This window comes from Vigna radiata, chromosome 2 (genome assembly GCF_000741045.1).
Source record: "Vigna radiata var. radiata cultivar VC1973A chromosome 2, Vradiata_ver6, whole genome shotgun sequence".
Taxonomy (NCBI): domain Eukaryota; kingdom Viridiplantae; phylum Streptophyta; class Magnoliopsida; order Fabales; family Fabaceae; genus Vigna; species Vigna radiata.
Window position 1 is genome coordinate 11565586 of NC_028352.1, and position 63149 is coordinate 11628734.

At 34.3% G+C, this 63149-nt stretch overlaps 6 protein-coding genes across 16 annotated transcripts; 2 read left to right on the forward strand and 4 right to left on the reverse strand.

Annotated features, from left to right (window-relative positions):
• Nucleotides 1-3252: 3252 nt before the first annotated feature.
• LOC106780389 (uncharacterized mitochondrial protein AtMg00810-like) lies at nucleotides 3253-3762 on the reverse strand. The gene has a single exon (XM_014668677.1). The coding sequence runs from the start codon at nucleotides 3760-3762 to the stop codon at nucleotides 3253-3255; it is 510 nt and encodes a 169-aa protein (XP_014524163.1).
• Nucleotides 3763-13009: 9247 nt separating this feature from the next.
• LOC106780400 (putative pentatricopeptide repeat-containing protein At1g10330) lies at nucleotides 13010-15697 on the reverse strand. The gene is made up of 2 exons (XM_014668686.2): nucleotides 15623-15697; nucleotides 13010-14550 (listed from the first exon to the last, which is right to left on the reverse strand). Exons 1-2 carry the CDS (start codon nucleotides 15649-15651, stop codon nucleotides 13185-13187), a joined length of 1395 nt encoding a protein of 464 aa, XP_014524172.2. The 5' UTR covers nucleotides 15652-15697; the 3' UTR covers nucleotides 13010-13184.
• Nucleotides 15130-26323, forward strand: LOC106756397 (protein Mpv17). Of its 4 annotated transcripts, XM_022778631.1 has the most exons (7): nucleotides 15130-15469; nucleotides 18000-18155; nucleotides 18264-18396; nucleotides 18488-18527; nucleotides 19818-19910; nucleotides 25832-25970; nucleotides 26053-26323. In XM_022778631.1, the coding sequence occupies exons 1-6, from the start codon at nucleotides 15233-15235 to the stop codon at nucleotides 25917-25919; spliced, it is 747 nt and encodes a 248-aa protein (XP_022634352.1). In that variant the 5' UTR covers nucleotides 15130-15232; the 3' UTR covers nucleotides 25920-25970; nucleotides 26053-26323. The 4 variants fall into 4 exon arrangements, with proteins under 4 accessions (XP_022634352.1, XP_022634353.1, XP_014494293.1 ...); XM_022778632.1 differs by lacking the exons at nucleotides 25832-25970; nucleotides 26053-26323 and adding an exon at nucleotides 23103-23261; XM_014638806.2 differs by lacking the exon at nucleotides 19818-19910 and having other exon boundaries at nucleotides 15140-15469; nucleotides 26053-26321.
• Nucleotides 26324-27130: 807 nt separating this feature from the next.
• Nucleotides 27131-30433, forward strand: LOC106754983 (mitochondrial metalloendopeptidase OMA1). Of its 3 annotated transcripts, XM_014637069.2 has the most exons (4): nucleotides 27138-27274; nucleotides 28080-28972; nucleotides 29077-29225; nucleotides 30010-30433. In XM_014637069.2, exons 2-4 carry the CDS (start codon nucleotides 28100-28102, stop codon nucleotides 30257-30259), a joined length of 1272 nt encoding a protein of 423 aa, XP_014492555.1. In that variant the 5' UTR covers nucleotides 27138-27274; nucleotides 28080-28099; the 3' UTR covers nucleotides 30260-30433. The 3 variants fall into 3 exon arrangements, with proteins under 3 accessions (XP_014492561.1, XP_014492546.1, XP_014492555.1); XM_014637075.2 differs by having other exon boundaries at nucleotides 27131-28972; nucleotides 30060-30178; XM_014637060.2 differs by having other exon boundaries at nucleotides 27133-28972.
• Nucleotides 30434-31401: 968 nt separating this feature from the next.
• On the reverse strand, nucleotides 31402-34295 carry LOC106754779 (protein NUCLEAR FUSION DEFECTIVE 6, chloroplastic/mitochondrial). Of its 6 annotated transcripts, none has more exons than XM_014636868.2 (4): nucleotides 34041-34294; nucleotides 33825-33946; nucleotides 32955-33006; nucleotides 31402-31630 (listed from the first exon to the last, which is right to left on the reverse strand). In XM_014636868.2, the coding sequence occupies exons 1-3, from the start codon at nucleotides 34178-34180 to the stop codon at nucleotides 32999-33001; spliced, it is 270 nt and encodes an 89-aa protein (XP_014492354.1). In that variant the 5' UTR covers nucleotides 34181-34294; the 3' UTR covers nucleotides 31402-31630; nucleotides 32955-32998. The 6 variants fall into 6 exon arrangements, with proteins under 6 accessions (XP_014492354.1, XP_014492347.1, XP_014492358.1 ...); XM_014636872.2 differs by lacking the exon at nucleotides 31402-31630 and adding an exon at nucleotides 31656-32155; XM_014636856.2 differs by lacking the exon at nucleotides 31402-31630 and adding an exon at nucleotides 32361-32697 and having other exon boundaries at nucleotides 34041-34293.
• Nucleotides 34296-49819: 15524 nt separating this feature from the next.
• Nucleotides 49820-57858, reverse strand: LOC106756281 (26S proteasome non-ATPase regulatory subunit 2 homolog A). The gene is made up of 25 exons (XM_014638648.2): nucleotides 57637-57858; nucleotides 57428-57528; nucleotides 57182-57302; nucleotides 57029-57088; nucleotides 56808-56875; nucleotides 56645-56687; nucleotides 56335-56400; nucleotides 56166-56204; nucleotides 55993-56075; nucleotides 54458-54572; nucleotides 54233-54307; nucleotides 53850-54005; nucleotides 52989-53096; nucleotides 52771-52875; nucleotides 52551-52691; nucleotides 52356-52460; nucleotides 52029-52250; nucleotides 51732-51845; nucleotides 51413-51628; nucleotides 51190-51249; nucleotides 50995-51108; nucleotides 50825-50910; nucleotides 50617-50725; nucleotides 50353-50531; nucleotides 49820-50276 (listed from the first exon to the last, which is right to left on the reverse strand). The coding sequence occupies exons 1-25, from the start codon at nucleotides 57730-57732 to the stop codon at nucleotides 50204-50206; spliced, it is 2655 nt and encodes an 884-aa protein (XP_014494134.1). The 5' UTR covers nucleotides 57733-57858; the 3' UTR covers nucleotides 49820-50203.
• Nucleotides 57859-63149: the final 5291 nt, after the last annotated feature.

Below are 63149 nucleotides of genomic sequence, written 5' to 3' on the forward strand. Positions count from 1 at the left end.
CAGTTTTTTAATTACATGAAATTAGGTCTTCAAAGTTAACCAACAAAGTTTTGTCCTTCAATACCCAACCAAGAGTAAACCAGTCATTAGAACATTTCTCTCACACCAATAAATCATATCAAATAAGTTCTAAGTGCGTTGTACCTTAGACAGTAGACACGTGGTCCTCTGTGACCAAAAACTTGGCTCCATGTGGTCAACTTTGTGTCCAAAACACTGAATCAGTTCGCGTAATCGTTTACCAGTGTCTTGTAAACGATTACAACAGTTTTTTTGGCTGCATCAGTTTTTTAATTACATGAAATTAGGTCTTCAAAGTTAGCCAACAAATTTTTGTCCTTCAATACCCAACCAAGAGTAAACCACTCATTAGAACATATCTCTCACACCAATAAATCATACACATTTCTTACCTATGTCAAAAATCATTGTTTCATTCATCATTCAAATCCATTAAAGTTTGTTCATTAAAAATTCAAACAAAACATCATATACCATTTACAATAAAGATATCTTAATAAAGGCAACTTCCATTTTTCTTCAACAAAAAACTAACCAAATTACAAAACATTTGTTCATGCTACATAATCTGCATATTACAATATCTAAAATAAAATTTACAAATATCAGTCATTCTTTATCCTAAGCAATCCAACATAAGGAATCCGAAGTGCTCTACTCTTGTAACGCCTTCGCGACCCTATCCTGACATATGTCTTCGTTGGAGGAGTAATACCACCTGGGGAGAACACTCTCGGGGAGATAGACGGTTCTTCACGAGGCACACTCTGTCCACCATCCTCTGGTTGTCTTCGTCTAGCTTTCTCAAATGCCACCTCTTCCTCCAACAAAAGAACCCTCATTTTAAGTTCTGCAACTAGACTTTGTTGCTGGTGTAAAGTTTGCATAAAACTCTCTCTGCGTTTTCTCTTAAGTAGCTTCTTTGTTGATGCCTTGTCATCTTTCATTTTTTGTCTTGGTTCATCCTTAAAATCACTTTCTTCCTTCAACGTACAAAAATCAATATCACCATCATCATGAACCTGAAATTCATCAATTCAAATCATACTACAAACAAATTTGTAATAACAAATATCACTCTAACAACATACCACATACCACACCATGTTCCAAACCTCCTTTCACTACCTTGTCTCCCAAATCTATATACATCCAATGCAATATTCTTGGATTTTTTTCTATAGCACCTTTGGGAGGAATCAAATTCTCACAAAACCATACCTAAAAAAAAATTATCATGTTAAGTGTTACTCAAATTAAGAATGTATGCCACAAGACCGAATTCAATTTCAACATTGTAAATGAATAAAGATAACTTACTTGCAACATGTATACACAACTATCCACATAAACGTTCGTTTTGGCATTTCCTTTCTTCAAAGCATCCGAAGCTTTGTTCAAACCACATACCAAAAATCGATACACTAAACTTCCCCAACTATATTTAGCCAAATCATTTAAATTATCAACAATTTCAAATAATATGGGAAACACTGTCCCATTACGTTTTGGAATTAATATCTCACAAATCCCAACCAATATGTACAAGCTACAAAAAGGAGAACAAGGAATGGTTTTTACTTTCTTCATCAAACATTTGTAAACCAATTTGAAATCTGTTGTTCTATTGCCAATGTATTTCACACAACTACTTCTTCCCATCTTGGCCTTTAAATCAATATCTTTCCCATCTAAACTCAACCCCAAACCTAAACAAAAATCTTTTTCTTTCATAAGCACAACTTTCTCTGCAATTATAAAACCACCACTTGAATCCACCCATTTAGGCACTAACTCAGTCAAGATTTTCCTACCAACTTTAATATTATCAGTCAAATCAAGAAACCACCGAAAAGGAGTGCCCACAATAAGTGATTGGTGCTCCTTTCTCAATCGTTTGTTCAAACTACATATGAACTTTGTGGAAACCGAGTGACGAACCGTCAACTGCATACAAATTCCAAAAACCAAAACTTCAAAACCCTAAATAAAAAAAAACACACAAAACCTAAACTCCAAATACCAAGCACTAAACACCACAAACCAACCAAAGATTAACGCGCTTACCCAGGTCGAAGAACTCGCCATTTCGCAACACGAACACACCAACAACCAAAAGATGCAATCACCGCAACACCCACCCCGATAACGAAGGCCAAGAGGGCAACCACAAGGACCAACGACAGTGAGATGACAAAAACGAAGCCGAAAACGATTTTGGATGACTGTAAGGGAAGAGAACGAACCTCTTGGAGAAACTCAACAACTGATGAAACAGGGAAGAAAGAGAACTTTTATGTCACATGAATCTGGCCAAGGGCAAACTCGGAAACAAATATTTGAAAGCATTTCATATTAAATTACGTCACTTTTTTGGAATTTTTTTTAAAAAAACGCCCAATGACAAGCCGACACGTGGCGTTGTCAAAATAGTGTCAAATTTGGAGTGTTAAAATATCGGGATCCTTAAACATTCCATATCTGATTGGTGAGAGTAATCTTATTCCTAATCCTATACCTGTTTTGAATCTTATTGAGATATTATAATTAAATCTTAGATAATTTCGCATTAATTATTTTTTATCTTTATGTTATTATATTTTTTAGATAAATATTATTCTAATAGAAATATAAATTCATAATTCATATTAATAGTATAAATATAGAGATAACTCTCAATAGATGCTTACTTCATACTTGATATTTGATATTACATAAGAAATATTTTTGGGATAAACTCATCACTTGCTTTATTCATTGTACTTATAATACATGATTCTTCCTTAACTTTAGGAGTTGTTACAATCCAGAGCATATAATTAGGAAAGAACAATAACAGCAAAAAATCTAATCTAATCACAACAAATTAACAATCAAATTAAATGCAAGATTTTCACATATTTCCTAGAGTATGCAGTGAACCTTCATGTATGATCTTCATTTTCCAATACTCCCCCTCAAGCTTGATCATAGATGTTAACTAGATTAAGCTTGCTTGTCATATCAGTGAAGTTTACGCGTGGAAGTGGCTTGGTAAGCACATCAGCAACTTGGTGTTTTGAAAGCACGAAATTCAGCGAAATCTGCTTGCTCTCTATCTGATCACTGATGAAGTGTTTGTCTATCTCGATATGTTTGGTACGATCATGTTGTACTGGATCTTTGGCGATGCTTAGTGTAGATTGGTTGTCACAATTCAGCTTAATCGGTTCACTAACTGATATCTTCATGTCACCTAAAATCTACGAATCCATAATCCCTCACATACACCATTCGCAAGAGATCAGAGTTCTGCTTCTGCACTACTTCAAGCAACGATGGTTTGCTTCTTGCTCCTCCAAGTACAAGGTTTCCCCAAACAAAGGTGCACATACTCGAGGTTGATTTCCTATCAACTTGAGAGCCATCCCAATTGGCATCTTTGAACACTTCAAGCCCTCGTCTGTGAGACTTTCTAAACAGCAAACCCAAGCCCGAGGCAGATTTCAAATAACTCAGAATTCGCATAACAGCCTCCATGTGAGTCTTAGATGGGTTGTTCATGAAACAACTCACCATAATTACAGTGAACCCAATGTCAAGTCTAGTGTGAGCCAAATATATGAGCTTTCCAACAAGCTTTTGATACCGTGTTTGATCAACTTCGGCTTCAGTTGTTCGGCTATACAATTTATGATTGGGGTCCATAGGGGTATCAATAGGTTTGCAATTGATCATGCATGTCTCCTTGAGTAGATCCATCGTATATTTCCTCTAAGATAAAGAAATACCTTGCTTAGAGCGAACAACTTCCATTCCTAAGAAGTATCATAGTTGACCGAGATCTTTAATCTCAAATTTTGTAGCAAGAAGAGTCTTAAATTGAGCTATGTCATCTCTTGTGATTACGATGTCGTCTACATAAACACTTAGGATGGTGCACTTCCCGAATGATGAGTGTTTAGTAAACAATGTGTGGTCGGCTAGAATTTGACTGTAGCGATTTTGTTTCAAGACTTTAGTGAACTTGTCGAACCATGCTTTAGGAGATTGCTTCAGCCCGTACAATAAATTTCTATGTCTACACACTTTTCCTTGATTTTGTTGAGTAGTAAAACCGGGAGAAATACATATGAATACTTCTTCTTCCAAATCACCGTTGAGGAAAACATTTTTCACGTCAAATTGATGTAATGGTCAGTCTAAATTCGCTGCAAGAGAGAGTATGACACGGATCATATTAAGTTTTGCTATGGGGGCAAATGTCTCACTGTAGTCTAGGCCATAAGATTGAGTGTACCCCTTTGCTACCAGTCTTGATTTTAATATATCCACAGTTTTGTCTGCATTATGCTTTATCGTAAACAACCATCGACAACCCACTGTTTTTTTACCTGGAGGAAGAGTTGTTAATTCCCATGTGTTGTTCTTTTCCAGAGCCTTCATCTCAACTTGTACGACTTGCTTTCATTCAGTGACGCTAAGAGCGTCTTCAATGGATTTCATAATTTTGATTACATCAAGAGAGGATATAAATGCATGGTGGCTATGTGACAAATTTCTATAATATATGTAGTCATCCATCTGATAAGGGTCGCATGATCGAGATTGTTTCCTCAATGCAATTGGGAGATCTACATTAGTATCATTAAAATTAAGAACTTGAGATGAATTAATAGTGCCTAGTTGCTCTTCACGTTGCTTAGTGTCAGAAGTCAAGAACTCATATTGAATATGTGATCGAGCTCTATCCGCTTTTGTCGAACATGGACTCGTGTTTGGGACACTCAACTAACTCGTGTTTGGGATAATTGGAATTGACGGACTCGTGTTTGAGGTGGCTGGACTGGCAGCGTCAAACTGACGAGAAATTTGAGATGATTCGCTTGTTGGCAAGGATATGGGTGTTGGGAAAACTGAGGAGAAGATTGAGGGTTCAACATGATTTTGTTTCTCCCCCTAAAGCCGAGAGCTTGGATAAAAAGATTCTTGTTCATTGAATGTAACATCCATGGTGATGAAATATTTTTTTTGTGAGGGAGAGTAACATTTTTAACCCTTTTGAGTTGGTGAATATCCCACAAATATGCATTTAATTGACTTTGGATCAAGTTTTCCCTGATTATATAAGTGGACAAAAGAGGAAAACCCAAAGATTTTTGGAGATATTCTGGAAACTAACCGATAGGCTGAAAATAACTCTTGGAGTGACTGACATGGTGTTTTGAACTTGAGGACTCTTGAAGGCATTCGGTTAATTAAATATGTCGAGGTGAGAATAGCATCACCCTAATAGAACTTAGGAACATGAGATGGTGAACATGATTGATCGGGCTACTTGTAACAAATGGTTCAATTTACGTTCTGCAATGTCTTTTTGTTGAGGTGTGTAAACACATGAACTCGTATGAATAATTGCATTACATGAGAAGAAATTTCTAAGGTCTTTGTTGAAAAATTCTTTTGCATTATCCGAGTAAAAATTGGTTATTTGAGTTTGAAATTGAGTAATAACCATTGAGTGAAACTGCTTGATTATTGATATGGTTTCAGATTTTGTTTTCATAAGATAAACCCAACATAAACCTGTATGATCGTCAACAAGAATAAGGAACCACCGGGCTCCATTGATTGAAGAGACTTTGGAGGATCCCCAAATGTCACAATGAATTTTTGAAAAAGGTTTTGATGCAACATATGGTAATGGAATATAAGATGCACGAGTATGTTTTGACAAGTGACATACTTCACAAAAAAAATCATCCACCTTTTTATTAATGAACAAATTTGGAAACAAGTGTTTGAGATACCCAAAATTCGGGTGACCTAATCGATAATGAGCATAACATCACCAGTTTTATTGGAAGAAAAACAACAAGGATAAGACGATGATACTCACTCTAGTGGATGAGAATGATGACTTGGTTTATTAGCAGAAAAATGGTAGAGCCCATTTATGAGTTTAGCACATCCAATCATCGTTCCTGACTCCCGCTCCTGAAACAAACACAAATTGCTTTCAAATACTGTTAAACATTTCAAATCCTTATTTAATTTTGACATTGACAAGATGTTGCACTTAAGATCGGGAATGTAAAAAACTTGAGTCAATGTGAGTTTTTCAGAGAGTTTAACAGTTCCAACTCCCTTTATCGGTGACTTGCTTCCATCGGCAATTGTCATAGTGGCAATCGAATTACATGACTTCAATGTGGAGAATGGAGACAAGTTACCAGTCATATGATCTGACGTGCCAGAATCAACGATGCATGAAAGGTTGTCGGTAGAGGTGAAGAGGGATATATGCTCATTGTTTTCGTGCATGACAGTGTTGGCTTGGATCGAAGGTGTCGTGGAATGATTTCCACTGATAAGTCGTTGAAGAATTTCCATTTGTTCCTTGTTGAAGGCATATGTTGTAACGAAAGCATTGGCAGTGCGATTTGATGAATCTCCTGTGGGTTTGAAAGGTTTCCAGTCTAGCGGCTTGCCATGGATTTTCCAACATGTTTCTCGTGAGTAACCCGGACGACGACTATGATCACAATACGGCCTACCTTTGCGTGGTCTGTTGTCGATTTGGCCAATCAACCGAATTCAACACCGAGATTTCATTTGGCACTGCTACAATCTGCTCTTTCATCATAACTTTCCTCTGACTCTCCTCGTGACGGACAATAGAGAAGGCATCACGTAAAGAGGGTAACAGTTTGATGTTAATGATGTGTCCTCACACTTCATCGAGTTCTTTATTGAGACCTGATAAAAGCTTGAAAACTCGCTTCGTTTCAACAACCCGTTTGTATGTGAGGGCATCTTCGGAGCACTTCCATCAATGAGTGTCGTACAATTCGATTTTCTGTCATAATCGAGTCAATGAATTGAAATAATCAGTGACAAAGTTATCACCTTGTCGGAGATCGTGTAGAGTGCTCTCGATCTCGAAGAGTTTAGAGGTATTATCTGCAATCGAATAGGTCAACTTGGCGGCTTCCCAAATTTTTGCTACGGTGGAGAAAAGCAAGAAATTTTCTCCGATATCGGGTATCATTGAACTGATGAGCCATGATTGTACCATATTATTCGTTGCAATCCAATTTTTGTATGAAGGATCACTTTCAGCAGGCTGAACGGATTCACCGGTAAGAAACTCATCTTTTCCTTTTCCGCGAATGAACATACGAACGGATTGTGACCACGAAAGATAATTGTGACTAGAGAGTTTATGGTTTGTAATTTGAGGAGTGAAGGAATCCATAGCGATTTGGCTAAGGATAAGTTCTCGCCAGTGGTGGTGAAGGATGATTGATCGGATGAGGTCATGGTTCAGGATATGATCATCGCTCTGATACCATGAAGAAATATTTTTGGGATAAAATCATCACTTGCTTTATTCATCGTACTGCACTATCTTATAATACATGGTTCTCCCTTAACTTTAGGAGTTGTTATAATCCAGAGCATATAATTAGGAAAGAACAATAATAGTAAAAAATCTAATCTAATCACAACAAATTAACAATCAAATTAAATGCAAGATTTCCACATATTTCCTAGAGTATACAGTGAATCTTCATATATGATCATCATTTTCCAACAATTACTATCATATAATAAATCTTAACTCTCTTAGTGACTTGAGTATCTGATAATCTTTATAGGTGGATTTCCCTCCTCATTAAAAACAGAAAGAGCAATTAAAACATTATTAGAATCTAATCACTTATCCATAAAGTCCACATTCAAGATAAAAATATAGTATAATGTGAGATATGCACTAATAAATTATGTATATTGTAGTAGTGAACTCATTTCTCTCTTCAGAACAAACTAATGTTGTTTTTGTCTTTCATATAACTCTTATTCCATTTTTCCTTTATGAGAATTGAATTTTTTCGATATGTTTTATGGAAAAGCGAAACCTGGTACACTGAATTGAAATATTCTCCCAAAACTGCTAGGCTAGATATGTTTTCTGATATGATATTAACTACGTTATGTATTTGAATACGTATATTATTATTGTTTATTTTTTGTTGCAGAATGTTAATACAAATATTTAGTTATTAATGTTGAGTGGTGATATAATTTTATTATATTTATATATTATATGTGATGTGATAAAACATACCCATTTTTATTATATTTATATTATTAATTAGGATAAAATATTATATTATATTTCCTAAATTTCCTACAAGTATCAAACATATTATAATAGTTTTGTTTAAAAGTGTAATTGAATATGAATTTAGTCCAAAAACAAGTTTTATGTCACTAAATTTATTAAGTCATGTGGTATTCTTAAACTAAAAGGTGATAAGTATAAGATATGGAAGAAAATATTTTTTTTCGCATTTTGATTCGATGAACATTAATTATACTATTATAAAATTATAATTATTAATTATTACTAAGACTGTCACTCCCGATGTTGATTTTTATGAAAAATGGCATTGGTCAAATGATATTTCTATAACATTCATAAAGACCAACATATATAGTCACTTTTATAATACAATTTTCACCTTTAAAGTAAGAATAAGTGGTTTATTAATGAATTATTAACTATGTGTGTTTAAGAAAATGAAAGATTGTTAATGGAAGAAAGTAAAATGGTAAATTTGATCACTTTTCTTAAGAATAAGAATAAGAATCAGATTATAATAAAGAAAGAGTATGTGTTTCTTTTACCAAAAAAAAAGAGAATACATGAAGAAGGATTGTCCAAAGTTTAAGAATTGGTTAGAGAATAAAGGAATTAGCTTTTGTTTATTATGAATCTAATGACTCATATTAATCATACATGATATATTGATTCTAAATCTACAATCCATGTTTATAATACTATACAAGATATGTAAATCTTAAGGGCACAATGAAAAGTGAGTAATGCATCTATTTAGGAAGATGAGCTCACATGTGAAGATTATCAGAGACAAAAGTTAGTTTCAATAATTCATTTTATTTTATGTTTTGAAAAAATCTTTTATGTTCCTTGTTTTAGTAAGAACTTAATTTTCATTTTACAACTTGTAGTTTTGGGTTTGTGTTTTAATTTCATGGATTTTGGTTTTACTCTATTGAACAAATAAAAGTTTATTGTTTTAGTGAGGTGAGTGATGGTCTTTACTATGTTAATTTACAAAACAATGATACTTATAATTCTATGCATTTTTTCATTAGGTTAAAACTGTGTTTTGAAAGAGAATTCTTCTATGTTGTGGCACCAAAGATTGGAAAATATTTCTATTGAGAGAATTAAACAATTAGTAAATGATGGAGTACTTAATACTTTAGATTTTATTGATTTTGAAACTTTTGTAAATTGAACTAAGGGTAAGCAAACTAAGAAGTTCAAAAAAGATGTTAAAAGGAGTTCAAACATATTAGAAAATATTCATACAAATAATTTGAGATACTTCATCACCTTTATAGATATAGATGATTGTTAGTGATATATGTATCTTTACTTTGTTCTAAGAAGGAAACTTTAGATGACTTTAAAGTTTTTAAGGCTTCAATAGAGTTATATTATAGAAATCAAATTAAGATTGTGAAATTAGATAGTGGTAAAGAATATTATGATAGACACTCAGAATGGACAGACATTTAATCTATTTGCAAAATTTCTTTAAGCAAAGTTGTGCAAGGTATTAGGTGTGGGTGAGTGTTAAGGAGATCTTGAGATATTGTGGTTGAGTGTGGACATTTTAGAGGCATGTGAGTGTGGAGAAGCCAACATGAGAAGAAAAAAAAGCTAACAATTGGTATTAATTAGCTAAGGGAGATGGTGACCAACCAATAATTAAAGATTTGTTTGGAACCTTTATAAAAAATCGTGGTAGATTCTTAAGAAAATATCTAGAAAATGTTGGAAGGTACACTTATTCACCATAGAGCTCGGTTGTTATTGTTGTTTATGGAAGGTAAAACTTTTTGTGTGGAAATGTTACTATATCAAGACATGTTACTTCCAACGCAAATCGTAGATACATATCTTACAAGATGTGGGCCAAGTTTGATAATGGAGCCTCTGAAGATCATGTGGCTAAATTGACATGTTTAAAATAGAAAAGTTCTTTAGTTGAATACTAAGAAAAGTTTGATACATGGACCTACTTCAATACAAGAGATTGTTTTGTTGGCAACATTGCAGGAGGAGGTGTTAGAAGAATTGACAAAGAAAACCAAAGGAACATCTAATAGTAATTTTAAGGACAACTTTCAAACTTTTTACTTCTTGGTCAATCAACTCGGTTCAACAAAACTCCACCCCCCAACCAAATTCAATACCTAATACTCAAAAATCTATGTTGGGGTCTAATTACAAGTCTTTTGAGTCTGGTTTAGTTTCTAAGATGTGTGATTCCACTTGTAAAAGTGTTGAGGCTTGTGACAGTATTATACAATTCATAGGCCTTGGATTCTTCACTTAGTCCAAGGAAAAGACGCTTTACACCTTGCCTTCTAGTTTGGTTCGATTTTGGTATGCTATGTGCCAAACAACCAAAAATTTTGAAATAGTAAATAATTAGTTTGGTGCCACTCCAGACTTTTTCAGGAGTCCTTTTAAAGTCACTAGATGGGCTCCTGCTAAGCAAACGATTGCTCCTTGCAACCTCTTCTAGCCGAAATGTTTTTGGTAGACCAGATTTCTTCAATAGGCTCTCACAATGTTGAGTAGCGTGTTTTGTTCTTCCTATTGCTAACTCCATTCTATTGAGAAGTATAAAGGGCATTAAGTTGTCTTGATTCCACTTTATTCACAAAATTTTATGAATTTAGCCCTCCTCAGTCAGATTGAAGCATCTTAATGGAGTTGTTTTTCTGTCAATATCTTAAACAGTTGAGTGCTTCAAATGCTTCTGATTTATTTTGCAGATAATAACACCAATTATTTACGCTAAAATCATCAATAAATGTTATAAATATTATTTACCTCCACTAGATGTAGGAGTAATTGGTCCATAAAGGTTTGGAAATGGATCTCTAAATTGTTTACTACGAAGGCATTCTTCACAAACTCCTGAAGGCAATTTAAATGGAGGAAGTCCTCTAACCTTCCTTCCTTTTTGTTGAAGTTGTTGTAAGCCAAAAAGTCTAGATGTCCATATCAGTTGTGCCAAAGACATGCCATGTTTCTTGCTTTGGAACTAAGCAATTCAACTTTAAATTTTGCAAGTAAACAGGAAACGTCTTGTTACCGGTCAGTTTTTATTGTAGAATTAGCTCCAACTTAACATCTTTGACTTGACACACTATTTTTCCATCACAATTTCATAGCCCTTCTCTTCTAATTAACCAACACTCAACTAGTTTTCAAATCAAGCACATACAGAACATTAAGAGTGGTTTTACCTGACATAATTTTTGTTTGAACACTGACTTTACCTCTTCCTCCAACTTTGTATGATCAACAAACTTCAGTGTCACTAAAAGATTAATCAAGCTCAATGATAGCTTTCTTGTCCCCAAACGTGTGATTACTGCAACCCATGTCTAAATACCATAAGTTATGGGTATTTTTTTCTCCAAATTGACACACCATTAACAAAGATTTCAACTTCATTTTCTTCTTGATCAAGATAATTAGATCACTCTACCTTCCTATACTCTAACTTGTAGAGACTAAATTTATGACATAATAAAACACTCAATATGTACTTTTCTTTTCCTTATGTTGGTTGTTCCTTTTTGCTTTTCACGTGGTCATTTACTCTAGCTCTCATTAGCTTCTCTGCTTCCTTTTTCTTTCAATGTACCCTTGCTTTTATACAATGTATATGGATTTGACGAAACTTGTAAAGCCTACATTTGAGCCTATAACACTTGCTCCTCATTCTCGTATCTTTTAATATTGTGCTCATGATTCATCATCTCATCAAATCATGAGACTCCTTTATGGTTGCAACAACAAAATTGATTTTTGTTATTAAGGATCACAACACCTTCTCAATGATAGTGACATCTTCAATTTTATCACCATCAAGTTTGAACTTGTTTGCAATCACCATCTGCTTGTTTCATCTACAATGTATCAAGTTCAGCCTTGAAACTTTGTATTTGTTGCCTCTTGGCTTTAGCTTTCCCTTGGCACTACTTCAATGATCCCAAATTTTCTTTGATATCTACTTGTGCAAGAAAGTCTCAAACACAACTCTATCACCTGTTGGAGATCTCGTATCAACTAGAGATAAGACAAGTTTATAATATATAAGTGGGTACAAATCTCACATCAACTAGAGATAAGGTTAATTTAGACTATAGAAATGGGGGCAAACCTCACCGTACAAGCCAATTTTGCGGGATTGACTTAGGCTTAAAGTTCATTTCTTAACATGATATCAAAGTCATGGTTTAGAGCCTATCTTAAAAAATTTGTTGTTTGTCCGGCCTATTGTGTCACCCACTATCGGAAAATTTGTTGTTTGTTGGGCATATCATTTCATCCGCTATCGAGCCACTATTGGTTAACCCATTAATGTTTAGTCCCACACACGAGATGTATATGTCTCGACATGAAGGAGATGTATTAAAAGTCTCACATTGATTAGTGATAAAGTCAGTTTAAAGTATATAAGTGGGTAAACTTTACTTTATAAGCCAATTTTATGAAGTTGAGTTAAACTTAAAAGTCTATTTCTTAACGTGGTATCACAATCATAAGTTTGGAAGAGGTAATTTTTAGCTTTTAAATCCTTTAAATTCAAGTTCTTTGCTTCAATCTCTTGTGCACCAGTTGCACCCGCAGCTAGCTCAGGAATCCCTAACTTAACAAGTGACATGAGGAAATTCTCCATCAACATATCCAAATGATCAAAATGATGCCCACCAAAGCAAGGAATTGAAGGCTACACATAATTGTCATCTGTGACCATTTGAATGTGTTTGAAAAGGACCTTTCGGAACCTGGCTCTTGATCCACATGTAAACTAAAGGGAAATGAATATGGAAAATAGAAGATAATGAATGTATTTCTTATTAGATAAATAAAATATCTATTGACTTTAAATAGTCCCCAATTTAACTAAAACTCATAAAAACATGATGCCAGGATATGCACAGTTACAGATCCAAAACTACTAAACTGGTTCCTAAAGATTGGGTAGATACAATAACCTATTCGTAAAGAAGGGAAACAAAAAAGAATAACTGAAAGTGGACAGAGAACAGAAATATAATTATGTCAAATAAACCATACTGTATGCTGGAATTTTCTGAATTCCAGCCTCCATTATTTCCCTCCTTAGATCACCAGCACGATCCCATCTTTCCTTCTCTGCATTCATGCTTGACAAAAGCACATATATACCACCGAGTGGTCTCTGCAAGTTAAGCATTTTTTTTCCTATTTCTTCTCCTAGTTCTATAGCTCCATGAATCCTGCATGCACCCAAAAAGGCTCCCAAAACAGATACATCAGGCTTAAAAGGCATATTTCTTATGATCTCAGCTGCTTCTTCGACATGCCCTGCTCTACCCAAGAGATCAACCACACATCCATAGTGCTTCATTATTGGTTCTATTCCGAAGTCCTGCCACATTGATCGAAATAACTCCAATCCTTCCCTGACAAAATTTCCACGAGCACATGCTGTAAGAACAGCAACAAGAGTAATGCTACTTGGTTTCAACCCATGAAGCTTCATCTTCTCAAACATGTCCAGAGCCTCCTTCTCTCTACCATGGCAAGCCAACGAAGAAATCATTGCATTCCAAGTGCATACCTTTTTGACAACCATTACTCTGAAAACCTTCTCAGCATTACTCAAGCATCCCATCTTCCCATAAAGATGTATCAACGAAGTTTCCACATTTACTCCTAACTTGGCCTCATTCACTACTACATATCCATGAACTTGCTTTCCACAATCAAGAGCCACTTTATGGTCTAAATTGGCACAAGAAGAGAGCACACTAGCACAGGTAGCCTCATTAGGCTTCACCAAACCAAGCACCACATCCTCATGACTCATCATCTTCCCGAAAAACCGAATTGAGGCACCAAAATTCCCATTCAAAGCAAAACCATTCACAACAGTTGTCCATGAGAAAACATCCCTTTGGGGCATGCGTTCCAAGAATTCCACAGCAGCCTCCATGTGCCCATTTATGGAAAAAGCACTGAGCATTGCATTGCACGCAACAATGCAAAGCCTAGGAAATTCCTCAAACACCCTGTGTGCATGAGGAAGGAGGTGCTTTCTTGCATAGAGGGAAAGGAGAGCGGTGAGAATGAAGGGATCAGACAAAAGGCCACGCTTGAGAGTTTGTGAGTGAAGGGTAGTGCCCAAAGGAAGAGGGGAAGATTTGAGAAGAGGAGGGAAAGTGTGACTGTTGGGTGGAGCTTGGTTTGCAAGCATATGAGTGAAAAGAAAAACCTTGCGTTTTTGTATAAGATCGGCATTGATGAGGGCGTTGTAGAGGAGAGTAGGCATCCATTGATCACTTAGTGATGATGATGGAGCATTTGAATGATGAAGAAGGTGGCCATTGGTGATTATAAGGGAATGAATTTGCTTCATTTGATTCGGAAGTTTCTTGCACCTTTGTGTTAATTGCAACAAAAAACCACCTGAGTAACTCATAACACTAACTCTGACAAAAGTTGGAGACTAATAAGAGAATTGGAGAAACAGCGTTGCCATCGGTCTTCAATGGCGTTTTGAAATCAAACAAATTCTAGAATTTTACTTTGGAAAGCTTACAACGTGAAATTCTTAGAGAATAAAACAATTGGCTCTCATGCTCATGACCCAACTGAGAAATAGGAGAAAAGATTGTTGCTTTAGGCCTTCGATGGCGTTTTGCAATCAGAATAATTGGAGAACAGATACTTTAAAATGGAGTGTATATATAGTCACAAGATGAATTTCTAAGAACAAAAAAGTGTCACTTGTGTTAATATTAATGATTCAAACGATTTAATAAGTTTGAAACTATAACCCAATTCAACACCGTCATCTAAATAATTATATAACCCAATCCAATTTGACTGAAACCACTTTCTAATATCATTTCAGTTTCATGCATTTTGCCCAGAAGTGAAGAAAGTGTATTTATTGCTTTAGGTCTTTTTAAACAGGAAAACGTGATTTTTGTATAATTTGTAAAGGGAAAAAATGTTGAACTTGAAACGGTGCGTTTTGTCTGTTTGGTCCCAATCCGAAGTTGGAGTTTCGCTATAAAAGCGAAAAAAAATCTCGAGTTTGGAGGGTAAAATTGTAGAATGGACGCTATTGGAAATGGGTGTTGGGGGCTGTGGAAGTGGAATCCGCTACCGCAGTCTCGACGGCGTCGTGTACGTCGCAATTCCGGTTCGGCGGGTGCAACCGGCGGAGGTGGTTACCGGTTTCCGGTTAAGCAAGCGCTGACCGCGGCCTCCCTCGCCCTCACCGGCGACACAATCGCTCAGCTTAGCAACCGTTGGAAGAAAGCTAAGGAGGGTGGTGACAATATATCTCAGGTGAGCACAAAGATTGGAACTTAGAATATTGTTAATTCAATGAAGAGAAAACAGAATGGTGGTAAAAGGTGTGAATATGTATGACATTTTCTTGTAAATGATGAGTAGTTTTACGTGAAATTATGCTTCTTTGAATTTTAGAAGAATTCGTACCTTTTCGGAGTGTTGTAGTGCTGTGTCATTTGGAAGAACTTATTAACAAGTGGAGAACTGTATATATGTTTTTCTAGTAACAATTGGTTACTGTTTTATCTGCTATATCTACAGATTCTATACGTGTATTAAATAGATACATATCCAATACATATCAAACATAGAGATGTGGGTTTTTCTTTTAAACGTTTATAATATGTCAGATACATATCTAAATGCATATGAATTTATAAAACATGATAGTTGTATAATTGCAAATATGAAAATTGAAATTAAGATCATGCTTCTAGAGCATCACTACGAACAATAAATTTAGGTTTAATAGATTCAGTGGTCCCTATTTTTACTGAGTTGCGTCAATTAGGTCCCTGTATTTTCAAATGATTCAATTGAGTCCCTATTAATGAAAAATTGAATTAATCAAGTCTTTACCATTAACTCAAATAGACGAAGTTAAATCCCTTGCCTGGTGGCTAAGTGATGTGTCATTTTTCCGAGACATGGCACATAGGTAAAAACTTAATTTCTACTGCTCCCCCTCACTAGTATTTTCTCTGGCGCTGGCAATAACATTTTCCAACAAAAAAATACAATCTGGGAAACAGGAAAGATAGAGTAAACAGAGGAAAGAGGAGACTACAACCATAGAATAGAGGGACTCATCACCATCACCTGCCTAAGCACGGATCTTCCCTCAACCCCAATATCTCATCTTCATCTCCTAAAAAACCAAAAGGATCCATCAGACACATCACCACCAGAAAACACATTTTTCTCCCACCCAACTTCAACTGGATCTTCTTGCCTCCACCATCGATTCAGCCCCACCATCTCAAAAGCGATAATCACTATCACTGCCACGTCTTCATACACCACGAAATCAATAACCCAATCCCCTCGTCGGTGCCATCATCCTCAACCTCACCGTGCTACCCCTTTTCATCTAACCCATCTCTTCTCTCACCACCATATCCAACCCTTTCCATCGCATCATCAACACGCACAATACCAAACACACACGCACAATACTCACCCGTTTTCCAAAAGCCCAATCATCATAACAGAAACCCAAGCATTCAAAGAATACAATCGTGCCCTTACGTAGCAGCATCGTCTTCTCCTTCATCACACCATTGTTGCTTTTCACTCAAACCTGCAAAGGGAAACAACAGAAAACAAGGAACCTATCACATAGAATCCCAAACGTGGTCTTGGCAAGCCTCTCTGTGGTTGTGTTATCTGATAATTAAACAATGAAAGCAGCGTTTTCACAGGTGGCTGTGACAATGGGGTTTTAGGGGTAGAGTTGGATTTGGTCAGGGCGGTGAAGGAGGTTGACGCGATGACCGGCAATGACAATGGTCGTGGCTCGTGGCGTCGGTGATTCCCTTGTTGAAACGGCGAAGGCGGGACGTGAAGGAAAGAAGGGCCTGGAGCTATGGCCGGTGATAATCCTGGCGGAGAGCGGCAGTGCTCGCGACGCCTTGGGACTGTGACACGGCAGCTGGCTAAGACCGCAGTGGCGACCTGCGTCGCCTGCAACGCCTCAGGTCGAGGGCGAAGGCCGACACAGCAACGGGGATGCGTGGTGTCACATCTCTGAAAAATGATTTAAATTAAAAAATCATTTTAATTAAGTTTTTACCTATGTGCCACGTCTCTGAAAAATGACACGTCACCTAGCTACTAGGCAAGGGATTTAACATCGTCTTTTGGAGTTAACGGTAAGGACTTGATTAATTCAATTTTATATGAATAGGGACTCAATTGAATCATTTGAAAATACAGGGATCCAATTGACGCAAATCAGCAAATATAGGGACCACTGAACCTATTAAACCATAAATTTATTAATCACTATCATCATATATTCTTCCTATTATTGCCTACAAATAAAAATATTACCAATTTCGTTTCTTTCCTTAGATTGTCCACAACAAGGACAATTTTCATTAGGGACAATGATTCCACGTTTTTATTATATGCATGCTTCTATTTTCCATATTTAAACAAAGGCTTGGATAATTTATAGATACATATTTATCATGTATTCAAAAATACATATTGAATATGGATATGTGAAGTAAATTAATGCATTGGCGTTTCATACGTCAGAAACCATGTGCAATGTCTTTTGATCATGTTGAGATGGTGGATGAGAGCTGCTATTTGTTTTCTTCTTAGAAATTGTTAGATATATTGTGTTTTATGTTAATTAGGAAAATATAGACTTTTACTATTGTTTGATATTGGTTGATATTGTTTTTAAGAGAGATTAATCCTATACTTGGTTTTACTATATTCAATAGCAATAATAGTGCTTAGTAAAGATACTTAGAGAGGGTTTGTTATTATTAACCTAAAAGGACTGTTACAGGATGAACTATGGAGCCACCTTTCAGACCATGATTGGCTACGAGCCCTTCGAATGACTTCCTATGGACTCCTTTTGTATGGTCCTGGTTCTTATGCCTGGTACCAGTGTCTTGACCACTTTCTCCCCAAACCAACGGTACAGAACCTAATGTTAAAGGTACTATGCTTCATTTATATTTATATTTGATCTAATTTACGGGAGCTAGCTGGAATTAAGGATAGATGATACCTTCTATCTTCTCTGTTTCTTCCTCACTTCTGGCAGGTTTTACTAAACCAGATTGTGTTAGGTCCATGTGTCATTGCTGTTGTTTTTGCATGGAACAATTTATGGCAACGGAGGCTCTCTGAGCTTCCAGAAAAATACAGAAGAGATGCTCTTCCAACGTTACTTTATGGTAAATATTGTTGTCTAATTATTATGTATCACAACTTGATCGTGCATACTTCACATAGGTTGATGCTAGCATTTGTATCTTGTCTTTGCAGGTTTTAGATTCTGGATCCCTGTCAGTGTATTAAATTTCTGGTGCGCATCTTCATATCCTTCAGTTTAATCTTCTATTTATGTTTACTGTTTTCCCTTTTCTATTGAATTAGTTTGAATTTGGAAATTCCAACAACAAATTCAAAGAGGCAAAAAGGTTCTGTTAACAACTTCCCATAATAAATGCTCTATTACAAATGAGAAAGGCATTTTCATCTGAACGGAACCATAAAATCTTAAGCTGAGCAATTTGAAATAATTCATTCTTATGACATATTTACAGAATTAGTATTTTTTTTTTCCTATTAAATATTCCTACCAGTGCTGGGAGGAGATTGATACTTCTTTTACACCATTTTATTGCTACCTAATCACAATTTATACAGTTATGTACTGTTATTCTAAACCCCTTAGTAGAAATAGGAATTGCTACTAAGGGAACTTGTAAGTTGTAACAATTATTAACTCCTTGACAAGTGTACTAAATTGTAGAAATAGTAAAATTTGAAAGTTTAAGTTTCGTTCCCCATGAGATTTACATTGTTTAGCAGCTAATGTAATTTTTGTACTAATTTGGACTAAAGACTTAAAGGCAAAGATAATTCTAAATTCAAAGTAGTCAAAGCTACCAAACCTAAAATTATACCTCTTGATTAGGATAAAGATTCACTGGGCTTATATTCATGAACTCAACTCAATTCATGTTTTCTAACCAATATATCTCTAACATAACTCCAACATTCACATAACAAGCTCACTTGTCCTAATTCCTTAGAGACAAATTCTAAACCTTAAAGCAAAAATACTTATTCCCGAGTTCTTTTTTTCTCAAGATTTACATAAAGGGTAGGTGTTTAGAATGACCAAGAGATATAAAATTATGCCTAGAATCATATACCAAAGTTGTTGAATCTTGGGAGTCAAGTTCTAAAAGCATTTTCCAATGTTTAGAACTAGCCTAAGGCATAGATAACCAATCCACACAACACAGCACATCAAGAAAAAATACAAGAGCCATGTAAGAGATTTACATTGCAAAAGAAAAACTGCACATAGAAGAAATTTGTTAACATGCAATTCCAATGAAAGCACGAATTAACTACTCGTAGACATTTGGATTACAAAACTTAGCCAAGAGAATGATAAGCTTGAAGTGGGAATTCCTTCCAGTGTTTTTCCTCACATAGAAGCTCTCCAAGGGCCTCTAGTTTGTTCTCCTACCAAAAGTCCCTTCAACATGTTCAGTTTTGGAATTTTAATCCACTTTCAAAAAGTGGACTTTCATTGTGCGAGCATGGCCTCTCACTAAATGAGAAGTAGTTTTTTAAACAGGCAAACTTTTGAATCTCACTCAGTGACTACTGCTGGCCCAAGAAGTTCAACATTCTTCTCGTTGGGCGAGGCTTCTGGTTGTTGGGCGAAAAGGTCTCAAATTGACTTCCTCTTCTTTGACTTCAAGCTTTCATTTCCCTACAAAAATTGATGAGAAAAATAGTAATTACTTCTATACCTAAAAACAAATTGTTTAAACCATAAATTTCAGCATCAAATGAATAAAGTTCATAGCATAAATAAAAATAACGAGATTCAATTCATATGATAAAACAAGTTATTGTCACACTTATAAATAATTAAATTAGTTCATGTTGAATTTATCTAACATAATGAACAATGTGTCAAACAGGTAGTATAGTACCATGTACGGTATGGATACCTGTAGACTAATGAACTGGACAAACAAATAATTAACAACTCTTAACCGATTGGTTAAGATAGCCGTTGAGATAGTTACAACTGATTGGCAGTTAATTAAAATATTAACCATTTATTGGTAATGGGTTAAGCCTAAGGGTAAACTCATTTTAATATTTATAAATATATGTTTGACAGGAAGGTCAAGTAATTAATTCTGAGTACTCATTTTATTAAATATTATCACGCAAAGTCACTGACTTGAGCGTTGGAGTGCCTTTTGCAGGTACCCTCCCATATGGCTTAGACAAAGAGGAGAGGGAGCAAACAACAGAATTTGGATAAGGAAAGATCATCAAGAAGCTCACATGGTCTGCAGGACAATGAAATTTGGATTGAGATCCCTTACTCAAAGCATTCAGAGTTGTCCTGCAGACCGAGTGAGCTTCTTGATGATCTTTCATCATCCAAATTCCATTGTTTGCTCCTTCTCCCTCTTTGTCCAACCCATGTGAGAGGGTACCTGCAAAAGGCACTCCGCTTAAATTAGTGACTTTGCGTGATAATATTTAATAAAATGAGTATTCAGAATTAGTTACCTGACCTTTCTTTTAAACATATATTTATAAATATTAAAATAAGCTTACCTTAGGCCTGACCCATTACCAATAAATGGTTAATATTTTAATTAATTGCCAATCACTTGTAATTACCTCAACGACTATCGGCTATCTTAACCAATCGGTTAATTGTTTGTTTGTCCAGTCTGTTGGCTTGACAGGTATCCATACCTTACCATAATAAGATTTGCAAGCTAGTTTTATGTCTTGCATATGAAGTCTCTTCTTGGGCTTTAGTGAAATGCCAACGTTGTAAAAGAACTACACAGTTTTTAATTGAAAATTAGGGAATTGATCATCAGTCAAGTCATTCAACGAAAAATAAATGATGTTGGATGATCACATAACCTGTGAAAAACAGTGGTGGAGAACTAGTTTGAACTGATTTTTTTTTTTTTGTTGCAAACTCAAAAGAGACTTCTTTTACAAAATAAAAGTTCAATACCAAATTACATTTTCTTTGGAAATATATATTTTAATTATTTGTCACTGGTACAACCATGGTTTCATTGTCAGATTAATGAAATGTGAACTAGTTCGTAGTAGTACCCTCACCAATTCAAGGACTAAGATGCTTAAAACCTTGTTGAACACTGATAGTGTACCCTCCATCTGCAACCAGTTCTTATTATTAAGGTTGCGTTTTCTTTTCGATTGATCAATGACATGCTAGTTCTTTTCTTTAGGCCTTCAATTTGTTTATATTATGTATGTAAGTTGAATACAATGAAGCCAAACATTGTTTTCGTTTCAAGTGGCAGAGTTTTGGACACATAACCAACATTCAAATGACACTAGTTTGATTCACTAGATCTTTATTGGAAAAATTAGATTTGTTCATTTGGTGCCTTGTACACTCAGACTCATACGGCTTAAACACATAAGGCTACTTCCATATACATAGACACTAGGGCTGGGCAAAAATAACTGATCTATACTGTACTACAGTTAACTGTACTATATTATAGTAAACAAAACTGATTCACTCTCACTAAAAGTTCACTATACTATTTTATGGTTCAGTTTTTAAAAACTAAACTCATTAACAGTTTCAGTTTAGTTAACTGTGAGAACTGTATCTACTCTTTTCTCTTTTCTAATTCCTGTTCAACTGTTTCGTCTTGCCAAAAAACGATATTTAATAATAAAATATTAATAAAAAACTGTTCACATAAAAAAAATAATAATTAATTTTTTAAGACAACTTTTTATCACAATTTATATTTTTTATCAATAAAAATACGATTTGATTATCTGCGCACAGAAGAAGTTTATGTGGATGAACATTGATGAATACTACTTTCTAATTACTAACAAAACGAAGGAAACTTCAAAGCTGATTCAAATGATTATTGAGATTGGAATCTTAAATCTTGACAAATAATAGAAAGCTAACATGTTAAACTATTTAGATTCTTACATTGTCCAAGTTTTGATATATATATATATATATATATATATATATATATATATATATATATTTATTTATTGTGTTAGTGTATGATGTTATTTTTTATATTTTTTATTAATAAAATAAAATAAATAAATAAAAAATAAAATAATTTTTAATAATAAAAGAAATATAAATAAAATAGAAAATAATAATATTAAATAATTAAAAATCAATTTATTATACACTTATGAATAAAATAAAATAAATATTGAAATAAATTTCAATTAAAAAGAACATGTATTGTTATACTATTTAGTTTAAAAATTAGTACAATTCAGTTTAAAATTAGTATAGTTAGTAGTTCAGTTCAGTTTATATTGTAGTTTAGGTAAAATTAGTGTAGTTTACTATTTTGTTAATATTTCAGTTAGTGCGATTTACAATTCAGTTAATAGTTCAGTTCAGTTAGTGCAGTTTACAGTTCAGTTAATAGTTCGGTTAGTGTAGTTTACAATTCAGTTAATAGTTCAGTTCAGTTCATACTGTAATTTAGTACAATTTAGTATAGTTCAGTTCAGTTTGTCTGAACTATTTTACAGTTCAGTTCGTCTGAATTACAGTTCAGTTTGTCAGAACTGTTATAGAGGTCAGTTCAATTTGTCTGAACTATTTTACAGTTCAGTTTTGTTTTACAGTTCAGTTTGTCTGAACTGTTTTACAGTTCAGTTCAGTTTTTAGCAGTGCAGTAAAGTTCAGTTCGATTTGCCCACCCCTTAGACACTTAAAGGGCACATATTATAAAAATATTCAATTTGTTATTTAATATTGAAAAAAAGGAGTCAGCTTAATGTGTAATTTAAAAATATTAAAATATAGAGTCTAAAGTTTTTTTCTTGTGAGGGTCATTACCAGATTCCAAGGAAATTGATGAGAAGGTGCAAGAGCAGATAGAGGAACAACTAGAAACGAAGGAAGATTCTTCAACTCGAGAAGAGATAGTAGTTGCAGAGTATTTGGACAAGTTGTCACCTTATTCCACATCTATGCAGATACTCTATAAATTCCTTTGAAGTAAATTCTCCACCATTATCAGTGTACAAGCAACGAATGTTACATCCAAATTCCTTCTCAATCATTTCTTTAAACTCTTTGAATTTTATAGAAACTTATAATTTTTCTTTCATGAAATCCACCCTCACATATCTTGAGAAATCATCGATAAATGTGATCATATATTGATTTTTGCTAATTGAAGGTTGTTTCACAGGTCCAAAACATTTGAATGCACTAACTCCAATGGTGTTATTGCCCTATATCTTGACACTTCATAAGGAAGCTCGTGCGTGAGCTATGTCATATTGACATCCTGGAAATAATATTGTCATGTATCTATAAATGTGGTAAACCCCTTAACATTGTTTTCTTCATCACTGCCTTCAACATATTATATCTCACGTGTCCAAGTCTCTCATGCCATAAATATACTCTCCCATTCTTTCTCTTCTTGTCAACATATGCCTCTTGTGCAGAAATCACGTAAACAGACTCAAGTCGCCTTCCCTATATCAATGGTTGACCTGGCGACTTCAAACTTTGATAAACTTTTACATCTCTAGGCCCTAACACTGATGTTAGTTGCGAGACTGACAACAAATTCTTTTTCATCCTAGGTACATGGTAGACTTGGTCCACTTTTCCCTGATGTTGTCCAAAGCGAGGAACAATATGTCTTGCCAATATGAGCAATAGGCAACCTAGAGTTGTTGGCTCTCACCACGACATGCTCTCCCTTGTACTCTTCCTTATTTAAGAGTTTCTCCTCATCTCCTGTCATTTGGTTAGAGCAACCAGGATCAACAATCCAATCACTAGCATAATTAATTGCTTTATCACTCATTGTAATTAATGCCACCCCTCTATTGGTTCTTGCATGCATGATGCTGTCATTTCCTCACCATTGTCCAGTTGAAACTCTTCATTATCTAAGTCTATGTCAGACTTAGATTCTTCCACAGCAAATGATGCTTGGAAATCTCATTCTTCATCACCCTTGTTGAGTGTAATGACATTACCTTCTACTTTCTCAGCTCGACATTCTTGTGCAAATTGACCTTTCTTGCCACACTTGTAGCATCGATAATCTTGGCAGCAATATCTCTTTTCTTCTCGATCATCTCTACATCGGAGTTGTTTTGCTTCCCCTCGTTGTGGACCTCTTCCTTGTCGACCTCATTGCCAACCTTGTCTGCTCCTTGAGTTTTCTCTTTATTATTGAACTTGGTCATTGTATTGACTTCTTTGGGCATTTTATTTTTGGTAAAGGGTGTCTTATCCTCCTCATTTATAGACACATTTGTTTGTCTAAAGATTTTCGGTTAGCCAGAATATTCGCTAGCTCCGTCAGAGTAGGCTCATTTGACCATCCTCGAGTAGCTATAACAATCCCATGGTATTTAGGATTCAAACCATGAATAATAATTCTTCTTTTTCTTGCCTCATTAATTACACACTTCGAATCTAGCTTTCCAGTTTCATTGCAAATAGACTTTAGTGAAATATTGATTAATTGTCGTGTCACTTTGTTGAACTGACATGAGTTAATTCTCCAATAATTGCAATTTTGCATCACTCTTCCTTGCAAATAAAGATGCAAGAGTATCCCAAGCATGTTTCGGAGTTTTGAGGTCTTTGAATCGTTGTGAGAACTCATCCTCTGCGGTGATGGAAAATACATATATAGCTTTTCCAACTTTATCTTCCATTTCTTTTTCTCTCCTTTGTCAGTTGGTGCGATTGTTTCGACACCACCAACACTCCATAAGTCTTGTCCAAGCGTATAGTATTTTATACGCATGCTCCAAGTATCATAATTGTCGTTGTTCGACTTTTCCATTAAGGTAGTTGAAGATGCAATATTTGTCATGGTCCCAAACTAACAAATACAGACACCATAATCTCTTGACTATATGGTAGTTGGAGTAAAGCGACTTGTTCAGATACCAAATGTTGAATATCAAATAATGGAAGAGAGAGAATTTTGGTGTCTAGCATCTTAAACATTTCTTCTTATATTTTATATCTGTGATTGTTACATAACACGCTAAAGGTATTTATAATAATTAAACTTTCTGAAAGTATTATAACTAAATATACTTTTACCACAAACAAATATACATAATAAACAAACAAAACGAGAGATGGTAAACGAGAGAAATAACCATTGTTATTCTTAACAAGAACCTGTGCTTCATAGGTTGTATATGTTATTTTGCCCCTCTGAATGGCAGTTGCACGTTGAAGTGGTAGGACCTTACTCAGACAACATCAGGGTTTTTCAGCTTTTAGTTACTAATAGTTTCTTGCTTTCCATTGTCATGTAGAAATTCTCCAATCCATAGTGCAAACTTGTTTTACTTAATGTAAATAACATTTAACTCTCCACTTTTTAAATCCCTTGATGAGGGGTTTATGCTAGAGGGGCTTGTGCTCATGTCAGTATAACGGTGATGAACTTCACTAATTTTGAGCATACTTTCTCTAGTTTTCAAATATGTCAGTAATCATTTAGTTATTTATGGTTTGAATTGTTTACATAGCCAGTCTTACATCGTTGGCTATTTTTTTTGGTGTATGTATAATAGGGTGGTGCCTCTTCAAACTCGAGTGGCTTTCATGTCAATGGGCTCAATCTTCTGGAATTTCTACTTGTCATCAACAATGACCAAGTAAAATGCATTGTTTACCAACAAGTTGCTTTGTTTGCAATTTTTACATCGTGAGGTATGCTGTGAATACTTTATTTTTGTTCACCTTCTATAAGTTGGATGCTAACAGCTATTACATCAACCCTTGTCTTTTGTAGTTTAATCAGAATCTGATAGTGTTGGAAGTTGGATGTTACCATTGTTGCTGCCATATGCATGAAAAAAATAGTTACATTTTTTCATTTTCACATGAAAAGTTATCCGGTAAGGTGTTAGCTTTCAAGAAGGAATGCTATTAATTTTGGATAATTTGTGTTTGTTTTTATGGATGAACAATGTTCACTATATGCAATTAATTGTAACTAAATCTAACTAATTATTATTATTATCAAAGTTTATAATCCTTTGACTTTATGTAAAAATTACCACGGTTTACTTTTTACACTATCAGATGATTTTCGGACTGCGTTTCTGTAAATTTTCTCCATAGAAATTCACACAGATGTAGTAACATATCTTTAATTATTTCTCATATGGAAATTAAATTATATTTTTTTAAAATTATTGAAACACTCATTCACTAATTAGCAAATAAAGAGAGTAGTTATATATTTTTAATTAATTTTGTTAACCAGGAAACTTATTTAATTTTAATTTTTGAAACAATCATTCACTTGTTACCAAATAAAGAGATATTACACATATTTTTATTCATCAAATGAGTTGAATCGGTATGAATATTTGTAAGATCAATTTGAATTCTGAAATCAATATATAAACTGTTAGTCTCCTAGGCTAAGACAATGTATACGTTGACGAATTAAAAAATACAAAACATTTGAAATACATTTAACAAAATTAATCAATGAAAATAATTTAGCACTTTCTTATAATAACATATATAGTAATTTAATAAATTTAAATAACATTAATATATATATATATATATATATATATATATATACATAAATTATCACTAAAATAATGTAAATATATAATATAGATATTAAAATTATAATTAAAATGGTGTTAACAAATGAAATTTGAAATTAAAGTTTATAATTATTACTATTAATTCAATTATTCATTACTTTAGCATTTGAAGAAATATAAAAACCTTATTATTATCATAAAATAATTCTGAAATTATAAAATATTCATAACATTTAATTTGAGTACGTACCGTAAAAAATTAGGAGTTGTTAAAATAAATTTAGTTATGATAATTAAATTTTAAATTATGATGCTATGAATTAAAAAACAATAAATATAGTAAGAAAAAGTTAACGTATGGTAAGGTGGTAGTGAAGTGAAGAGAAGATCAATTTCCCAATTCAATCCATCGCTGCTACCTTCCACTCACCGCTGCTCATCAACACCGTACTTCTCTGCCCATTGCACTTTCTTCATTCTTAATCGATAATCGTCTTCAAACTTTACCTATTTTTTTCTTCTTTAACCTCATTTTCTTGACTTTTTAACAAGTTGGGGCTATTTTTTATGTTAGACCCTGCACAAAATGAATCAACTTTTGGTTTCTTGGAAGAAAACGTTAATAAATAAGTTTCTACCGTTCGATTTGGGTATACTATTCTCATGGTTTTAAATTGCGGTTTTGGTCTTGCTGGATTCTTGATCTTGCGGGAAGATTGTGGATGATGGACCTGGGATTGTGAACCACAGTTTAAAACCATGAATAAAAAAATGTTGCTAATTTGTCGAATCTTTGGTCCTTTACTTGTGGTAACTCAATTGCTGTGTAAGACTAGAGCAAAAAGACAGCAGCTTTCTAACTGTGTTATAACTTATTGTAATTAGAGGATGATTTATCATTAGAGCACTGTTTTTCCAAAATATTGTAATTGGTTAGAAATTTAGAGGAATGGTGTAAGTTGAGTTGTTTTTTTATCGACTTGGAGTAATTCAAGATTCTAGGTAGTGTGTTACCATGGAGCTCTTCAAATGTAGTGTAGTTTTGCTTCCATGGTCGTAGTTCCGAAACACTAGACAGGCCACGTGTGTTTCAGTATTCTCTTTTTAGATTCTTTGATATCTTAAAAGTGCCGTGTACTCAGGTATTTTTGAACTTTTTATGTTTTGCCACTCTCATTCATGTTCAGCATAGACCTTGAATTTTGAATTTCTCTAAAACTTCAAATCTCCCTCACCCCTTTTTCTGGTTTAGATTTGGTTCTTTTCTAAATCATGGGGTACCACAGAAGGGGAGCTCTTGATCACCTTGGCATCTTGGCTTCGAGATTTATGCCTCAAAATCCAACTTTTCGGCATAGTTTTAGGAGTTGCAAATCTTGGTATTTAGATTCAGGTTCAAAAGGGGCTATCTTTAATGGGTTCTCTTCATGGTGTTCGATTTCTCAGAGACTGGGGGCACAAGGTGTTGTTGGAGTTAATGGTAACTTTCACAATCTCTTTCCTTTGGGGGCTAAGAGATTTTACTGTATTGATCCATATAACGTGCAACATTTCAAGCCAAGGGGACTTAGGCATTGGTTTAAGAATATTAGGCATGTTTGTGTTGTGATGGTTGGTTCAGGGGTTTTAATCACTGTCTATTTTGGGAACTTGGAAACGGTTCCTTGTACCAACCGAACCCATTTGATTCTGTTGTCAAAAGCTTTTGAGAGGAGGCTTGGGGAAAATGAGTTTGAACAAATTAAAGTCACTTTTAAGGGGAAGATATTGCCTCCAATAAATCCTCAAAGTGTGAGGGTGACAATGATAGCTAGGGAAATAGTTGGTGCATTACAGAGAGGGTTGAGGAAGGATAATGCATCAGAGCATACTATGCTGGTTGAAGGAGATGGAAGGGAGACATTGAGTGCATTGGTTCACCAGGGGGATAAGATTCTTGATGAGAAAAAATGCTGGAAATATGATCAGCAAAGACGGTCAAAAGCTACCACCTCACATTTGGATGGATTGAATTGGGAAATTTTGATCGTAAATGAGCCTGTTGTTAATGCCCTCTGCTTACCTGGTGGGAAGATAGTTTTGTTCTCTGGTTTGTTTGAGCATTTTCAAAGTGATGCAGAGATAGCAACTATTATTGGGCACGAGGTATTATACTTGTGCTTGGTTTAAGCTTACATAGTACAACTTACTAATATGTTATTTGCATATATGATATGCAGACATCTTATACAGATTTTGGTTTTAATTAGGTTGGGCATGCTGTTGCAAGACACACTGCAGAGGGTATTACAAAGAAGCTGTCGTTTGGTATTCTACAATTAATACTTTATCAGCTTCTCATACCTGATATTGTCAACATAGTGTCATCCGTTTTCTTCCACCTACCTTTCTCCAGGCGGTATGCTTTGTTCATTGTCCCTTTGTAACCAATCTATTTTCTGTGGTTTTTTCATTTATGTTAAGTGTGGAGCAATGCTGTTGCTGCTTTATTTTCCTTCCAATGAATTGTTTTGCTGGACTAAACATAACTAACAGTTTATAACAATTTCACTGTTGAACTTTATACTTCATTTTTTCCTTACATGTTAAACATAGTTTGAACTTCTGATAGCAATTAATTTTCTATAAATCGATTTTAAGATTCTATTACATTACAGGTGAAGAGAGTAAAGAAAAACAGAACCAATTCAAGCTTACTATTACTTTTAGTGTAACTTAAATAAATATTGTATACTGAAGGAATCTTTTGTACATGGTGAGATGAATCAGCTGATATAGATACAAGTTGAATGGCACTGTTGATATTGGTTGCTGTTGCACAACTACAATCAATAATTTTCCTTTCCAATGAGATTCCTAATCACAATAGAGTATAAAAACATACTATTGATTTCTGGAACAACCTCATGGTATTGGTAAAAGTATCTCTAAATCTAGTTGATTGGTATAATCAATGCATAAGAATCATGTGAATGAATGACTTTTTACACGATTCTTCAATGCCTTAATTTCATGCTTATAGGATTTCCATCGTGGTAAAGCTTTTAAGATTATTGTCATTATAGGAACCATTTGTGGTGCAATTCTTGTTATCTAGAGATCAATAGAGCAAATATATCTCTAATGCTGGTGTTCTTGGACTACAAATTTTGTAATATACTTAATTTATTCACTTTTTTTAGGATGGAAATAGAAGCTGATTACATTGGGTTGCTGCTAATTGCATCAGCAGGCTATGATCCCCGGGTGGCACCTGGAGTGTATGAAAAGTTGGGGAATATTGCTGGTGATTCTACGCGTATAGATTATCTCTCTACCCACCCTTCTGGTATACAAAGAGCAGAATTGTTGGCACAAGCTAAGATAATGGAAGAAGCATTTAGCATATATAGAGATGTAAGAGAAGGACATAGAGTTGAAGCTTTTCTTTAGGACTACACAACCAACACTTGTGCCTGCATCTGTTTGTTAGAATACTGCTTTTTTCCTTGTGCCACTGTAGAAATATAACGTTTTGCTCCTATGTCCATCAAATTTCCAAAGATTTGTAAATAGTGTGTGGCTAAATATCTATTATTGTATTATAATTTAGAAAAAGGTTCTCAATTGACACTACATAGTTTTATTTTTCCTCTTTTGAATAAACTATTATTCTAACTATTATTCTCAATCACTTATTTCTTTCAAACTATTTCTTTTATCCTTATTTTTAAATTAACTTTTATGATTATTTTTTTAAAGTTTCATAGTTAAAAATAAAGTTATAATACCATTTAAATTGTTCGTTATAATAAAGTTTCAATATATTTTAAAACGAGTATTATTAACAATTTAAATTGTATAAAGAATATTTATATTGTTCAATATACAAGTTGAAATACAATTTAATATGTTAAAAAAAACACCTCGCACATGTCATCCGATGACTTAGTATTAATGTTAAAAGAATAAATCTTAAAAGTTGTAATTAGAGGATAGGATCCGTTTGTATAAGATTGCAATTTTTGCTTACCCTTAGCTAAAACAAACTCAAGTTCCGCCGTTTTTTTAGAAAATTGCCAAGCAATCGCGATATTTTAGCAATAAAATAGAAAAGGAATTTATGAGCAGGTTTTAAAGGATTAAAAATGAGTTTTATAGAACAGGAACTAAACTTAAGGCTGCAATCATGCAAAGTAAACAACGGCATATATTATTTACTCAATATTATCATTAATCCAGTGATCTTCCAACAAATAATTTGGAATTATGCATTGCAAATATTTTTCAGAACTTTGCGTCTTGCTTTTGGAAACAAGCTATGAAATTAGAAGAGATCCGACTTAGCTTTCCCAGAGAAATTTATGTGTGCACTGCCACGAATGCAGTTTGCAAAATAGAGTTGAACAATTTATTTATTGACTATACCAATCAATTATGATTTCGACAACAGTTCAATTTTAAATATTTCAATTTTAAATATTCCAATTTTGTGAGAGGATATATATTAATCTGATTTGTTGAAAAATACTACCTGTAATTAAAATTTGTAGGCCACCACAACAGAAAAGCGAAAGATTAAGAAACATGAAACATATAACAATCAAATACGATGTAAATTATACTAATCGGGTAACTTAGCAGACTTCAGAGTTTAAACTTCCGTAAGAAACATACTCTAATCTTGTGGAGATACTAAAACCTTTAGGAGATAAATGAACACTATAGAGGCAACTGGTGGCAAATCCCTTCAAATATGGAAGGCAATGAAAGTGCCATGCATGATTCTGCAAGGCAGGTCTGCTTTTAGGGGAATTCACAGACCTATACAAGCAAAACATTGAATCAGAACTTTAATGAGGGAGAGCAGTGGGATTTGACAGAAACCTAGAATTTGAGAATTCAGGTATTCAGAGCTCAAATTACATTAAATTTTGAAGCAAAAAATAAAATCAACTTTGGTAGCCACTACAACGTTTCGAGTATCATGAACCCTTTTTATACAGAAAAATAACAGTCTAGAGATAAACAAGTTTCCACTTCAACGTGAACATTCTAATTAATGTGGACAAACAAAAGGAAACTTCATTGGTACTTTGCAGTGCATTTCGATTATTTGCCTTTAGGTACTAGTAAGCTGAATGATTTTTATCATCTTAAATAGGAAGGAAATTAAGTACAGGTGGTCTAGGTTTTAAAGTTCCCTTTTGGGAATCAACTTGTTTCTACAATGGCCAAGTCAAATTTCCAAATGTTTTCGGCGACACGTTTCATGCATTGCAGATTTTTATGCAAAAAGCTTGCTTCAATCTTCTTAATCCGAATGATATCAAACATCATCATTGCAATCTGATTAAACAAGAAAGATCAGTATATTACACCTTAATTCCCGATGGTCCCTACAATGCATGACCACAACTGGCTAGAAAATTAGGGAGCAAAAATGAAATATTGCAATTATGGCTATTATACAAAATTCAGCAGAACTATCACGTAAGACACATATACAGAATACTCCCAAGTATGCAGTTAATTAGTAATTGTAGAAGGAATATATATAATAAAATCATTTCTAAAATAATCTTTATCTCAATCTTTTCATCAACAATTTATCGCACACTGAGTATTTTCATAAGAATAAAGACGCACAAGATGCTCGAAATGGCTCATCTATATAAAGAGAACAAAAACCTCCAGTGCAAACAAAAAAATGTTCTTCTACATGACAGACGCACAAAAATGTGCTCAAAATAATGTTAAATAGTTAGTTATAGATGCCTAGAACTTATTACTGGTAAAAACAAAATCTTGTTTCAAGCTGAACATCAAATCATAGAAAGTCCCGGCAATCCCATCTACGCCTCTTGATCTTCAAGTAGTTTGCTTTTGGCCTACAACCAAAAGGAGTAGGTATGGCTTCACTAAATAGTTTAGTTAAATGGGTGCGGGCAAACAAATGACGCAGGGAAGAAACCAATCCACCAATCTTACATAGAAGATTAGTAGTTATAGAAACACATGGTCAAGCATCAGACAGACAAAATGCTCGGTGTCAGTGAATATGGTGTATGGTGATATTAGATTACGCATGTATCTTGCACGCTTTGTCAAATATTAAATCTCGTACAAGAATTGATAGAAAACATACCCGAAAATTAATTGTAGAAAGAACATCATGGAATCCTAGAGATGCTAGCTACCTAATTCAGAAGAAAAATCCAATTGTCAGGAAATAACAATGAATGCAAACTAGAACCTAAACAGACGGTGCACTTAGCCCAAATTTTCCCTAGCTCACTCTAATATTTTTTACCAAAGAAAAAATGTACACATCTTCTGAATTCCTTTAAAATTAATTATCTGATCCACGTTGAATATACCAACCAATTTCAAAAGTAGTAAGATTATTTGGGATTTGGCTCTTCTAAGAAAAACAAAAGGTTCATAATTCAAAACGTTTAGTGCATGTTTTACTTATATTCAGTTCTTCCATAACTAATTCCAATTCCACGTTTAAGGCTAAAGCATGTAAACACGAAGTGATGGAATCAGAACCAATTCGGGTAGTTATGGAAACACAAACTTAAATCTGTTAAGCATGTAAACATAATATTAGATGATTGTCTCATTAATGACCTGAGATTTGATGCTCTTAAAAGTGAACTTTAGACGAAATTGTTCGATGTCCGTTGACTATACAGAAACACCAAACACCAGGATTATCTATTCAAACTGTCTATTCAGGATAATAAAATGCACATACGTATGTACAGCAGCAAAATTCAAGTACCAACCGCTACATCCTGGAAGTAATCCATAATTCTTATAACCCACAACTACCTAATTTTCCAGTTTCTTTTGAAGTGCACCTCCCGCGGAAAGGACTCGAAATCAAAAAGATGACCCGTTGTGAATCATTTATACTATGTATGGAGTCAACAATGTTATAGTCAAAGGCGTTCGAAATTTCATTCGAATACATTGAACATTTTAAAAGTGTTAGTGCAACTGACGATACCTTCGGGAATCCAAGCGGACGTGCGGCTTGAAATTGAAAGCATGGAATTCATGAGCGCGGAAGCAGTGGCCGTGTGGTACGGCATCATCGATACCACACACGAACTCAACTCCACAGGCAACCTTATCGCACAAACGCAACACAGTGGTATTATCTACTAATACAGTAACACCACAAAGAAGCTTCCCTGAAATGCATTGAAGTGTTCGTTATTACCTGAGAGTGGATTGCGAGAGAGGTCTATTGGACGCGATGCGAAACGGAGAACGAGCCGTTTTGGCTTCCGAGGCGACGCGAAAAGCCGAACGACCGGCGGAGCATGATCGAAATATCGATCTGGCGGCAGCGGATGACATTTTCGTGATCGGAATCGTTTGATATCGGCGAAGGGTTTTGGAAGTCTAAAACCCTATCTCTCGAATGAGTGACACTGTACTTGTCACACAGTCATTAGGCTCGACCCAAAACATCCACGGCCCTGACAAAATAAGACATTTTCTTCTTGCCCCCCATAATTTCTACATGCAACTCCATAATTTTTAAAAGGTTAAATCCCTATTTTTGCTTTCTTTCTTCAATTAGGTCCCTATGTTTTACAAATGCTCAATTGGGTTCCTATATGTGAAAATTGACTCCAATCAAGGACATTCCGTGAACAATGGTGAACGGCGTTAAATATGTTCTGTGCTGACAACAGTACCTGTAATGGTGCAGACAGGTGGCATAGAATGTGGTTATGACGTGGCTAGTATTTGAATTTTTTAAGGATTAAAATTTTAAATACATGTGTGAATTGGGAAATTGGGAATTTTAAAATCACGTGCTTACTAATGCTTAAGTTTTAGTAAGGATAAAATAGAGAAATTGTGAAATGTGATCTGAGGTGATTAAAACAATTTAGGTTTGGAGAAATGTCGTGTGCGAAATTGGGGAAATAGGGTTCGTGGTGGTCGGGAATTGGGGAACAACGGTGAGCGGTGAGCAGTGCTTTATATCAGAGATTTGGCTGACAAAAAGACACATTTTGGGAGATAATCATCATCGGTGGTTTTGTCGTGGAAAGGTGTGGAGAATTTGGTTGTACGTGTTGAGGTTAGTATATCGTTTTTTTTGGATAATGTGGCATGTAAAATTGTATTGTTACTTTCGATATTGGTCCCCCCATGTTTGATTCAGTAATGTGGTCCCCCATATTTGTAGTTCTGTCAGACTATTTTTTTATGCATATGTTGTTAAAGTGGTCTTGCAATGTGGTCCACCATGTGAATGTGGTTTTTATTTTGTTTAAGTCAAGTGTTGTTGCATGTTTTGTTTATTGCTTTGGTGATATAAGTCATACCCGTTATCTGGTTTAGTTATATAGGATATTTATATAGGATAAGATGTTTTATAATTTGAAGTAACTTATAGGATCTTATTTTATAGGTTAAATAATGTTATTGTGTTGAAAATGGAGGATAAATTTGATGTTGTTTTTCACCATGGAGGGAAGTTTATGAAGAATGGGTCACTTAAGTACGAGGGAGAAAATACAACTTTCTCTTTTGACCTAGATTTTTGGAGTTATTTCCTTATTGTTAGTGTGGTAAAAGGACTTGGATATGATGGCTTTAAGGAGTTATGGTATTGTGTAGGGGGTGGTTCTGTATTAGAGAATAGGTTAGAGCTTTTGACTNATGATANAGGAGCCATGCATATGANAAATTTAGCTANGCTCAANGGTCAAGTGCATNTATTTGTTGTTCANCTAGNCTCCCAACCTGAGATCATATACTTGTTAGAAAATGCTNCTCATGATATAGTTGAAGAAGAAGGTGAAAATTTGATGGCTGATAGTGGTAAGGGTGAGTGTGAAAAGGAAGGTGGTGGTGAGTGTGAAAAGGAAGGTGGTGGTGAGTGTGAAGGAGAAGTTGAAGGTGAGTGTGAAAAGGAAGGTAGTGGTCAGAGAGCTGAACAAGGTGATGCTGAGTGTGAAAAGGAAGGTGGTGATGATGGGTGTGAGCAGGTAGGTGATGGTGATGCTGAGTGTGAGCAGGAAGTTGATGTTGAAGATATTGTGCCTGTTGAACAAGAAATATGTCAAGGTGATGGGGTTGTTGAAGGTCATATTGAAACTCAGTGTGAAGGAGATACTGCTATTGTCCGTAGTTGTAGTTCTAGTGGTGAGGATGGCAATGGTGATAGCAATGTTCATGTTAATGATGACTATATGGAAGGCTTGGTTGACTGTGAAATACAAGAGGATCTAGGAAAATGGAAATTGCTTTGGTGATATAGAAACTGATTTGGAATATGGTGGAGAATCAGCCTCTGAGTTTTCTGATAGTGATGTGGATGATGCAATAAAGTCTGATGATAACAGAGGGTTATCTGATGAAGAATGGGAATCTGAAGAGCTCGTTAGTGGAGTAGAAAGTGATGCAGAAGATGATGAAGAGAGTTATGGCAAGTTTGTGACATTTACTATGCCTAAATCAATGGTTGATTACAAGTGGGATTTGGGGACGTATTTTGCTCAGAAGGAAGATTTGTTGGATGCCATAAAAACCTATGCAATACAAAATGGTAGAAATATAAGATATGTAAAAAATGATAAGAAAAGGGTTAGGGCGAAATGTATGGGATCTAAAGAAAAGTGCCCTTTGTTGGCATATTTTGGTTATATGGATACAATGAAAACCTGGCAATTAAGGACTATTGTTGATAACCACACTTGTAGTAGAGAACACAAGGTCAAATTACTGAATTCAAAATGGCTGAGTAAGAGATTGGAGAAAACTGTTAGAGAAAATCCAAGAGTTAAGGGAGTGGATCACCGATTTTGCGTTAGACACCTATACGCCAATTTCAGAAAACAATTCCCAGGAAAATAGCTCAAGAGGTTGATGTGGAAGGCAACTACAACAACCACTCCCCAAACATGGGAAAAGGAAATGACAAATATCAAAGAGCTGAACATTGAAGCTTTTAAATATCTGATTAAAATACCTCTCAGGTTTGTATTTCATAAACTGATAATTATTTTTGTTCTGGTTGCTCTACTGTGTTGTTTTTGCTTGAACTGTCCTGTTCTGTTTTGATTCCTGCACCTTGCCTTACCTAGTTGTGTAGGAAACTGAAGGAGCATTGATTGAATTCCACATGCAGATTTGAGTTGTATTCCAAATCGATTAATTGAACCACAATCTTTTGTTCTTTAATTGATCTAAATAGTCCACTGATTTTGATACTGTTGGTCTGTTATTATTGTTGTTTGAATAAGATGAAAAGACCATTGCTTAGGAAGTGTCCACTTTGAATTATCATTGCACCTATCTCAGCTTTTGTCTCGTTAATATGTGACCATGTAGGCACTGGTCGAGATCATGGTTTACAACCACAAGTAAATGAGATACATTAGTAAACAACATGTCAGAGGCATTCAACAGTGTTATGCTGCATACAAGGTCCAAGCCAATAATAAGCATGATGGAGGACATCAGGATTTACATAATGAAAAGATGGGCAACTAACAGAGCAAAATGTCAATCATTGAGTGGGGTCGTTTGTCCTAAAATCAAGACTAGACTTAATAAGGAGTCCCAATTAACTAAGTTCTGGATTCCAAGGTATGGTTCAATATGAGCATCATGTAACTTCATGTTTAAAATTGTCAATACTGAAAAGTGGTTGTTCTTTTGCAGTTGGTCAGCAGAGAAGTTATTTGAAGTCTGTCATGCCTCTCAAGTTGGGGAGAAGCTTGTGGTTGATCTAGACAAACATGAATGCAGTTGCAAGAAATGGGCTCTCTCAGGAATTCCATGTTGCCATGCGTTGCCTGCTACGACGATGTATTCCCTCCAACAAAGAGAGCATTGCCAGGCAGACCAAAGAAGAAACGCAGGTTGGAAGAATGGGAGTTGGTCAGGGATGAAACAAGAATGAGGAAGAACGGTCAACGTAAAAGATGTGGAAATTGTAGAGAAATGCGTCACAATAGGAAGTCTTGCAAGAAATCAACCCAACAATCAGTTGTCACTGACCAAACACAACAAAGTCAACCACCCAATGAACCAATCATGCCATCAGCAAATGAGGATCAAGCATAGAAATCCAATGACTTTATTGTTGTAATAGAGGAATGAACCACCTTATTTTTGTATTCAGCACTTTAATACTTGTTGCTGTGATAGAGGATCAACCTCTGATTTTGGTATTCTGCACTTTTTGTATTCAGTACTAATCTATTGTAATAGAGGATGAACCTCTGATCTTGCTGGCTTTCTGCCATCTTTAATCTATTGCTGGGTTTCTGATTTTGCAATGTTGGTTATTTGGTTAAATATCTGCCATTTTTAATCTATTGACACTGTTGGTTATTTGGTACAATAACAGTCAGCAAAATACGACTTGCAGTCTAGCACTGAAAATATGACTTGCAGTCTCAACATATATATATACTGATTGATGTCAAATATTTATAATACAAGTGGCTTGCAGTCTCAACTTATATTTGAGACATGCAGTCTCACCAAATATTTATATGACTTGGAGTGAAAATATGATTTGCAGTCTCAAATATTTACTTATTTTGTACTACTTATAAGGATCAACAACATAATACAAATTACAGATTCAGATTAAAAAAAACATCTCATTCTCATTTCATTCATTCATCGAATCAGATTACATTCTTACATATAACATTACAGCGAATCATCCCATTCTCACTAACATTGAAACTAAAATCATCATTATGACACATAAAAAACAACCCAACAAGATCAACCCCTTCATACACTTTTCGAGAAACAAGACTGATTTCTGTATCTTAACAATCATTTTCCTAGTACTCTTCAATTCTTCACTAATGACCAAAGTTTTTTTCTTCTCTTCGCTCTTCACATAACGACCANTGTCCTCACTTCCAACATNTGTGCACCATTTGAANAAGTTGCACCCACCATCTTCACCACCATTCTGCAAACACATTTGAAGAAAATGCCCTAATCTCAGAAACGATACCATAAATGGAACGTATAGCTTGAATACAACATACCTTATACTTGGAGCATTCCCAGAAATGCTTGCCTCGATTCTTCATAGTGTTCGCAGTTCTCATCACAGATCTTTGCCCACAATGGCAAATAGGGGTTTCGTTCCTTATGCAAGTCCACGAACAACAAGAGTACTCCTTTGACATCCTCTTCGAAGCTGCAACGACAACAGACTTGATCCCCACCAGACCCAACCTTGATTTCTTCGAAGAAGAACCACCCTTCGAAGAAGAACCACACCCTTTATCAGCTTCAGCTCAACACCCTTCCACGAAGAAGAAACACCCTTTAACGCACATGTTTTTATAAACTTAAACTTAATGTACTTTCCTATTTTACCCTTACTTAATCTTAACCCACATGTTTTTTTCATTTTAATCCTTAATAAAAATAAATAGTCACCATGTAATGTGTTTCATTGCCACCTGTCTGTACCATTACAGTACTGTTGCCAGCACAGAACATATTTAACGTCGTTCACCAAAGTTCACGGAATGTCCTTGATTGGAGTCAATTTTCAAATATAGGGACCCAATTGAGCATTTGTAAAAAATAGGGACCTAATTGAAGAAAGACAGCAAAAATAGGGACCAATGAATGCATTTAACCTTTTTAAAATAACCCTTTTATCTAGTAAAATTGACTTTCGAATCACCGGAAATCTTCTGAAACAAGACTTTTCAAAATTTGATTTTAAATTTATAAAGTAAAATTTATATTCACATATACATTTTTTAAATTAATTTTACTTTCAGTTGATTTGAGATTTTTAACAGCATTAATTTTAAAAAACAAAATGAACATAAATGAAAAGTCATTTTTTTTTAAATTAAATTTATTTTAAACACATTAAAACCATGCCCGATACATTGTGTCTGAGGTCCATTATCATCTGGCCCAAACCGCAACACACAAACTTTCGCGGGAAGCTTCCACTTCGTCAAAAGGTAGGTGCCATCGAAAAATGAGAGAATCGCGAGAGAGAAGAGAAGTGTGCGCTACCGGAGCTCGAAGGAAGAACAATGGAATGAGAAACAGGAAATGATAGGGGAAGAACGCGTGTCGCAGAGGTAAGTAAAAGCTTTCTTTATTATTGTATAATAGCGTTTCTTTTCTCTTGTGTTACAGAAGTAAGAGCTGGAACCCTGAATATATATAGGGTTCCGGTGAAGATAATCTCTAACAAAAAACAATAAAGACTAAAAACAGAAACACCCTAAAATAGGAACAGTGCTCTTCGGAGCATTGATTACAAAACTGAAAACTTAATGGCCTCCCCTCAAGTTGGATGGTGAATATTCATCAATCCAAGCTTGGTAATGATGGATTTGAAACGCATATGATGAGGAAATTTAATGAAAACATCGGCGAGCTGCTCCTCCAATCGAATGGGAAGAAGATGCAGAAACTTAGCTTGGATCTTCTCGCGCACAACATGGCAATCAAGTTCGATATGTTTGGTTCGTTCGTGGAAGCTCTGGTTGTGAGCAATATGCCTAGCAGAACTGTTGTCACAATAAAGAACAACAGCAACATCGGGTTGGGTTTGAAGATCTTGGAGAATGTAGTGAATCCACTACATCTCGCAACAGTGGAAGCTAGAGCACGATATTCAGCCTCAGTAGATGACATTGAAACAATACTCTATTTCTTCGAATTCCATGAAACAAGAGATGTACCCATGAAAACACAGTACCCAATAGTTGATCTTCGCGTGTTAGGACACGTGGCCCAGTCAGAGTCACTGAATCCCTTTATCTATATACTAGAGTCAGCAGCAAAAAATAGACCTTCAGAAGGGCTGGACTTCACGTACCTAAGAACATGTTGCAAGGCTTGATAATGATAGTTAGTAGGCTCTTTCCTATATTGGCTTAAAATATTAACAGTGAAACACAGATCAGGTCTAGTATTAGTGAGATAGAAGAGCTTCCTTATTAGTTTGCAATAAATACTAGGATCATTCATGTGATTCTCTGTCTTGTACAGAGAATTGGTGCTGCCTAAGAAAGGTGTAGAACATGGTTTGCTTCCCAGCATTCCTATTTCTTCTAGAATGTCAAGGGCATACTTTTTTTTGGCAAAGATGTATCCCTTTCTTAGACCTAGCAACCTCAAATCCTAGAAAATATTTGAGCTCCCCAAGATCCTTTATCTGAAACTGTTTGTGCAGAAGTGCCTTTATTTAAGTAATCATACTCATGGAATTTCCTGTTAGAACAATATCATCCACATAGACAAGTAGAGCTGTGAAATCTATGGAAGTTTTCTTTACAAATAAAGAGTGATCAGATTTGGATTGAACATAGTTAGTAGAAATAAGAAAATGGACAATTTTTCAAATCATTGCCTGCTAGCCTATTTTAAACCATATAGAGATTTAGTGAGTTTACAAAATTGCCCCCTTGTATCAATGTTCAAACCGGGCGGAGGATCCATATAAACATCCTCATTTAGATCCCCATGCAAGAAGGCATTGTCTACATCAAGCTGATATAGAAACCAGTTCCTTGCAGCAACAAGAACAAGCAATACTCTGACAGAGGTGAGTTTGGCTACAGGTGAAAAGGTGTCCAGAAAATTTATTCCCTCTTGTTGAGTGTATCCTTTGACCACTGATCGGGCCTTATATCTTTCCACAGTCCCATCAGCTTTGTGCTTTATCTTATAGACCCATCTGCACCCAATGGGTCTCTTTCCAGGAGGAAGTTTGGTCAAAAACCAAGTGCCATTGTCCTGCAGAGCTTTTATTTCCTTTTGCATAGCATCTGCCCATTCAGGGTTGTTTCTGGCTTCATCATACGAGTTGGGTTCTTTCCCAGCAGTTATGGAAGTGTATATTTTAAATGTTTTTCAGATAGAGACTTATAAGATAAAGTGTTAGTGATAGGATAAGGAGTTTTCAACTCATTTTTGGCACACAAAGACGTGGATGTTTGATCAGCTTCATGTATGTAATCTTTTAAGTATTTAGGAGCTTCCTCACTTGGTGAGATCTCCTCTAGTTGTTTCTCTGCTCTTCTTGCACAAAATCAGTATTCTCAATATTGTCTGTTATGCTGTCATTAGGATTCTAATTGTCTCCTCCATTCTCAGCTAAATTCCTTTCATGGCTGCAAGACAAGTTATCAAGAAAAAGGGTGTCTTCCTTTCTGTTGTTACAGTTTTCCTTATCTACTTGTTTATTTTTATAAGGAAAAATATCTTCATAAAATATGACATTTATACTAATGAAAATTTCTCTAGTGTTGATATCCAGAATAATGTATCTTTTTACCCCTGTTTTGTATCCTAAGAAAATTCCCTTTCTAGCTCTAGAGTCACGTTTGTTCCTGTTGCTCTCTAAAGTTGAAGCAAAACACAAGCATCCAAAAACTTTTAGGTCAAGATAGGTGGAGGGAACCTTATGAAGGATATCATAGGGTGTTTTATCTTTAATAACAGGAGAAGGAAGCCTATTAATAAGGTAAACAACATGAGATAGAGAATAAAACCAATAAGAATTAGGAATATTAGATTGGAAGATCAAACTTCGGGTAACATTCAATATATGTTGGTGTTTCCGCTCCACAACAGAGCTTTGTTGTGGAGTTTCAACACAATTATAGTTTGGTGCTCAATTCCACTAGAGTTGTATATGTTGGGGTAATTAAATTCAGGGTCATTGTCGGTCCTGACAGTTTTAACAATTTTATCAAACTGGGTTTTGGATTTTATTATTAAAGATACTAGAATGTCTCTAGTCTGCCCTTTATTATGCATAAGAAAAATCCAAGAATGCCTACTACAATCATCAACAATGGTAAGAAAATATCTATGTCCATGCACGGATGGGATGGAGATAGGACCCCATATGTCACAATGTATAATATCAAAGCAATTAGCAAACAAAGTATTTTGTTTAGGAAAAGGCAGTTTGTGTTGTTTTGCATAATGGCAAATATCACAAGCATTATTAGAATCAGTTTGAACATAGGAAAATTCTTGCAAATTCTTTCAACAACTCTGTGTCCAGGGTAGCCTAGCCTATAATGCCACAAGTTTACATTTAAATGCTCAAAAGAGAAAACAAAACTAGGTTTCAGATCCTTCTTAATATCCTGTAAGTAGTAAAGTCCTTCATGCACCTTAGCACATCCAATCATCTTTGATGTAGAATTGTCCTGAATTTCACACATCTCAGAAGAAAAAGTCAGTGCACAGTTCATGTCTTTAGTTAATCTTTGGACAGATATAAGATTGAAGATAAAATCGGGTATATACAAAACATTAAAAATCATGAAGTCTTTTGAAATATGTATAGTTCCTGCATATTGGGCTATGACAATAGAGTTGTTAGGTAATTTGACAAATATAGGCTTTATTTTATTGAATGTCATAAAAGGATTTTTGTTATGGGTCACGTGATCAGTGGCTCCTGTGTCTAAAACCCATGAAAATGTACCTTGTCCGTCTTTTGTAGTGTCTCTATGAATTTGGTTGATGCTATGGGAAGAATTCTCAGTTTTCTCAAGCATTTCTAGTATTTTCTTCATCTGTTCTGGAGTGAACGAGTTTTTGGTAGTGTTGACGTTGCTTTGTTGACTGATTTCTGACCTAGTAGAGGTAGTGCAGGTGTTGGCAGATCCCCATCCATTCTGTCCAACATTGTTTTGACTATTGTTGTCCCCTTTCTTGTACCATGGGGGATACCCATGTTTAGAATAACATTCATCAATTGTGTGATTCATTTTGTGACAGTAAGAGCATTGTTTCCCATAATGAGGATTTCTTCCTCTTCCTTGAACCCGGGTTGTAAAACCACGTCCATGGGTCCTCCAACCTTGATCATTTCTCTAGTTACTTTGTTTTTCTGTGTTGTTGGCAAGTATTTTGATGTCATTCTGGTTTGTGGAAACCAGAATCATGTCTCTCTTGCTTTTCCTATTGCATAATGAGGGAAAAGACTTTGTTAATACTGGCAGAGGTTCCATTAGTAGTATCTGTGTTCTAACAGTGTTGTAATGGTCATTTAATCCCTTCAAGAAACAAATAACATGTTCTGTTTCACGGTATTTGTGAGAGGCTTTGGATAGATCACAACTGCAAGGAATTTTGCAGCTACACCGTGGGATAAGTCTGAGAAATTCTAGCTCTTCCCATAAAATCTTTAAATCAATGAAGTATTGGTTCACACTTCTTTCTCCCTGTTTAATGGAGTGAAATTTTTGTAGTAGATCAGAGAATTTAAAATGGTCTCCTTTGGAGAATCTTTCTTTCAACTCCTCCCATAATTCACGAGCATCCTCAACGTATATAACACTCTCGGCTATCTGGGCTGAGAGAGTCTTGATGATCCAAGACAGCACCATCATGTTACTCCTTTCCCAAGAATCAAAAAGGGGATCCTCTCTTCGAGGTTTCTTGATACCTCCATAAATGAATTTCAGTTTATTCTTAGAGAGGAGAGCTCTTCTTATATTTCTGCTCCAAGAGGTGTAATTGGATTCATCAAGAATTTGTGAAATGAGAGAAATGTCTGGGTTCTCTCTTGGGTGGAGATAGTAAGGGCTGGAAGGATCGTTTAACTGGTCCATGATTCCAATGGCAGCAAGAAATCAAGAAAAGTAATAAAACGCAGCAGAAACAGAGGCTGGTTCAAAACCCGCTCTGGAACCATATTAAAATCGGGCCCGATACATTGTGTCTGAGGCCCATCATCATCTGGCCCAAACCGCAACACACAAACTTTCGTTGGAAGCTTCCACTTCGTCAAAAGGTAGGTGCCATCGAAAAATGAGAGAACAGCGAGAAAGAAGAGAAGTGTGATATCAAGAGGACTCGAGAAGATCTCCTTGACGGTGTGCTACCAAAGCTCGAAGGAAGAACGATGGAATGAAAAACAGGAAATGATAGGGGAAGAACGTGTGTCGCAGAGGTAAGTAAAAGCTTTCTTTATTATTGTATAATAACGTTTCTTTTCTCTTGTGTTACAGAAGTAAGAGCTGGAACCCTGAATATATAAGGTTCCGGTGAAGATAATCTCTAACAGAAAACAATAAAAACTAAAAACAGAAACACCCTAAAATAGGAACAGTACTCTTCGGAACATTGATTAGAAAACTGAAAACTTAATAACACAAGTAAACAAAATTAAATAAGACAAAAAGAGCAAACTTGTAAAAATTAATTTAAAACAAAATAATTTTAGTTTAAAATATTTTTATTTCCTTTATTATTTATGCTTTATTTATCTGCAGAGAGAATATGGTATGTTTAGTGAAGAGAAAATGGTAGTGAAAGAAAGAAAAAGATGTCGACCACAGGATTCTTATAAAACATTGAATTAAATAAAAATTTAAAATATTAAACAACGTTAGAGTTCATCACTTATCTAGTCATGTTTTTTTTTTTTTATTATTTAACTTATTTAAACAAAATAAATCTATCACCATTCACATCAATTATAAACAACGATGAACAAATGTTTATTACATATTTTAAGTTTATTATAGTTAAGGTTTGTATTCAAATTTTATATTTTATTAAAAACGACTTATTTTGTATGCAAAACTACAACTATGATACATTTTATTTTTATCTTTTTTATTTTTTTTAGTTTTACCCTCTTAATTATTACATTTTAAATTTAAATAATTATTCATAATAAAAAATTACTTTTCAATTTTACATTTTAGTAACTATATTTTTTAATTCAAATAATTACTCATTATTAAAAAATTATTTACTCTTTTATCGTAACTACATTTTCAAATTTAAATAATTACTCATAATATTACTTATAATATTTTTTATTTCAATAACTAAAATTTATTTTATCTATAATTATATATTTCTAATTGTATACACCTTTTATTTTTCAAATTTCATTCTCTTAATTATTATTTTTAAAATTTAAATAATTTAAACATTCTTAAAGAAAACTTACATAGAAGCATGACAGTGAATGTGTTTACGCTAGTATTATATAGTATAAATACACTTTTGTTCCAATAGTGAATTTTCATATGTTTTGGGGTTTAATGATTTTATTATTATTTTACAAAACATTAATAAATTAAGAGAGAGAAAATATGAGTATAATTAATATCAATTTCAATTCCTAAAAATGTAAAAAAAATTAAACATATATAATAAATAAATCATCCAATTAAAGGTTAAAAAGTAAAAATATGGTAAGTATTTCAACCGTAAATACATTAAAACAACATGTTAGAAACATTTTAGCATTTTATTTTTTACATACATATTTTAATAGATTAAATAAATAACATGATTTTAAAAATATCGAAAAGAATATTATATTTTTCATTTCAATTTACCCAGATAATTATCAATGACAACATTTTTTTTTATTTACGCCCATCACCTATCAAACAACTTACATAAATTATTTAAAAAGAGAGTGTAAAATTGTCAATGGTAATAGAAATGAAAAGGTACGTTTTTTAACAGAAAGAGATTAAGAAAGAAAGTGATAAATGATGTAATGGAAAAAGGAAATGAAAAATAGAACGAGATTAGGAAAATAAAAATGATTAAGAAAAGTGAAAATAAAAATGAAATAGGAGAAAAAGAATATTTTTGGAAACATTGTCAAATGTGTGTGTAGACAATAAAACCCCGTACAGAAATAGAATAATGAAACAGAAGTTAAATTTTATGAATCTTAGTCAAACTCATTGAAAAAGCATTTGGGACCACAATATCGCTCTTGGTCACTCAGTTTATATAGTGAAAATTTGATCCAATTAGGTAACTGCCTTGGGTATACGTGGCATTGACATAAGTGAAATTGTATATTATTTAACATTTTTAAAATTAAGGATTTTTGAATGGTTTTAAAACATGTTACATGCAGATACTGTAAACATGAGGATTTAGGGCTTGTTGTTCAAAAAGGTTGGAAAACACTTGAGTCTCGCAAGACAGAAGTGGAAAAGTGTAAGATGTAACAATGTCTATGGAATATTCGTGTTCGTCTTTCAATTACAATGAGTGTCGAAAGTAATTATGCTCTATCAATTATCGCGGAGATGAAGGATGGAACAGGAAGAACACATTACTAATTTGTCATTGTGGAGTGTGTTGAGGAATGCGAAAACTAGTAAGAATCGAGAAAAACAATTTTGGATTTCCCTAAGTATAAGGTTGGAAGTGAAAATGTTGGTTGCAACTACTTCAGATGGTGCAATGATCGTGGATTTGATGAAAGTGTTAGTTGTGAGCTGTTGGAAGGAAATTATGAGAGGTTGCTAAAGAGTGAACAAAATGAAAGTCGTAAGAAGATGATAGTTGATCTGGAGAAAGTTGTGATGGGTCTTCAAACGTGGACGAAATTTTTCGTAAGGGTTGTTAGTCTTCTATGTGTAATGAACATTATTGTAGTTGGAATGTTCATGGGAAGGGCATGATGTGTTGTTGTAGGTGTAATGTAGGCTAGTTTAATGTAATTAAGATGCGTTGCAATGTATTCTTGTTGTTGCATATGTTTACTGAATGTAAGATTTGGAAACAATATGAAATGGTGTTTCTGATTTGGTACATTGTGGTTCTGATTTTTGAAGAAGAAGTGGAGGCAATTTGCATTGATTTTGTTGAGTTAATTCATAAGACAGTGAAAGACCGAACGGTAATAACACTTCAGTCTTCATCCTCCTTTGAAAGTCTCCACTCCCTAATATTACCCCAAAGGTCAAACGATGTCAAACGTTGGCCGAATGGTGCCAAACATACGATCAATATTTAAGAAGTCTTCTTCCTCCTCTCATAAACACTCAATTACCCCAAACGGCTCCAAACGTCAGCTAAATGGTGTCGAACATATGATCAATATTTAGGAAGTCTTCCTCCTTCTCTAGTAAACACTCCATTCCCTAACATTACCCCAAAGGTTGAACAATGTCAAACGTTGGCCGAATGGTGCCAAACATACGATCAATATTTAGGAAGTCTTCCCCCTTTTGTGATACACACTCCACTCTCGAATATTACCCCAAAGGCCGAAGGATCAAAACGTTGGTCGAATGGTACCGAACTTACAATCAATATTTAGGAAGTCTTCCCCCTCCTCTCATAAACTCTCTACTCCCTAATATTACTTCAAAGACCGAATTGTGTCAAACGTTATTAATATTTAGGACATCAAAATGAACATACTATATTAAAACCAAAATATAAAACATTGTTGATACAACAATACTTTCATCTATTACATTTCTTTTCATATATTAAAATGTTCATTAGACACATTGTATTATGGTTCAGTTTCTTCGATTGATTTTAAGATATTAAAATATTATATATATATATATATATATATATATATATATATATATATATATATATATATATATAATTTTTAGTTACGTAAATTAATATTTACAAAAATTACGAAAGGAAGTGAAAAGTTCAACTAAGTTAGTATGAGGAGACTAATTCCACTAAAATCTTGTCCCAATCTCTTTAGGATTTTTGGAACTGGGACTTTAAAATATTCCTGAATTGAATGAGAGAAAAATATAACCTATTTTTAAATATGTTCAGAAACACTTATCTTTGTATTGAGTGCATGGTTATAATTTCTATGTAGTGAAAATCTCTCTCCAACCACCAAACCTATTTTCACCAAATTTCGAGCAATGAGGAAACTCTTCCACCATTGAATTATATCTATGGCAAATGCAAATTAGCGACATTGACAAGTTTAAATTGTAGTTTCTTAATCAGGTTAAAAATCAAAAATAAAAACTCCATAAATTTTCTTGTGTAAAACATGTATTCTTAATTTGTAAGACATAGCCGTTATTAAGTAAAAATTTTAATGAAAAAAACATAAAAAAAATATATCAAACTCAATCAAAGGGTTAAATATGTTTTTAGTCCTTATATTTTGGGACGATTTTGGTTTTAGTCCATTTCCAAACTATGTCAAACTCAATCAAAGGATTAAATTAGTCTTTTTTTACTAATTTTTTTTAACTTTATTTGTTGTTTCAAATATGTTTCATTATAGCATTTGAATTGTTTACACTGTTTGACACATTTTTGCTTCAATGTTAACTAAAAAACGTGCTTGAAACAACAAATAAAGTTAAAAAAAATTAGTAAAGAAAACTAAAACCAAATTTTTCTAAAGTTGAAGGACTAAATTGTACCATAGTTTGAAAATGGACTAAAACCAAAATCACCCCTAGGGACTAAACATATTTAACCCCTCAATCAAACTATATCACACTTATTAAAAATAAATTTATTATAAAAAAAACTAAATTCATAATTTTTTTAAAAAAATCATTTCATATTTTGAATTTCATATATATAAAAAAAGATAAATTCTTTAACATTGAAAAATTTATCCGTTTTTAACTTTTAATTTAAATTTTTAAATATTTTAAAAAATAATAATAATATTAATTTTCTTTTACCTACTCTTACTAAACTTCTTTTCTTTGTGATTTAAGTTGACTCTATCTTCAACGAATGTCCTTAAATGTTGAAGCCAATAAAAATACTTAATCATTTTAAACTAAATATTTCATTAATTTTATCATAATAAAATCGTTACATTCTACAAATTCTCTCAATTCAATTTGGATTATTGAAAGGAAATAATGACAATAAAAATCTCCTATGTAGATAATTGCTATTCTTCAGAATTAAGTGTTACAAGATTCTAAGGTAGCATCTGACCTAAATAGATATCTAAAACAGAAAATTAATGATTGAAACCACACTTAGTTGTGTTTAACTGTTTTAAGTACAAAATACCATTATGTTAAGTAGCAAAGCAGAGATAATAGCATTACCATTGCATCATAACTAAATAGATATCCAAGACAGAAAATTAATGATTGAAAAACTTTTATATACAATGAGCCTACACTTACTTATGAGGTTAACTGTTTAAAGTACAAAACAATACCATTATGAATTTGTCAAGTAGCAAAAAAGAGACAATAGCATTACCATTGCATTATACCTGTCCAAAAACATTCATCGGCACAAGACTAAGTGAATTTTTTCAGGCGTCAATTACACAAGGATGACCAACAATATTAAGTTTACAAATAAAAATATCTCAGCACCACTAGACTTCGGCTTTCAAATCAGTCGACACAATCAGATTGCTCGTATAAGAATATGCTCAATAATAAATGGAAAATAAAAAAGTGTCGTGTGCTAAGATTCTCTGAATCATTTTATCCAAACGAAGGAATAATTTTAAGCAATTTCTTCTACATTTAGACAGTGTCATACATTGCAACTAACCTACTTGGAAAAAAAAAAAAAAAAAAAAAAAAAAAAAAAAAAAAAAACATCACCGCTGTGGATCTGCACCCATCACTCTTCCCTATAATCTGGATTCTCCTTCAAAATTACAAAACCTTCAAGAATTGGCGATAGGGGAAGGTATCTGAAGAAAAGAAAATGTTAGTATTAGAGAACATATGCGTAGCGTATTTAAAAATTTGAAGGCATAGGTGCATTACTTTTCCGTTGCCAGCTCTGCCCTGTCCCCAGCAGCCAGGAGAACAGGGGTGGAGTGGGTCTGAAAGCCAGTAATTGTTTTAGGACGACCGGCTTGTCCAACAACATCTACTGCTTGGCCAACACGAACTGGCACTGATAAAGGCTTCAAGTTCTCATCCACAGTCAGCAACATCCTTGGCTGTTGCAACAAATTACAGCGTAACTGAGAATAGCTTAAAATGGCAAAAAAGGACGAATCTGACTGGAAAGACACTAAAACAAACCTGCATTGCCAAAACGAGGAAGTACAGAACATAGTGATATTTCCCCAACACAATAGCTTTCATATCTAGGCATGCGTGTAACATGGTTATTAGTCCGGCAAGTGCTGTCCTGTAAAAATGATACAGAATGTTGGTTAGAAAATATTATACTAAAGTTGTATAAGTCATTGTGAAGATACCAACAGTCAGAAAGAATATGTTTACTTACGGTGATAGTAGGAAACGATCAGAATGATATGGATTAAGTGTTAATAAGCCCTTTCCCAAATGCACAAGACCTTGGGCAATCCGCACCTGTAGATAAAGTAAAAGCAAAAGGGTGACCATATATAAACAGTGGAAATAGAAACTAAGGAGGGAAACTTAGAGAAAGCTTACACAAAATAGAAGGCTGGTATCCTTGTAGTAATAACTTGAAAGATTACGAAGCATGCCAGCAATTCGGGCATTGTTCGTTCCAGCACCTATTAGACCCAAGGAAATTACTGCCGCCTAAAGCATATAAATTGTTTTAGCTACAAATAAGCAATGGTATATATAGACTCAAATGTTCAAAGAGACTTGACATCTCACCATAGCTACTTCTGAATCCGTATCATGGCTCAGTCTGCTTAAGGTATCCATAACATTGACCTGTAATGTTTCAGTAAAACTTTAGCAAAAGTTATCAAAAGTGACGTCTCGCACCCATACAACTATATAATAGTCTGAACTACAAGCCATGTTTTTCAGAGCACGGCTAATTTGTCTCACTTTCACACTGTTAAAAGTTAACGATGTAAAGTGCACTTTTTACCTTTGGATTTGATATGCAAAGTAGACCTAGTGATAGAGGAACTGCTCTACGAATATTCTGCTCTCCATACTGTAGAAGATGTTCTAATGATCGAATTGCCATCTCAAGTCCCAGTTCTTCAGCCATGGCTACCATAGCAATTCCAAGCACAGCAGGACCTTGGTGAGTTTCACCTTTATCAAGATGTTGTGAACAATGACCCAAGAGATTCTGGACCTACAAGAGCCAGAAAATACAAACATAAAAACATGCATACACAATTATGAACATATAAAGGTACCACAGAAGTTGTTTTTTCAAAAACTTCATAACTTTGTACCTTGAGAACATTTCCAGTTCCAGCATAGGCACATGACAGAAGCGTCATGTCACAATACTTTCTAATTTTTTCATTAAAAGTCTTTGAAACTTCGGCAGTTGCCTCAACACTGTCCTGCAGTAACAAAGCACAAATGAAGAGTAAGTATTATGCCTAACAACTTTGACCTCACTCAATAGCAGAACACGCTTATTATCAATTGTTATTCAGAAACTAAGAAATAAGATTAATGAGGTTATAAGAAAATAAACTCTAATTCAAGAAATAAAGACAAGAGACTGCCGATCAACTGATTACCTGCTTCCCAAGATATAGAAGACCAAGGCCAAGAGGTAAGAGCCGGGTAAGGGGCTCTCCTAACTCTGACTCACTCCTGTCCATTAGTGTGTATATAATTGCTTGGGCAATTTCCTCATTGCAAGAACCCACAAAGATCAAGCCCAGAGAAATAGCAGTGAAAGCAAGCACATCAAGTGATGCTTTAGAATCATTCAGTACACCTGTCAATTTCTCACGTAACTGAAATAAGCAAAAACAAATTAAAAGTTTACACATTTGCATACGGTGTGTATCTCAACAAATATTATCACAAGATTTTCCAAAATATAGAGAAAAACATATCACCTGCTCATTCTGAGAACCAGCATATGCAATACCCAAACCCATTATAGCACCAATCCTGATTGATGTGTCTTCTTTATCTGTATAATCACCAAGAAGTGCCATTGCCTGAAAAGGAATCAAATTAGATCTAAAATATAAACTAAGTTAAGTGGAATGCTGTCATATGCATAAAACATAAGGATAAAAGAAACTAACAGGATCACAGTCGTTCTTGATACTACAATTGACAATTCCGACTCCCAATAATGCACCAGCAATGACATGATTATCATTACTATGGAAGTACTTGTCAAGTTGAGCAAGTCCAGAGTCAACGTCCCACAGCAAAATCATACCCTGACACAATACACTAGTGTTGTAATAAAAATTTACATGATCCAAACCCATAAAAGTGTCTCCATAAGAAAACGCATACCAGACTAGCTGCAGCACTAGTCTTCCCATGCTCCTTATTTTTGAAAAGCCAATTTCCAGATGAAGCACTACTTGAAGAATCTGAAGGAACAGTCATTAATTTATCCTGCACAATGAGAATGGGAAGTGAGGGAAATAGAATATTTAAGAATAGAAGACATCATTAACCCAAATCACAAATAGAACATATAGAATATTAAAATATAAAAAACAGTATACCTGACCAAAGCCAGCATTTACAAATGCATTAACAAAAGTTGCAGCAAGGTTCTGTCTAGCTGAATCAACACTTGCACCAGCACTAGCCCGGCCATCAAGCAAGTGTGCCTAGCAGAAATCAATCAGAGTGAGACATAAGTTGACAGCTAACCAACACAATGGCACACTTGAGATAGAAACTAGCACATCTAGAACCTTTTGTTTCTGGAAAATGGACTAGAAAACTATCAGAGATGTCTCTGTTAGTACAAAAAACAATTTCAACAAAAACCAGTCCAGTACAAGAATAACCTTTTTTTCTGAATGAAATACAATTTAGCAAGAAAGCAACCACACAAAAAAATAACCCAAATCATTTTTGACACATCCTTGATGATCAACATATAAATTATTTCAGTTTACTAGTCTAGACTCTTTTAAAGTACATTTCCAAATTTTGACTGGCAAAAACCAGCACATCAAAAACAATTGTTCCATTAATAAATTAGTAAGAAAATCTCATGTGTGATATATTATTGGAAAATGATTAAATAAACTATGAACAAAAGCACTACATATAAATTTGATAGGGCAATTCAGTAGCAAGGAAACATTTCAATTCAATATATATGAAACCAGAATTCACTGATACACAATACACATAACTATCGACAAAATTTCTTGGATATGACAAGCAACCGTAACAAAAGCTGCAAAAACTAATGTATATTAACAAGGACCATGCCTTACTACTTTATGAATTTGAACCAAAATTTAGCAGGTAAAAATAAGATATCATAGCATTAGATGTAAATTTATACATGCACAGGATGTTATATCTGGTACAGAGTTCCTTATAGCAGAATATAACCAAAATTACACCTTGTATATATCCTCAGGGGACTTGGGCTCTGTAACTTCGATATCACGAGCAAGGGTGAGATATCCTTCACTTAACTTAGAATTGTTGATAATATCCTGAAACATTTCTCTGTCATCATCTGCAGCCATCTCCTCATCAAGCTCAAAAGTAATTCCCTGCAGATAAATAATAATCAACAATAAATATTTCACAAGACGATCAAAAAGGAGCCCCCAAAAGAATTTGATAGCGGAATCTTGTCAGTATATATGGCCTTTTAGCGTTGACAAAGAAGTTAGGCCAAATAACATCACTGTTATAAAACTTACGGGTCACAGCTGCCTCACAAAGAAAAATGAACCAAGATAATTTCACAAAGTAATAAACAGAATGCTGGACTTACATGACGTGCAAGCATGTAACAGAATTGCTTCTTTCGCAGCACATCATTACAAGAGATGAAAACGTCCCTCACATGCTGCCACAGCACTGCAACTAATTAGTTTCAAGCCACAGTAATAGATACAAAAGATAAATATTTCCTGATACACACACACACACACACACTGAGAATTGAATGCAAACTCCAGTGTTAAACGAGACACTGTTAAGAATTTCATATCTACACCTGCATGTTATCCATGAACAATGCAATTTGGAGTGCATTTGGATATTCTTCAAATTGTTTATAAATTGAATATGCAATGTCCAAAACTAGCATATCATCTGGCCCTGGGAGGTATCTGCAAAATTACATACAAATAAAAAAATATCAATCTACAGGATAACATGTTTGTCAGAAAAAGAGGGTTAATTTACACCAGACAACATATAAAAGAAAAAGCAAAACAACATCACATTTATATGCACAATGCCAGGTCAAAATAGAGTCCTCCTTCAAAAATCTTTAGATTACAAGCCGTAATACACCCATAAACCTCTGCATTATTATAAAATAAAACATCACTCTCAAATTTCAACACCAAACTTATAAGCTTCTGAACCTCTAACTAAAAAAAAAAAAATTGTCAGTAAAACCAGACTCCCAATCCACAGTATCCTCAGTACAACTGCAGTAAGATATCCAAATACAACTTAAGCAAACATCAGTTCTCATTCCCAAAGTATGGGAACACTCAATCACTTATAGAAGAGACCAGGATGATAAACTAAGACTATTTGGTTAATAAAGAATTTAGGCATAGAAATTTAGAAAAAATAGAGAGACGTCATAGAAATAGAAAACCAAATGAAAAAGAAAATACAATCAAACCATAAAAGATACAAATGTACATATGCCATGATAAATTCTTACTCCCTCCAGTTCTTATTATAAGACCTTCTAGAAGCTCTATATGGTCCTTTTCGTAAGGCACTTTATACTTCCAATGATACATTTAACTGTTTATTACTTATTCATCCTTACTAAATGTTTTAGGTATGTATTTTTGGGTTTGTCTGCAACGATGAGAACTTATAATTCACTTACTTTCCAATGAAATGTTATTTGGACCATTTTCAATTCCTAAAGATTGTGCCGTTTTCTACTTAAACTTCCATTCATTTATAGGTCACTCAACTAACTATCCAGTTCTCGTTCATGAAACTTTGATAAGCTATTTTCTCACTAAACATTCTCATTCACATATCATTCCACTCTTGCTTTGAAAAATCTGATTACAGAATTAGAATGTTCAATCTAATGGGAGAATTTATAAAGAGAACTTATCAATTCCTGATTAACAATTTCAATGTCTATTCAGATGATTTTGGTTCTGTAAAAAACAAAAAATCTCAATGTCTCAATGCATTAGTAAAAATATCGGAATAAACATACGGTTGATCGTTAGGCTTCCCATGCACGACTCTCTTACGCTTTAAAATCTCTGTACATCACCCAGTGTTCCAAGCAAAACGTGCAATTATTATGAAAATTAATGTTTTTAATTCATATACAAAACTTAAACGTTGATTATTAAGGGTGCAATAGGCAAGTCAGTACTATTTAAAAAAAATTATATAACTTGCCTATTTTTTTACCACGTAATTTGGTTAATGGTGCCTTATAATAACGCCAGGAGGGAGTGTTTTTCTCTGTAATAACTTGGCTACTATGAACTCAATTGAATTTTCTCTACATAAACCAAACCCCGTTTGCATTACCTTGCTGAACTGGTGAGATATAGGCAAGTTCTTTTAAAATTTGTTTTGTCAACATGTGCACTCAACATGCCAAGGTCTTCAACCTAACATTAAAATGCAATACAAAAAGAGATTTAGTTCACGGGACAAAGTAGCTAAGCTAAGCAACAGCCTAAAAGGATCAGGCATAATACCTCCATCAAAAGATCCACAGCTTCAGGTTCAGCATTATGCTGCAGGAAATTTAAAATTAATTAAAATAAACAAATAAACAAACAATATTCTTCCATTAACATATCTAATCGTATCTATATTCCCTAGAGTCTACAATTGTTTGAACAAAATGAACGCAATACACTGTACCTTCATGTGAAAAGCAACTATTTGTTGCACGAGTTCCATGAGATCATCTATGGGAGTCTCTTCACTCTGTAAAAGCATTTCATATCAAACAGAAACAGAAAACAATAAGATAAATTTTAATAGTTCACACCAGTCACCTTAAATACAGATCATGGGGAGCCAAGGGATGATAAACTACTTCACTGTACAAACATCTAGACTAGAGTTGACGGCATATAAAGTAAATTATTAAATGAAATAGAGAAGGTAATTCAGGCTAATTCATTGGACTAATTTAAATATCAAAATTTAAAGTAGACAGATATTCAACCTGCCGTTTGGCATATTCTTGGGCAATCTCTCCGGCCAGATTCCTGATAAAAATACATAAATAGTAAGATTAATGATAACTCTTCAGTCAGACTTCAATCACCAGAATTGTAACTTTTCTAGTAATTATCTTCGATACAAAAAGTCGCAAACATTATTCTCACCTAACATACTCATGGCCCCAGGAACCAATATCCCCCTCTGAACCCAGTAATCTATACTTGAGGCTTTCCTGAAAGAGTCATAGGAAATAATCAATACAAAAACCGATTTGTAAAGGCCCAAAAAGGCATCTAAATGAAAGGACACCACAATGCTGGAACACAACCAAACCAAGACGATCACGAAATATATTTTCAATTCCTAACAAAGCAAACTAACTTACGCGTTCTCCTTCGGCAGACATTGTAAGCGCCAAAACCGACAATATATCTGCAAGGTACTTCTGCATTGAGGAACGACAACTAGGTTAACCAACACTACAAAAACCATACTACTACTATCCCGCAGTAAGGCAGCACCATATCCATAACAATACCTTCAAATCAGACTCCGCCATAGTTTCATAATACGTCTTAAGAGTTCCATAATGCGGGCGAAGAAACTTCAAGGGTTTAGGAACGGAAGTCATAGAGCTCGTGGAAGTTCGAATTTCTTGCCTACAAAAGAACCACGCGTTCCAATTGAAAATACGCAATCAATTCTTCTTAAAAGAAAAAAAAAAAAAACTAAAAACCCCCTTCCAAATAAAAATTTGTTCTTTAGAGCATATTACTAGGTTTACCTCATGCTCTCGAGTGCAACCTTTTGCAATCCCGGGTCGGCATCTTGAACCCTCTCCACGTAAAGGTCTAGCTGTTGCTTCAACGCCAAATCCTCATCGGACTGCACAAATTGCCACATCGATTTTAATTTCTAACTTACAAGAAATAGCCTAACAGGCATTAGAGTTAAGGAAGTAGTGGAATTTTGATGCATGGCTTTTGAACTTACCAGATCTTCGTTCTCGACCTTCTTCTTTGAAACGGCGTCGTCTTTGGCCGCACTGGTGCTGGCGCTGGTGCCGGCGCGGTTAGGATCGGGCGCCATCGAAGAAATTGGAAACCCTAAAAATGACTGAGGAAGGAAAGGGGGTTGAACTACGACGGAAAAGAGATGAAAATCTCGCGTGCGGAGTGTTGTGGTGCCACAAAATTGAGGAAAGTAACACTTTGGAGCATATAACAATCGAAGGTTTCTTGCTGCCGAGGATTTTGTCACATTAATGGGCCTTCACCCATTCCGCAAAGGCCCAGCAAGAAACTCTTGGACTTCTTAAAAATTTCGACACACTGTAATTCATTATTTTTTATTATTTTTTTAGTATATATTATTTTCTAATAATAAAGAAAATACTTTAGAATAATTTTGAGGAGAAACTTAATCAGCAAAAATTTGGTGTTGGTTAATGTTGTAAATAAGTACATAATGCATATTAAATTATGGATCATTCATTAGCACAAGGATTTTTTTTTTCAAAAGTAATTTAACAATATTTAATTGGATTATGTTATTTTAATTCTAATTAGACAATTAGCATGGTTCACTTAGATAAGTTCATTACATAATTGTAATTATATCATTTTATATAATTATGGTTATATTACTTTTGTTATTATAACTTATTCAAATTAATTTATGTAATATTTTTATTTGAGTAATTTGTAAGGAGTTTTATTGTAATCAACTCATTAGAATAAGTATTTTTTATTTTATTTTTTTTTATAGTGAATCAAGTTATTATTGGTTAATCATCTCAACTTCCTTTCAAGACTAGAAAAATGAATATTTTTTACATTAAATAACTCTCAACTTTTATAAGTATGATTTTTATTGTGCGAGAAACTATATCAACTTATTTATAAATATAATCACTTATTAAGAGAAACAGATTTTCTCAAAAAGGAATAATTTTATAAATATATGATCTATTGTTTATTTTTTTAATCTTTATGAATTTCACATGTAATCTTTGTTGTGTGAAGAGAGCATAATTTTATTTTTAATTTGAGTTTATTGCATAAAATTATTGTCATGATTGTTCGACTGTGTTTTTTTCTTTTAAAGCTTAAGTTTTATGTGCATTTGTTAAGTATGTCATAGCTTTTTCAAGTTTTTTTTTGCAAAAATTCGATTACTTTATAGAGCTAATAAGTCTTAAGACAAAAAATTATATGTTTTTGTGAGTAGAAGGTTGCATAAAGTCTCATGCAACTTCTTTCTATCAAAATTGTCCTTGAAATCATATTGTTTCACTTGTATCCATTATACACAATTTATCATACATGTAGATTTTATAGTCTTGTATTTAATGATTCATCTGTGTTTGACATTATTTATAAGTAAACGCTTTAAAAGACATCAGTTAAATTTTACATGTTAATTTTGTATTCCAAACATTAATATTTCATAACTTACATTTAGTAATGTCACAACCGAAATCGTGATGGGATGACAAATCATAAAATGACGAATTTAAAAAAAAAGTTTTAGAGTTATCACCATACTTTTTTATGGAAAAAATATGGAAAACCATAAAATAAGATATGGTCTACTAAAACTAGATGTTGGGTCTGAGAGTTAGTAATCAATAAGGAAAGTACTAGCACTCCATTGTGTCTACTCCTAAGGCGAAACCTTTAATTAAATGTATAAAGTTGATGTTTTTTAAAATGTTTAACTTTTCCCAGAATTAACACTACAAAGAAACAAAAATAGGTTTTTTTATTTTTTGGGTCACACAATGATAGACCTTGCTTTTACGTATTCTTATTTAAACTAAGAAATTAGGATTACGTAGTTCTTTTTGAAAAACTATTTCAAAATAATTTGATTTTTTGAAAGGGAACCTGACTAATGGAGATTGCTTTGAGGATGCTCCTTCAACATAAGATGATCTTCCAAGTGAGTTGATAAAGCTTCTTCAAAGGGTGGACATCATATGAACAATGATAGTAGCAGAAGTAAAGAGGAATGAAGAGATAAACATGTTGTTGTATGGTCTTGGTATATGTCCTTCTACGAGGTTAGGCCAACTATGAAGGAGAAGGTATGAAGAAGTCTAGAAGAAGAAAATTTCATAAGGTGAGAACTCAAGAAGAGAAGTCTTGTAATTTTGACAAAAAGACTTTACATTCAATCAAGTTCTAAAGATTACAGAAAGGTTTCTCTCCTTTTATAGGTGAAGGAGAAGGCTAGAGTACATGGAGTATTTAGGAGCCTATCCATCATTTAAGGAGGAGCCTGAGCATTAAACGAGGAGCCTAAACATTAAACGTGAGGAGTCTTATGCTTTGTAACTAACTTAGTAAAAGCATTTAATGCAAATACTCCTTGCAACTAACTCCTTCCAAAATTCATCTTTAACCCATTTCTAACCCATTTTAGGTGCTACCTTTTTAACGAAGGACCTAACGGTGAACTAGCTCTTTCTTAAAGCCATCAAACCTTCTAAACAAAGTTAAACAAAGTGTCTTGGACAAATACAAGGCCTAAGAAATGAGTTATATTACATATTTACAAAAAGTGTTTTAAGATAAAGAAGACTAAAATGTGACCCTCTACAAGAGTAAAATCCTTCAAGCTTCATCTTCTTCTTCCATCTTCTTTGTCATGGCTATTTATGAGAGGTCCAATGTCTTTTAAGGCTTAAGGAAAAGTAAGAACAAGCTCGAAAGTCCTTTTTCTTCTTCTTCCAATCTCCTAGCCTTAGTTTAAGTTGATGCTCCCTTCACGGATCTCCATTTAGCTCTCAAAATGGATTCCACCATCGACAAAGATTAACCTTGCTCCTACATATATCCATTCATGGTAGAAAATCAAGAATCACATAGTTCTTGAAAAAGATTGTTTGTTTGAAAATATTAGTTTTTTTAGTTTTTGAAGATTTTGTATTTTTTGGCATTTTTTGTGTGGTTATACCGAATTTGTCAAGCTTACCTCACCTAACACAACTTCCTCGGCCCCTGTTGAGTTTACCGAGCTTTGGTCTACCTCATTAAGCTCGCCAAGCTCATGACTTTACTGACCTCACCTTAGTCTGCTAAGCTCATCATCGACATTATTGACCTCGTTAAGCCTGTCGAGCTTGCTTTTCTGTTGTGGTTTTTTGTTTGTTGTTTTGTGTAAGTGTGTGCATGAATGGATTAGGGTTCCATGTGCAATCTCGTGCGGGTAGAAAATGAATATAATGATGAAATAGGTCTTTATAATGTATAATGTTGGGTTTTGTTTTAGTTTTTGGGAAAAACTTTTAGATTGTCGAATGACCATAAAAATTAGAGATGATAATGGAACTTGTAATGTGTGAGCATCACAATAACAACGAGCTCGATGACATTATTCTCAGCTCTAACAAGCTCAACACTATACCTTTCAGAGTTATGATAAACTCGACAACACACTCTGAGCTATTATAATAGCCTAAGTGATGGCGACAATGGGTTCTGCGAAATGGCCACTATTTGGGTGCCTAGGGTGTGTGGGTTTAGCTTTGTGCTTGTGAGTTATGCTTTTTATGTGTAAATGGTGGTGATGGCAATTTGAGCATGAATGAAGAAAGATAAGGGTACATGGATCCTACGTGTGAAGTATGTGTGATTTCAGGGAGTATGTTTTGAAAATGAAGTGAGATGAGATGGAGATGGAAGTGTCTGTGTGTTGGAGGAGATGAAGGTCGTTGATGGTGAATTGATAACATGGGTAATGAATGGTGAAGGTGATGCTTTAGTATGAATGAAGCATCACTAAGGAGGTGAAGGTAAATGATATCTATGAAAGACAAAGGTGGTGGTGGAGTTAGCTATGGTCATGGAAGGGTGCTGACAGGACTGAAGCGTTTATTAAAGGCGTGATGGAAGATTATGGTGATGAGGGTGAGTCAAGTAAATGTTGAGGGAGGAAAAATACATAAAATGGAGACTTTATTGGGTTGATGTTGAAGGTTTGGATGAAGAATAATGGAGGAAAGGGTGGAGTTGTTAGCAAAAGGATGAAACAATGAAGTTTTGATGATGTTCAAAATCAAGTTTCAGAAACTCACATTGCAAGAAGATCTTTATGAAGACCAGTTTTATGTGTTAAAGCTTTTGTAATAAGTAGTTTTCGTATAGGATGTAATGTTTTGTTTGATTCCTTGTAATTTATGCTTTAATATTCATTTTGGAGTCAATAGAGACAATGACTTTGTGCTTGCATCCAATAAAGACAACGACTTTGTGCTTGTTCTGGAAGTAAAACACTTTAGGCGAGACATGCATTTCCAACTACGGCAACCGTAGAACCGCATTTCCAATTGCGACAACCGCAAAACCACACTCCCAAGTGCGACACGTGTAAGACCCGTATAAATAAAATAATTACTTACTTTAAGTATTTTATTTTGTGATATTAGATAATAATTGTGATGTGAAACGTTGTTGAGAAATATTTAAGGAAGGTAGAAAAATTAAATTAATATTGATTTTTTTTAATTTTCGAAAAACTTGAAAATGTATATAAGTATAATTGTTTGCGCTATTTTATTGACGGATAGAGTCTGGTCTAGTGGTGATTGTGTGTGTGGATGAGAGGGTTGTGTGCTTGTTCTCAAGTTCAAACCCTTCCAAGTCTAAAATAACAATTAGCAATTTTTAATTTTCCACCTTGGCATGTGGATCCCACCATGAGGTAAGAAAGATGAAATCAAATGCATGTGGCCATGAATTTTGGGTAGTAACGTGAAATTATTGGTGTGGTACGTGAAGGAGGTTATTTGCTCCATTCCTTGATGGGTTTCATGCATTAAATGATGAGAGAGAAAGGTGTACTAGGTAATATTATTTTAATACATTTGTGCATGTGTTTTGTAAAGAATTTAGTTCTCTTTCACGTCATTTTAAGGGTTGCACCATGTATTGTTTTTAGTTCATTTTATATGTTTCATTTTGAATGGTTGAAAAGTCAAACTTAAAGCAAAAGTTGGGTGCCTTAGTGAAACGATCCAGAGGAGGAGAGTTGCCTTCCATTGGGTTACTTTTCTATCTCATATACGTTAAGAAGATTGCTTTGGTTCTATGGGTTTTATTTCTTTTTCCACTTTGCATGGTTGGGCACTTATTTTCTAGACTTAGGAAACTTGGTAAGAGACCTTAGAGTTTCTTGAGGAGGTTAATCATTGCATTAAAAATTGTAGGCTACATAAATGAATATTATGGGAGCACTTTAACACACTTTAAAACTATCATTTATACTCATTAAAGTGGAGTTAGAATCTGAAATGGGTTGTGTAGGATGACCTTGGGAATACCCTTGAGTGGTTGGTTAATTAAGGGTTAATGTAAGGTGTAGAGTTAATTCCACTTAAGTGTGAAAGTTTAAGTTAGTGAGGTTGTAATTCAAGCATTTTGTGTTGAGATTAAAGTTAATATGTTGAAGCATGCTCTCTCTTTTTGTGTTTAGTTTCATGTGTTGTATGGAGAATGATTATT

What these genes read in the sequence shown, in the direction of transcription:
- LOC106780389 (XM_014668677.1), bottom strand. Translation starts at nt 3,762, where the DNA reads ATGGATCTACTCAAGGAGACATGCATGATCAATTGCAAACCTATTGAT.
- LOC106756397 (XM_022778631.1), top strand. Translation starts at nt 15,233, where the DNA reads ATGGACGCTATTGGAAATGGGTGTTGGGGGCTGTGGAAGTGGAATCCG. An exon ending in TACAGAACCTAATGTTAAAG is followed by an intron (nt 18,156 to 18,263) that starts GTACTATGCTTC and finishes CACTTCTGGCAG; the next exon opens with GTTTTACTAAACCAGATTGT. An exon ending in TCTGGTTGTTGGGCGAAAAG is followed by an intron (nt 19,911 to 25,831) that starts GTCTCAAATTGA and finishes TATGTATAATAG; the next exon opens with GGTGGTGCCTCTTCAAACTC.
- LOC106780400 (XM_014668686.2), bottom strand. Translation starts at nt 15,651, where the DNA reads ATGACACAGCACTACAACACTCCGAAAAG. An exon ending in CACTACAACACTCCGAAAAG is followed by an intron (nt 14,551 to 15,622) that starts GTACGAATTCTT and finishes ATTAACACAAAG; the next exon opens with GTGCAAGAAACTTCCGAATC.
- LOC106754983 (XM_014637060.2), top strand. Translation starts at nt 28,100, where the DNA reads ATGGGGTACCACAGAAGGGGAGCTCTTGATCACCTTGGCATCTTGGCT. An exon ending in CAACTATTATTGGGCACGAG is followed by an intron (nt 28,973 to 29,076) that starts GTATTATACTTG and finishes GGTTTTAATTAG; the next exon opens with GTTGGGCATGCTGTTGCAAG. An exon ending in CACCTACCTTTCTCCAGGCG is followed by an intron (nt 29,226 to 30,009) that starts GTATGCTTTGTT and finishes CACTTTTTTTAG; the next exon opens with GATGGAAATAGAAGCTGATT.
- LOC106754779 (XM_014636851.2), bottom strand. Translation starts at nt 34,180, where the DNA reads ATGTCATCCGCTGCCGCCAGATCGATATTTCGATCATGCTCCGCCGGT. An exon ending in CTCTCGCAATCCACTCTCAG is followed by an intron (nt 33,947 to 34,040) that starts GTAATAACGAAC and finishes TTGTGCGATAAG; the next exon opens with GTTGCCTGTGGAGTTGAGTT. An exon ending in GTCCGCTTGGATTCCCGAAG is followed by an intron (nt 32,156 to 33,824) that starts GTATCGTCAGTT and finishes TTGTTTAATCAG; the next exon opens with ATTGCAATGATGATGTTTGA.
- LOC106756281 (XM_014638648.2), bottom strand. Translation starts at nt 57,732, where the DNA reads ATGGCGCCCGATCCTAACCGCGCCGGCACCAGCGCCAGCACCAGTGCG. An exon ending in TTTGCATATCAAATCCAAAG is followed by an intron (nt 51,250 to 51,412) that starts GTAAAAAGTGCA and finishes GAAACATTACAG; the next exon opens with GTCAATGTTATGGATACCTT. An exon ending in GATCGTTTCCTACTATCACC is followed by an intron (nt 50,726 to 50,824) that starts GTAAGTAAACAT and finishes TCATTTTTACAG; the next exon opens with GACAGCACTTGCCGGACTAA.